At 38.0% G+C, this 68,789-nt stretch overlaps 1 protein-coding gene across 1 annotated transcript; it reads left to right on the top strand.

Annotated features, from left to right (window-relative positions):
• The first annotated feature begins 8,914 nt into the window (after nt 1-8,914).
• On the top strand, nt 8,915-26,248 carry LOC150088283 (uncharacterized). Its single transcript, XM_090370101.1, has 3 exons — nt 8,915-8,971; nt 19,308-19,436; nt 25,589-26,248. The coding sequence occupies exons 2-3, from the start codon at nt 19,320-19,322 to the stop codon at nt 26,246-26,248; spliced, it is 777 nt and encodes a 258-aa protein (XP_090226227.1). The 5' UTR covers nt 8,915-8,971; nt 19,308-19,319.
• Nucleotides 26,249-68,789: the final 42,541 nt, after the last annotated feature.

Genomic DNA, 68,789 nt, shown 5'->3' with positions numbered 1-68,789 from the left:
AAAAGAAAAGAAGGGAGAGAAAAAAAGTGATGTGGGGTCAGAACAAGTTGGTCAACTTGATTTATGCTGAAGGATGGGACTTCATTTCGCAGCTCATTCCTAATGTCTTGGACACAGAGTGGCTCTAGCTGTGCGGAGGATACTACCCCACCACAGGGCATCGAACGCGCCCTTAAAGTCCACGAACAAACCAAGGACATATCGCCGAGAATCATTATGCACGGTGTCCATTAATTTTCGAATGGCGTCTTCTGTGGACCTGCCTTTTTTAAAACCGTACTGTTTTTCTGAAATTAAGCTCGAAGCAACATACATTGCATTGTATCTACTTATAATTAATCATTCATATATTTTTCCCAATATAGGTAACAATGCAATCGGACTTCTCTGGATTTTTTAGGATCACTCCAAGGACAGCAGTTTTCCAAATTTTAGAGAACAAATTTTCCTCTAAACATGAATTATAAACATCGCGTAAAATGTCCGGATGCATTATATAGAATGTTTTAATTACCTGTCTCCAAGAGGTCGAAACCCGACCCCCTGCCATCTTTAACAAGAGACATGGCCACATCCAATTCACATCTCGCAAATAGAGGATCATTTTCATCCGTATTGTATAACCAGTTCTCCTCCAAAACTCCCTTCTAGTCTAAAGTATTTAAATTAAAACCGTCAGTTAAAAATTAATCTGACAGGATCTACCTGACGGTCCCTGACCAGGTTGTCGTTTCGCCCGCCCCTTCCTTCCGAACAGTACACATAAACATCACTAACAAAAATTTTATCAGTGACAATCGTGTAAATTGTACTCCAGGGATCTGCATTCCAACTTTCCCAAGCAGATCGCTTACATTTTTTTATTTCTCTGGAGTACAAAGACCTTAGACTACAATATATATTTTTAAAATCCTCCACCACAGCAGGATTAGTGACTCTGCAGGCCCTTTGGTACTGCTTCCGAGCAACACGTACACGTTTTCTAAGATCATTTAAAGCCAGATTCCACCATGGAACTTTTCGAGAACATTTTTTCCTTTTCTTCATTGATTTATTACTAGCTTCCTGTAGTATTTCAGTAATAGTCCCGACTTTGTTCTCCACACCTAATTCATCCCAATCTGATATACCCTGGACCCTCCATCTGACAGATTCTTCAAACACAGTCCATTTAACAGTTTTAATGGCAAACCGCTCTATCTCCTGCCAGGTTCGGGTAACACCTGTTGACACAGTACTTGAACGAGATACATCTGTTGTCACTGTTGTAAAGGTCAAAAGAGTCTCCTAAACTTTGCACACAACCAATTTATTGCCAACCGCGCCGGAAAACAGAATTACATCTACATAAGATTCTCCCCTGACAGTGGAGAAAGTTGAATGCTGCTGCGGGTCATTCGCTACTCCCCACCCAGAAGAAGAAAGGAACTCTTCCAGAATTAATCCTCTGTCGTTAGAACCCCCAACCCCCCCAGAGCACGGAGCAAGCATTTGATTGAATCGATGGTTGTTGCTGCGGATGCAGCAACAACCATCGATTTACCATTCAGAATGGTGTCAACCCGTTCAAGATAAATTACATAAGGCTCGATTTCATCACTAATAATAATAATAAGATTCTTTATTAACATAAATTTTATACAATAGTGATTCCTTACACAGAAAGCCAGAGGAATCTTACAATTTGTTGTTTGTACAAGTGATTTTGTTTTATAAAAAAATAATAATAATAATAAATAAATAAATAAAATTAATTAAAAAATTAAAAAAATTAAAAAAAATAATAAAAAAATAAATAAAATTAATTAAAAATTTTAAAAAAATAATAATCATAATTAATAGATCAAAGCAAACATGATAATCAAAATGTAAAAATGAAGTAGTAATTACAGCGAAAAAGGACTACAAGTTGCGCAGAACACGAAATGACATCGGCTAACTAAGATCGGCACTTACATAAATGTCCTTTACAAACAACAAGATAGGACAAGATTCCATCTCGATATGCCTTGTCTATAGTCCACAGGTCGATGTGAGTGTTGAACGAGTTGAGAGTGTCCAGAGTCACATTTTGGAAGTGTCGCTTGAAATTCTGTAACCGCTGGAGTCCTGAGCACAAGGAGGGGGTACTACGGAGATGTCTGCCTGGCAAACGCCAACCAACCGTGTTCCAGATGTTGATGTGATCCTGCTTAGCTGAGCACAGATGAAGGAATGACTTTATTTTTAGCACATGGGCTCTGTGGACTATGTGCGTATATTGCAGCAGAGTAGATAGTACTTAGTACCGTGCATGGGTTGAAGGAGAAGTATGGGGGGAGGGGGATGCCGGAAACTTTGCTCTAGAGACTAAACATGGGTTTCACCACTTCAAGCCTCCAATAAGCAAAGTGGTGGTATTTCACCGGTTGATGAAAGTCATCTACCACCTATGCATGGCAATTAGCAAACAATATCATCAGCATACGATAGGGAAGCTGGAATTTGATCCATTAGTGGAACGAATATTGCTACAAATAACAAGGCTGAGAGACAACTACCTTGTGGGATCCCTACTTCGACGCTTTTAGTGACTTTAACGCCATCGCCTTTGAAGTGAAGCATTCTTCTAGATAGCAAATTATTGAGGATCTCGAGCATATTTCCGGATATCTTGTAGAATCTCTCAAGTAAGGTAAGAAGGGGTGTTATTTGGACTGAGTCGAAAGCAGATTTCATGTTCAGAAAAATGGTGCGAAGATCTTCGTTGTCATTCCAGGCGTGAAGTATTTTCTGTGATAATGACTGTAGGCAGGTTACAGTAGATCTATTGGGCATGGCATAATGGGTATATTCTGGCCTATGCGCAAAGATTGCGAGTGCTACATCATTATAGATGCACTTCTCGAGGCAGTTCAGGAAGGGAGAGGCAATTGATATTGGCCTGAAGTCAGCCTGTATTTTCGCACGAGGCTTTTTCGGAACTACCACGACTCTGTATGGTAAACAGCTTGAAGGCACCTGTGCAAATTTGAGTACTTTGTTGTAGAGTTGAGGGAGCTCTTTGCTGATGAAATAAGAAGCAATTTTTAGACTAAAAAGAGGTATTGCGTCAATTCCTATGGTGGACTTGTCAGGTACTGAATTTATTATTTTTATTAGTTGTTCTTCGGAAATTTCTGTATTACTAGAAGGTGAAGAAACGTTAAACGCTTCGTTCCAAGGATATGCTTCGGACACACGGTGATCTCGCTTAAAACGCAGCACATGCTCACACCATATAAGGCCGCCGTAGCCTAGTGGTCAGGCGCGCGGGTGAATAAGTACACGTGCCTTGAGTGACCGGGGTTTAAGCCCGTGACTGCTGAATACGGTGCTGTTTCTTGTATTCTGTGTATCTTGTAAACTCCTCTGACCGTTTGGTCGTTCCGGAGTATAAACAGAAAATTTATTTTTATTTTATTCCTGGACATCTAAAAATAGAGGGGTGCAAGTATGACTAGTGGACTACACACGTTTTCCCCTGGACAGCCGGCCGTTCATGAAATTGTCAATAGAAAATTGTTTCCACTTCTGGAAATCCATCCTTGCTTTGGAAAATTTGGCGTGTGACTCTTGTGAAGGCGACTTCTTGTAAGAGGCGTGGGCTGCCTGTTTTTCCCTAAAGGCCTTGGTCAGGAGGTCATTCCACCATGGCTTTGAGTGAGGACTAAGGATGCAAGTTTTGGATATTGCAGACTTTGCAATGAATCCCATTCATCTCGAAAGCCAGTAGGCAGTCTCATTTATGTTACGCTCAGCCAGTATGTTCCATGGGTAAAGTTGGAAAAGGGTAGTAAGTTTTCTAATGTTGATGTATTTTGGATTGTATACTCTCCTGATAGTGTTTGTAGTTTGTACTTGTGTACGTTCATCCCTAGGTGCCTGCAGAGATATCATCCCAGCAATCGAAACATGATCGGACGGGAGGAAGTTCTCAGTTATGGTCAGGGTTTCCTTTACTAAACAGTTTGAGAAGATGCGCTGCAGGGTGGCATCGCCGTGTGAGGGAGGAACATGAATAAGACCAATGCCCATTTACGACATGTTCAATGACTATATTTACAACACAAGGATACCAAATACACAGAGCCAGTGGGGGTTCCAATTTCACAGCACACGTCGCAATCAAAGCAAAGTGAAGTAATCATCGTGACAACCAAGTCCGGATTGTCACGATGATCGCGGCACATGGCGTATCACCAATTTGAATCACTCTGTGCTTTGCTGGATATCCTTGAACCTTACCTAAATAGGTATATGCAGCGTTTTTTTTTTTTTTTGTTTCGGTACGCAATGATACGGCGTACCGGCACCTTTATTAACAGTGAGGTGTGACATTTGGCACACCTCACTGTTAATAAAGTTTGTAATGTGCACTTTGTAATTTGTAACATTCCGTAATTTTTTTTTACATGTTTATCTACTATTCAAATAAGCTTAAAATTATTTAACTAAATTTACATTTTTCACTGTCTATTGTTAAGATATTTTCTATATAAAACTGTATAACCATTTTTATAATTCTAAATTGCTCAGTCGGACCTCTGTTTAATTATTTTGAATTCCCCTTGGAAGTTACATTTAAAATAGTTTCCGTTGAGCGAGAAAATTTTCATATAGCGAACGGATTAGGAGAGAATTAACTCGGTATGCACTGTTCGCGTTTCTGGCCTTCAGGCAATTTAGGCAATTACTGCTGCTGAGCGAATTAAGAGAGCTAAAGGGATTACCATTCTATAATTTAGTGGTATCTGGTAAAACCTATCCGACTACCTGTCCCGCATACGGAGAAGTCGCGCTGGTCAACAGTGAGCAGATCAAGGTGTATTCCCAATGGGCTCTGTCCCACCTTCTACTGCAGTGGTGTCCAACCTCTTCCCGTACAGGTGCCATATCCAAAAAAATTCGAGTCAGATTTCTTTAGTGTGTTACATTTTCCATATCTTGTTGCGTGTAAAAGTAAAATTGAAAATATTATTAAGTACAATACACAATTACATTTACTGAACAAAATATTAAATGAGAATTTTTTTCATAATTAACAAAATAAAAATTTTTTTTTTTTTTTGTTCACTTTCCTCGCGGACCGTAGGTTGGACACCTTCGTGTATCAACTGTAAGCGTCCCGTTCGAGAATTAGGGGGGAGTAATTTCTTTTACCGCGACAAATAATCATCTGTTGTTTCGCGGAAGTGCGTTATCCACATTTTTCCGTAAATTGTCCCTATCTCTGTTTACAAGGTCACAGAACCTGAAATCCGAATGACACTGACATTTTCAAAAAAAAAAAAAAAAATTCAAATTTAAGAAGAAATATCTTTATTGCAATCAGTGATTGGTTACATGATTGTCTGATGCGATAATACCCACAACAGCGACAATACTAGGGATTTAACATGAAATAACTTATACAAGAAATATTACTTAAAACATATATTAGGACATAAAACGTATGATTACATATTTTACATATAAAATTAATATTAACATGTGAAATGAAGACACATGAAAAGCGATGAAGAGACGATGGCAGTCACTCGGTTGAAGACAAAAGCTGGTCCCTGATGATGCGTCTTCTGTACGATCTGTTCTCTATGAACTTTTTGTAGTTCACATCCATCTCCTGGATGTTGTGGAGCATTCCATGGGCAGGAATCTATCCCCTATTCTGAGCCTCCACGCCACAGACTGCAGAGAGGGGAGGGCTCTTAAACGTTTTGGGGGGATCCTCCAATTGCACATCTGCCAAAAATTTGGCGTATTGACTTCACCCGCTATCATTTTAATTGACACGAGCCAGCGGAGGGCAAATATCCGTTTGGAGACTTTTCTGTAATTTAGAAGTTGAGTGATATCTGAAGTATGTATGAGTGGTGGCAGTTTATGCTTGAAGAGGACCCACCGAAGAAGCCAGTACTCATCAGATGCAATGGTTTTTAGCGTCGTTTTCGTTGCCGACGCCCAGATTTCTGACCTGTAGGTGATGGCTGGCTGCAGAAACCGGTATATGTATTGGTTTGTTTGTTTGTTTGTTTGTTTGGTTTTTAGGAGCATTAGCAACTAAGGCCATATTGCTCCGGGATATGCAGTGGTCATTCCCTGACCTTTCCGCATCCTCCGTATTTGGTGGTCACGGGCTCGAACCCCGGTCTAATCAAGAAGCGTGTGCTACGCATATGTATTGGAGCGTGTACTCAGGCTCTGTGACATGAAAGAGGTGTTGTTTGGCAAGCCAACTTGCTCTGCAGACCTTGTTGTGAATGTCTGCAACATGGTGTTTGAAACTGAGTTTAGGGTCGAATATAACGCCGAGATCTTTGTGCTTGATGACTGGGGTGATGGGGGTTCCGTGGATTTCCAGGTATAGTTGCGTTGGATTTGATTTTAGGGAAAATACCATTTGTGCAGATTTTTTTTGGATTTATCTTAAGAGAGAACTGTGCCAAGTATGTAATCAGATTCTTGTGGCTGTTGATAATGTTTCCAGAAACAGAATCAGGTCGGGCGGTCCCGTTGATCCGATAGAGGAGCTTCAAGTCGTATGCATAACTGATAAATTCTGTTTGCTGACACAGGAATGGGTGGATGGCAGCCGTAAAGAGGAGCCCTGAGAGAATTCCACCCTGGGGTACACCTACACAAACTTTCACAGTCAAGTGAAGGACCCTGGTCGTAAGTAGCGACTTCAAGAATTCCAGTATATTGCCTTTTATCTGGTATCCATCCTCAAAAAGTTGCAGGAGGGGCTGGATATCTATGAATGCAGACTGGATATCCAGATAAACAATTGCCATCTCCGCCCTACCTTGTAGAGCTCCCAGAATGGTGTTGGTGGTTTGCAATAGGTTGGTAATGGTGGACCTGCGTTTCAAGGCATAGTGAATATATGGTGATTCACATGGCACAACCTGGTTGGTTAGGATGGGAAGAAGGCACTTCTCCATGATTTTGAGGAGACATAAGGCTTTCATTATTGGCCTGAATTGTGAAATTGATGTCGCTTCTTGTGTTTTGGGGATTGGTCGGACAATATATTGAACTATATTGTGACAATACCGATGACGAGAGAAGGAAAACGAGGACAACGAAGGTTGTCCTCGTTTTCCTTCTAAGCATGAATTAAACCTTCTAAGCATGAATTGTTGGCATTTGGTGAAAATGAAGTTAGAAAATTGTCAATTAGACAATTTTCTAACTTCATTAAAATAATTTTCTAACTTCATTAACCTAATTGAAAAGATGGTTTCGGAAGAATTGAAGAATTTGTGGACGCTCTGAGTATGATACCAATTTCATCGAGTGAATATGAACGAGGATTTTCACAAATGAATCTGATTGTCAGCCCAACCAGAGTTTCGTTGATGACAAAAACACTCTCTTCACTACTGTTTCTTAAAGTTGTAGGCCTACCGCTGACCCGGTTTGATCAAGCAGAATATGTCGATTCGTGGCTGCGATTTAAAACGTAAACGCGACACGCGTGCGAGTTACACCGTGGCCGCGCTGTAGGGGTACTGATTGCGTCAAGCGTCGCTCATGCCTGTTACGGAGTGGTAGAATGGTGCGGGGCGGTGAATCGTTTGTGTCACATTTTTGTGAATCCACGGACACAAGATATTAACATGTGAAAACTTACTGGGGCGCCGAAAGAAGTTTCACTTCAATATTTTTTTGCACCCGATCCCTTCATTAGTGCATTATAGTATCCAGTCAGGTTGGTCAGACAAGCTCGCCCTTCAATTACCCTTTTATTGGGTGTGCATTCATGACGTTTGTTCTTTACACTGCTTTTGTACGTACGTACTTAGTCGTATATGTAACGTAGGTCCTTTGCTTTGCTATAATTTATTTTATGGTGATTCTATAGAATTCTCTTTTCTTCTTTACTTAATTGTACGCATTCGTACTTTAAGGTTTAAACTTGCCACTTCCCCTCTTGTCCCAACTACTTATTTATATTTAATTTAAACCTTGTGTATAATCAACATTCCGTATGCAAAGTATTTTCCTTTCTTCTCGTATTTTAATGAAAATAATAGTTGGAAGAGTAGGCTTCATTGTTTTCACAATTTTACTAGTCTCAAGTTCAACCAGAGAGAAACTTGCATTATAAATTTATTAAACTGTTGGAATACTGTTGTAGATTTATTGAAATGGTTGAACGATTATCAAATTAACGGCCATTTACAGTACAAATGCATTTCTTGTTATGCTTCCTCCTCATAACGAGCTTGTACTTCTAAAAGAACAATAAATAAATAAATAAATACTCGTGTAAGTACTTGCTCCTGAATTTTTATTCATACGTTACATTTAATGAAGAGCAAAAGCAAACGTCGGTCCAAAAAAAACTTAATCAAAATATTGAAAAAAGAAACACTAGAAAAATACAATACGTTGCTGTATAGAGAAAGCTGGTCATACTACAAGCCTCTTTAAGTATGCAAAAGGGCAGCTTTAATGGCTGAAACATCTTATTTACCCTATAACCACTTTCCCTATAGATGGAGTATTGCCTGTCTTTTCTGTGTTGTGCTATTGAAGTAATCTTTGACAATGCAAGATCTAGAGAGAACTTTTTTTTTTTTATTTGTTTCCGAATTATTGCCAATTAACGACCGCTAACAGGTGGAGTTTCGGAGGGGGATGTTGTCTAATTCGGTTATCAGACGTTCACTATTTGTCGTCTGCCAGATTTTGGTAACTAACTTCGTTATGCAAGTGTGTATAATTAGTCCTTGTCTCTAGCGAAGTTCTTCGCTGTCCACTTTTTATTATCAACCCTATATTTCTTCCCACTAAGGAAATTAATGCAACTTGAAGCGTTAACGGTCACGTGGATTCAGCAGCTATATAAGAAAAATCCTCGTAACAAGCAGCAGGAATTATAGCAGAAACCGCATGTTTCAGAAGTAGAAGCGATTCCCTAGTGAGGTTGCTCTATCTCCAGGTAAGTGTTTATTCTTATTTATATGATTTTCTATGACAAATTGAGCAGTCATATATAGAGGAATTGCTTGATAATTAGGAGGATAAAACTGCATAAACTTTGCCTTTCTTGCTATCAAGAAATACTTTCATCCATTTTCCCTATCTAGGAGTTTTCTTTTACGCAGTTGTATCCTCAAATTAATAAATAATATTATAATTAGGAATTCTCTAAAATCGCAACCCTAGTTACTGGTGGGGGGGCAGGCTCACAAGAATAAGGCTCCTTATAAATTTATAATTAACCTTTGGTTTCTTTCATGCGCCAGATGGGAGCAGCAAGCGAATCACCTGTATCTGGCATGGATTTTAAGGACTCTTATTTATTAAACGCTGCAGTTAAGCTAAAGTTCGTTTAACTTTATTTTTAATGGGCCATGTTCTTCGCGTATATTTTACATAGGAACTATTAGTTGGGATGACTATAATCTTTTGGGAATTATGTACATTTCTTACGATGTGTGCATTCTTTGTTTTTTTTCGAGTGAGTTGGTACTTGGAAGTATTTCTTAGTTTGGAGATCCCGTCTTCCCCCTTAACATGTATTTAATTGCAATAACAGTAGAACTAAGCAGAATTCATAGCTGGCAACGTGCTCAATATCCTTCCGTGACGAATATTTGTGCCTACATACAGTTATAATCTTTTTAACTTGCAGTGCCTATTTAACTAGGGTGACCAAACATCCTCAGTTTCTCGGAAAAGTCCCTAGAATTGACTGCCTGTCAATTCTAGGCACTGCCCTAAAAATTGCCATCGAATAAGTCTCCAATTTTTAGAATATTTTCCCGGAAAGAGGACATACAGAATTACTATAAATCATCACATACCTGAGAGGACTTTTACCAGTTCAACATTCTGCACATTACTTCGAGGGAGCCCGAAAGAGATCTCTCGAAATTTATCCAACGATAACATATCTGTGACCACTACTATGGCTGCATTAATGTGAGCGTGAGTAGCGTAAGTAGGGCATGAAAAATGAGACTTCCAACCGCAGAATAAACTTTGCCTCCACATCGAATCATTGTTTGTTCGAAGCACATTTGCTCGAAATTAGTGGGTAGTGCAACTCGCAGGTTAATTCTTTTTTTAACGATGACATTGCATCGCGAAAAAGGTTAATTGAATGTTATTTAGCAATTATCTCATTTTTTTTAAAAATGGAATATTAAAATTTAAAAAAATTACATCATAATAGTGCAATACCAGTACAACTCGTTGTGAGGGCAGGGCTTATTCTACCGTCAGAATTAAGGCCATTTAAAAAATACATTAAATTCTGCTTTCTACAAAATAAAAAATAAATAAAGAAAAAACGTGAGGATAGTCTCGTACCACTCCATGTCTTTAATAATTATTTCGTTTAATTTTTATAATCTAGTTTTTTATTTATTTATATAAATAAATATTTTTTAAATATATTTATATTTAAATATATTTAAGTGTTATCCAGGTGATTTAAATGTTATTTATTAAAGTTTAATTTTATAAGTTAATATTAAAATTAATTTATTAATTAAATTATTAATATTATAACGTAACTAATTTTATTTGTATAACTGTTAATTTATTAAATTAATAATTATTATTATTCAATTCTATCTTCGGAATGGAATAAAATTAGGGTCTCCCGTAAATGATTACATCTACACGTTTATGTATTGTCTGTAAATTGCATATGTTCTCTGGTCGATTTGCCTGTTTCGCTGGACGAAAAACTCCAGTTTTCTTGGGGGGAAAACCTTGCCATCTACATCTGAGACCGACTGATAGACCGTGCAGTGAGCAATTGTATAGTTAATACAATTGTTCGCTGTGCTATAATTGCTCTCACCCCTGCTGCTTTTCGGCCCAACCCATCGCCAAAAAATAACTTGGCTCCTAATTGACCGATCTTGAAGTGTCACACCTCATTGGGTTCGTCTTCAGCTGATCTAGAGAAGTGTTAATACACTCATTCACTAATCTGAAGTCTCGATTATTCAATTTTTACTAGAATGCTAGATTCACTTCGGGAACTGGATTAACGTACTATCTTAACATGACCTTACTAAGGATGACTCTGATGAGGACCTCGTTGATCGACAGGACTGCCCGTCGTAAAAAAAAAAAAAAAAAAAAAAAAAAATCACTTAAGGCAATATTCCGCCCTGGCACAGAATCTCCACCACCACGTCAAGGTGCCTCCGTAGCCAGGTGGGCAGGAGCAGCAGTGCGTAGCTTCTTGATTAGACCGGGGTTCGAGCCCGTGACCACCAAATATGGAGGATGCGGAAAGGTCAGGGAATGACCACCGCATATCCCAGGAGCAATATGGCCTTAGTTGCTAATGCTCCTAAAAAAACCAAAACAACAACGAGTTGCAAACCCTCAACCCGAACAGTGTCAGTCTAATGACAACACCACCAGCACCATCACGCAAGTCAATCCAAATCCCCTGGATATTATCCTGTTTCAGATATTGAAACTGGAGGAAGTTTTAAACATGGATCGAGTCCTGATTGACTCTCATACCAAAAATGAGAAACTTACTGCTAAAACGGAAACAATCACTGATAAATTCTAATAATCAAATGCTACAGCACCCATGTCCATATGCCAATGCGCTGAGAATTTCTAACGAGACAGCGCTTCCTAAATAACTTCCATCCAAACTGAATTCCAAACCCAACCTTGTGGTACTTAAGCCCATTGAAGAATCTACGCAGACAACGAGCAAATCGATTGAAGACATTATGACCAAGCATATCAAATCCCAAATGAAAAATCTCAAAGTCTGCTGGCATCACAGTGGAAATTGCCACGAAGGCAGATGGCCGGAAACTTCTTAGCAAAACCCAGGATTACTGACTTAGGTCTTCCTGCCGACACATTGAAAGCAAGAAGACTGTCAGTCATCATATCCGACATTCCCAAAGGGAAATTACCTCAGGCTTGATTCTCAAATATGTTCGTCATCCACCTCAAAAACAAATGTAAACTTGGTCGTTGACCTATCTCCCAAAGTCTGGAATACCGTCTTAATTCAGTCCAGGTTATTTATCAGTGGACCTCGCACCGGTTTAAGGAGCACGTGTCGTCCCCAAATGCTTCCGCTGTATACGGTTCGGTCATACTACACATACTTGCGCGCATAGGCCACTGTGCCGAACGTGGACATATTCAATGATTGCAAGAAGAATTCAAAACTGCCTGTTTATGCCAATTTAATTTTAAAGCAAACAAACACGACCACGACTATTCAGTTACAGATACAAACTGCCCAATCTATCAAAGGGTCAAGCGATTCTTCAAGAAAAAAATTAACTCTTACAGTACGCAATAAAGAGCTTCCTGGCCAGGCGATTAAATTCCTAACATAATGCCCAACGAGCTTGAGCCCTATGACAACACAGGCAAAATACAGTGATACCCCATATCATACAAAATCGTGGAATCCCCTGTTGACAACCCCGAGGCTGCAGTTATTGAAAAAATTAACATAACGCCACCGCCAAGCTAAATGCTCTCTGTATCCCTTGGCTGCCTGCGTCTCATCTTATCAGAGGGCTTGGCTCATTCTACTGTATCGCCATATGTACCTGACTAGCAGAGGAGAGAAAAAAAAAAAAAAAAAAAACCTCTTTATTAGGATCACCCGGAAAGTTATTTCATCTATCCATGTGTATTGTGTCTGTAAATTACGTGTGTTCTGTTTTCGATTTGCCTGCTTTGCTGGATGAAAAACTCTGGGTTCTGGGGAAAATCTCTTTCTAGTTACGCCTGAGCCCGACTAACTCAGCCATAGATTGAAAAATCTATGGCCCATAATAGTTTTTCGCGTCATCGACGGGATTCGAACCCAGTCCTTTTCCACGCGGTGTAAGGAGGATGGTGATGATACCACTGTGCTACCGCGTAGACACTAGGCGAGGATATCGACCCAACCATACATCAACTTCAAATGGATACCATCAACCTTAATAATCAAAAATCCTAATTTAAATTGATGCCAATTGCCGCTCACCCCCTGTGGCACAGCAATATCCCATCCAACATCCCTTCACCTAGCTTTCAAAATGGAACCTTCTTGAAGATTTTATTGCCATATCTCCACTCGAAGTACTAAAACTTCCAGGACAACTCTCAATTTTCTCCAAAACCCTGCACGAATCTACAATAGACATCACCATAGCATCCCATTCATTCGCACGTAAATTTGCAAACTGGTTTGTAAATGAGGCCTGGACCACTGTGGACCATAGTGTATAGTGTATAGTGTGTTCGTGTCTAACGGCACCAGGGGTTTCCCCCATCTCCGCGTTGCTTTCATTGTGGATGTAACGGTTCACTGTAAAGGCCAGAGATTTAAAAGTGTATGGATATTGTATGAGTGTAGTGTTGTGTATCGTTGTTCTTCTGGCCATTTAGCCGCTAGACCCCTGCTGGGGCCTAACGTTGTCCACACTATGCCTCGTGGAGGCAGACCAGGTACACTAGTATTGAAATATTTACTCTGGCAGGTCCTGCCACCTAATTTCCTGAGATTTCAGTGGCTAGGACCTTAAAAAAAAAAAAAAAATTTATATATATATATATAATAAAATGAAATTTTCGCTCAGTGGGGGTTAAGAAAATTGTGTAGAAAGGCCAAATGAGTTTACTGTGAACGGAATTAAATTTAGTCATTATTAAATTTTAAGTTATGTGGGGTACACTTGCGTATTAGGTAGAGGTGGGGGGAGACAGAAGGCTGGGGGGAAAAGACAGAAATATGGGGACGATAGAGAAGGCGACCCCAGATAATCGGCGGGGCAGGCCCATGCCCCACCAGGCGAAGAGGGGAGTGGCAAGGAGGTGAGGGGACGGAAGATACCGTCCCCTCCCCCTGCCGGGGGAGAGAGGAAAAGATAGGACCATGCAAGGGAGCATGGTTTGAGAGCCAAGATGGGCGAACAGCAAGCTGCAGTTGGTCTTCAGTGGCCTTGGTGTTCCCATTTGGGATATCACTCATGGGACAAGGTCACGTCCAGTTTAGTAAGTCAGTTCTTGTCCTTTATTAAGTAGGTTCAGTTGTTATTCCTGGTTGTCATGTATAGGGTTCAGTTCTGCTCCATTGCAGCGAGCACTCGTCTTCTTGCGAACAGCTCTTGGGCGTAGCAGGAGAAAGCCAGGTACTCTTGTTTTGTTTCCAGTATGTTGTGTTCCCGTCCTCTAGGACAATATAAGATCTTTGTTATTAAGATGTTGCGGAGGTCGTCATAAAGCTGGCAATCATACATTAGATGTTGCCAGCTCTCTAGACCACCACAAACACAGGTAGGGTCCTCTTCAATTCCCAAAAGGCAAAGTTTGGCATTGATGGCGCCATGTCCGGTGAGAAGGTATGCTGCATGGAGTCCAGGTGAGAACCACGTTGGGAACTTACGGTAGACCCTGCCGACGTCAGGTATAAACTTTCTGGTTATCTCCCCTGTATGGGAGTTTGTCCATCTCTCTTGCCACACCTGCAGCAGGTGAGCGTAGAGCCTCTTCTTTTCAGCGGTGCGGTTATTTGCTGGGTCAGTTGTATGTCCGAGACAGGTCCTTGAGGTGCCCTTTGCAAGATGGTAAAGTAAACCTTTGCCCACAATCTCCAGATCAAGGGGGAGGACTCCGGTCAAGACCTGTATAGTGTCATCTCCATCTCTCTGGTCCATTTGTTAGATCCTACCACTCCAATAGTAAACAAAATGAAAGGCCGCCATAGCCAGGCGCGCGGGTGCATAAGTACACGTGCCTTGAGTGGCCAGGGTTCAAGCCCGGAACTGCTGAATACGGTGCTGTTTCATGTAGTCCTCTGATTGTTTGGTCGTCCCGGAGTATAAACAGAAAATTTATTTATTTATTTCAAGATTCTCCCTGAAAAAAGATGGCTGGGACCGTTTTGCAGTCACCCAACACTCTTCACTTGGGTCACATCCCCCAGATTTCGTCAATACATTCAGTCCTGATTAGCACTCATCTAAACTGACTAAAGTTTTCCTCAATGCCTGGAAATTCGCCATCCCAAAAAGAGTCCCCTCTACAACTCTGTCCCTGGTGGTGCCCTAAATTGGACGATCTGAGATATTGGGTGCATACTAAGAAAGGAATTACGAAAACCGAGGGCCTCCTGGCCACAATGAACGCGCGAAATTTACAGACATAAATACGGGTTTATGCGATGAATTACGGTGACCCTAATGTAATAATAAATACTTGAATTCTCATTCTATTTCTCCAATCTCACTCCAACCTCACTTTTTTTTTCTTTGTCTTGGTCCAGAAAGCTCAGGCGACCTTGGCGGAGTCTAGTCAGCAACGTAGTCTCGTTAGGGATGCTACGTCCAAGTAGCCAGAAACAGTGACTAGATAAATGCGCACATGAAAAAAGCCCACTGTCAGAAATGTTCACATGAAAAATACCCACACGGAAAATTGCTCACACGGATAAATGCTCATATTACTTTTAGTATAAAAAAACCAAATTATTTCATATTTCAAAACACAACAAAATATTGAATTTATATATACTGAGTGATCACTGAATTATGACAACCCCCTATGAAAATTGAATTCGACCCGTTGACCACGTGAGGTACGAGAGTGCGGAGTTAGTCGACCTACGTAGCATAGATAAGGTGTCATTGGTTCAGTAGGTAGTAAAATTCCGAGCGTGATGGGTAAAAGGAAGGATTTATCGGACTTTGATAAAAGACAGATTGTGGGTTCTCGACGAGCTGGTGCCTCGATTTCCCAAACAGCTGAACTGGTGGAGTGTTCGAGAGCCGTAGTTAACGTGTACCAGGACTGGTGTCAAATGGTCAAACAATGACCCGTTTGTTTGACGGGTCATTGTTTGACCATGACAAAACTGCAAAGGTCAGTGAAAGGTTGATGTTAGAGGTGAGCACCGGTTCCGACGACTCGAACAGGCGCCGCACTGTTGAAGAGTTGGCTACCCAATACAACATGGGCCAACCCAGAACAATATCTGGCATGACCATGCGTCGTACGCTCGCACATATGGGCTATACCAGTAGACGACACCTACGGCATCCTCTCCTAACCAAGGTTCATCGGCGTAAAAGACTCGCCTGGTGCAAAGAGCATGCAAGTTGGACGTTGAAGAGTGGAAGAAGGTGTGCTGGTCCAATTTGGAACCAACTCATGTTCCTGTGGCGAGGAGGAGTCCTGGGGGCACCTCATGTATGAGTGCCCCAGCTACGACAACATTAGGCTTAAATTCCTCACCACAATACAGAGAAACCTGCGCAATCAAGAATTCACTCTGCTACTCGAGGAAGATACACATGAGGTATTACGCGCAGGAAACATTTGCACTTAGGCGAGCTAAGATTGCAGAACTCAGAGCCCAAGAACTAAACCGGACCGGCGTGGGATAACTCTCCATTCCCCCCAAGGACAACACAGACATGACTATTCTAACCCGAATAGGGTAAAATTTATTGCAGGCACCATCCAAGGTGCAGGATGCTGGCACTCCTCGGAGTGCGGAATTTAAAAGTAATTGTAAACCCGAAATGGGTAGGAAATAGTGCTGGCACCAATCTAGGTATTAGGTATTAGGTATGTTCGGGGTCTGACGGCACCTGGGATTTCTCCCATCTCCGCGTATGTTCTCTGTATCGGACAAGCCAGAGATTTAAAAGTGTGTGGGATATGTACTGTTTAGTTTGTTGTGCCCATTGTTCATCCGGCCTGTTAGCCGCCGGGCCCCTAGTGAGACCCGACGTTACCAATACCCGCCGCAGGGAGGCCTGCCGGGTGTTACCAATATTTGTACTCTGGCTGGTCTTGCCACTTACTTTCCTGGGATTTCAGTGGCTAGGACCAAAAAAAAAATAATAATAAAATAAAATAAAAAATAAAATAAAATAAAAAAAAATAATAAAAATAAATAATAATAATTATAATAAATAAATAAATCTAGGTTGATATTAGTGATACTTAGCAAGTTAGTATTAATAGTACGCGACGTGGGGCTGTGCCGTGAAAGTGAGTTTTAAAAACCAAATAGGTTCGGGCAAGAATTTTGATGTTCTCTTTTGATTTTGAAATGTAGGGCTAAACGCTGTGCAAGACAAACGTTTGGGGGAAGGATGAAGACTGGGGGGAAGCAGTTGGAAATAAGGGGCCGACAGAGTAGATAGCCCCTGCAGGTAGTGAGGCATGCCCGTGCCCCACCAGAGTGAGAAAATTGGGGAGGCAAGGAGAGGCAAGCCTCTCCTCCCCAGGAGTTTGGAAAGAAAGATCCGCTCAAGAGAGTGCGGATTTGGGTTGCCAATAGGCTGTTCCGGCGGGAGAGTGCCACCGTATGTCGTCTCCATCAGTTTGCAGGCCCTAAAAAGCTGGCCGTCTAGGTGTGGGATCTACAGGCAAGACCCGACCGGGCTAGCCGTGTGGGTAAAGTACCTGCCAAGCAACCCAAAGGTCGCGGGTTCGAATCCCGCCTCGGGCTTGGATCAAAGTACTGCAAAAACCTTGGGAGGTGCATTATGGCCACAGAAGCCGATGCGCCTACCGAAAAAAAAACAAAAAAAACCAGGCACTATATCATTGGCAATTACAGGGGACAGTGCCTGTCCCCTGTGACATTTAAACCCCCACCATTTCCTATACTTCGCCTAAACTAGGGTGGATTATTCTCCCCTGTCAACCCACCCAAATTCATTCCCCCTTCAATCCTCTCTTCTAGCACTCTCGCTCGTTTTTTTTAATCTATTACTTTATTGTTTATTTTATTTTATTTTATCTTTTTTTATTTATTTATTTTATTATTTTTTATTTATTTATTTTATTACTTTTTATTATTTTATTTATATTATATTTTATTATTTTATTTATATTTTATTTTCATTATATTTTATTATTTTATTTATATTTTATTTTTATTATATTTTATTTATTTATTTATTTTATTTTTTTTTTTACTTGGTCTCCCTCAGGAAGCTCAGGCAATCCTGGCGGCGGCCAGCCAGAGTATAATGGGCAGCCTGGATCACCTCCCAGTGGTGGTGGCGGGCAACGTGTTCCCTTAGAGGCCCTGAGGCCAAGCAGCCAGAGACAGAACAAAGCACTACTCTGCCACAAACCACACATTACACTTTTTCTGGCTTTTACAGAGATTCTGTAATTCTTCACAAAGTACCATGGCGCAGATGTGGGAAACCACCGGTGGCACCTTCACAAAACATTATGCCACTATGCTTCATGATTTCAAACATTCTATTATAAGTATCCAAGTTCTTTTTCTGTAACAAAATGTAAATACAAAATGTAAATATTCGATTTCATGTTAAAATCAAAAAAAGTTTTACATCAAAAGTTATATTAAAATACATCGTATAAGAAGTAGATTTAAAATATATAAATTCAACATTTTGTTGCGTTTTGAAATATGAAATAATTTGTTTTTTGTAAACTAAAAATTATTCTTCCATGTGAGCAATTTTCGTGTGGGCTTTGTTCATGTGGGCTTTTGTCACGGAATCGCCAGAAACACAACAGTGGCAGAGTGTTTAGGGGAAGGCGCCACCAGTGGCGCCTTATCCTAAACACTATGCCGCTATGCACACTGCACTGATTTCGACTGAATCTCTGATTTTGCATGAATTGGTATTCTGCTGAACGCGTTTAGTTGTGCAAACTACGATCTATAGATCGTAGTTTGATCAATTTTATATATTATCAATTTTATATATGCAATTGTTGGTACTATTTCAGAAGTATGCAGGTCTGACCGACTCTGAGCGTTACGAGCTTGTTTGTAATATAACCTTGTGGGCCATATGCGCTCTTCCAAGTTTGCAAAACTTGCTTGAGCCTTAATATCCTTTACAGATTAAGTAAAAATGTTGCTATTCTGAATTTTCTCACATGATAATTAAATATATATATATATATATATATGGAAAACTATGATTAGATAGGATTACATTTGGAGAATTACTTTTTTTATATAGCGTGCAAACATTAAATATTATTTTGGATATTTATTTATTTAATATTATTATTATTTTTTTTTTGCTTTGCCTTTTCTGTTATAATAATATTGGCAAAAAAAAAAAAATAGTATAAATTTCCTATTTAATTACAGAAGTTAGATTATTTGATTCATTAAGATTAGAAATGTCTTTACTTTTTTGAATTACCTTTATGTAAAGGTAATTTATTTTATGCTCTTATTTATTTTGGTTCATATATATACTGTAGTTGTTTCTATGCATCATTTGTCCATTACTAATGTTAATTATACATCTATAAAACTTTAGGTATTTGAAGTTATGAGTCCGATATGCTGGAAAGTTACATCGCTCACTCTTTTCGTGCTGTTCACATCTTCCTGCTGCTGCTACACACCCCTTCCTCATTTGGGTAATAGTAATATATATTTCAAAAAGGTAATATATATTTTAAAATTTATTATATGTCTGTAAATAGTACTCTTTTTAACCTGATTTCAGCGATGCTGAAATATTGCTGCTTACGTTGTTTTCAGTAAATTCCTCTTTGTTGACGTATTTTCTTTTATTAAGATATCACTTTGTAAAAAAGATGGTAATTGTAGTAATAGTTTCCTTTTTGCGTGAAATAGAAGATGATTGAGGTTTACAAGGACTGAAAATGATTGAGGTTTACATGGACTGAAACTATTTAAGTTTCTTTCCTCCCATTGAACAATTTTCTGAGATCGGCATTCAAGGAATTGGTGGTGAATATTTAATAAGTTGGAGCTGTTTTTGCAGAGCAACGTTTCTAAAACTGCAAAGTAGAATAAATGTAGTCCTATCTTATAAACAGAACCAAGAGGAAAAGACCAGAAGAAAGAACAGAATTTTACAGAAAACTGGCATTAGCTAAGAGGGTAAAACAGAAAACCATTACAACACCTTTATGCCAAACAGGATCAAAATTTATGATATATCTAAATTTTGATATATTTTTAATATATCATAATTTACATATTATCATAAATATATATATCATAATTTATATATTATCATAAAAATATATATATCAAATATATTTGATATATATTTGTGATATATTAAAATTTATTATATATTTATAATGTATGATATATTGACTTATTAATTTATAAATCAACAGGGATTACCTTTTTATTTTTGATATAGGAAGCTTCTTTTCCAACTCTCCTTATTAATACAAGCCAATACATCATGAATGTATCAACATTAACAGAATTCATATTGGTGATCAAAGGTGTAGAGATAGTTTAAGAGTTGGCAGGTGACCGATATCTCCATTATTTTGAAAACAGAGTGGCGGCAAGGGCAATGAAACGATAATTGGAAGGGATGAATTTCTTTCTCTTTATAGGAATTGATTGGATATGAGGAAATTTGTGTACAGCAGAAAAATACTGGTAGAACTGTAAATTGTAAAAAAGAGACCCAAAACGTGTGAAAGCTCAGGTGCACACGTTTTGATAACAAGTGCAGAAATGCTATCAAATCCTAGAGCTTTCTTGTCGTCAAGATTATTCAGAATTCTAATGTTCACGGGAAACATTGAATATAAAGCGTGTTAGTCATGGTAAGAGGTGATTTTTCAGTGATGAGAACTAGAAGAAAATTAGGATGCTAATAAATTAGCTTCATTCTTTAGCTCAGAATGCCTATAAACACCATTTGTAAAAGAAACAGAAGTTGCGACCAGTGCTCTAGCCAGACATCGGAAGGCTTAAGTACCATTTGGACAAGAAGAAAGTTTTCTATTCTTTGTTCAAAACTGAATTTGTATTTGATTATAATAAATATATAATTTTTTTTTTTATACTCCGGAATGATGTTTATACTCCGGATCACATAAGGTCAGAGCAATTATTGTCTTGTGAATGTCGCGAGCTTTATCCAAATATCCAAATATATATCCAAAGCATAATTATGCTGGAGATTTGGATATATGCAAATTGCGATATGCTACATTATCTTGAACAGCCACGGTTTCTCATATAGCTTGGTTTTCATAAACCAATATTTATGAGAGATAAAGGATTTCCGCCATAGAAGAATAATTTCACCTTTATACCCCCAGGGGCTCATATTTAATGAGTATGGGCATGGCACACCCAGGGTCCTGAGCTGAAAATCATCATTCTTCTCTTTCTTGGTGATTCTCTTCGACTTTTGACTCTCTTTCTCACACTCAGGGTAACTCGGAATTTTTTTTTTTTTTTTTTGGCTGGGGCAGCATAAGCCTCAGGCTTCCTTGCACACTATGTAGCTAATAATAATAATAATAATAATGATCTGTGCAAACAGATTGGAAAATTTGAAACAGTAGGCGAACCATAGGAAAAGAGGAATAGAACTCATTCCATTTAATTTTTTTTTTTTTTTTTGTAATCCCCAGTGCCATTAGACCGAGATTTCCCTTGAGAGGCTCAATTGGAGACCATCGGCAGTAACGGTCGGAATTATCTAAAGCAGTGTTTTCCAATCTTTACTTTCCGATGTGGAATTACAGACCTACACTGCAGTCTACTCCAATTTTAGTACTACCACTGAGCTCATGTGCTGAAAATAAGGGCATTATTACATCGGTGCTCGCGCAAACATGAATAAATAAATATTTAGAATACGGTGGGGTGGAGATTGCCAGGACGGCAACTCCGCAGCATCTCACCATTTTGCTCAAAGCTCCAGAGGTGTATCCAATAAACAGTTCCCAAATGTGGCTCTTGACGCTGAACATCGAACTCTGAACTCTGATCTGAACTGTGGTCTTTTGACAAGGCCTCTCGCGATGTCATTTTGGACACTCTTACTGTATGTAAGGAGCAGTTGCGTCAATACCTAGTCAGATGATATGATTTTATTTTGTGCTAAAATTGTACTTCATATTTATTTTAATTATTATTTATTTGTTTTTTATTTGTTGCATTTTTGTGTTTGCCGTTAGCTGTTATTTTCTTATTTATTTTAATAAATTAATGTAACCGGACGCCTTCTGACTGTATTTTTGGTTGGATAATGGTCTATGTCATAAACAAAAATTACCTTTGTAGTTCTGTTTTGTTCATTTTTTTTTTATATATTTTTTTAAGTATTACTAAAATATGCCACATATCATTGTAAGATTTCTGTCTGGTGTGCTGAATAGTAGTAGTAGTAGTAGTGGCATGTGATGCAAGAAAGCAAATGTATGAGCTTATGCAGCATCAGCCAAAAAAAAAAAAAAAAAAAATCACACCATTCCCTCCAAATGCCTGTCCAGTTCGTCCTTAAATTTATTCACCCTATCAACTTCCACGACGACAGATGGAAGTTTGTTCCAGCAATTAACCACCCGCTGGCTAAAGGCAAATTTCCGCACATGTAATCTACATCTGTCTTTTCTTAATTTGAATTTATGCCCCCTTAGGTTCGTAATCTGAACAAGTGGAAGGATCCCATCAGAATTCAGCGTGCTGAACCCATTCAAGGCCTTATACACCTCAATCAGATCACCGCGCAGGTGCCTAGTCTCCAGCCACTGCAATTTGCAGAACTTAAGCCTCTCTTGATAAGAGGATCCCTTCATTCCCCTCACCAATCTTGTTGCCCTTCTCTGTACACGCTCAAGTAAATCTACATCCTTCCTAAAATGAGGCCTCCAGACCTGTACGCAGTACTCAAGGCGTGGCCTGACCATTGCCTTTATACAGAGGGATAATCACCTCCTTTTCCCTGCTAGCAAAATTCCTATATATCATTGACAAAACCCCATGACCTGCCCTGGCAGCCTGTCTGCATTGCTCAGAAAACTTCATATCTGCCTGCACAATTACTCCCAGGTCTTTTTCATTTTCTACCACCTTAAGTGTTGTACCACACAGTTGGTACGTTTCTCTGGGGTTACTTCTACCCATATGCAGTACTTTGCATTTGTCAAGGTTAAACTTCAGTTACCACTTCTTAGCCCATCTGCCCAAATTATCTAGATCCTGTTGCAGTAGCACACTGCCATTACTGTCATTAACAACACTGCCAACCTTTGTATCATCTGCAAACTTCGACACTAAGCCTGATATACCTTCATCAATATCATTGATAAATATACAAAACAACAGTGGATCCAACACCGAACCCTGTGGGACTCCACTAATAACATTAGTCCAAGAAGAGCAGCACCCATTGATTACCACCCTCTGTCTTCTCCCACGCAACCATCCTTTTATCCATTGTAGCAACTTACCCTTAATACCATTCTGCTCCAATTTGTACAATAGTCTTTCATGCGCAACAGTGTCAAAAGCTTTCCTGAAATCCAAATATATGATATCAAAATTATTTTTTGCATCCAGTTCCTTTGTAACCACATCATAATATCCTATCAAATTTGTCAGACAAGACTTTCCCTTAACAAACCCATGCTGTGTCTGAATTATTGCTGCAGTCTTGTCTAGATGATCCTGCAATGCATCTTTAACCAGCGACTCCATTATTTTACCCGGAACAGAAGTTAAACTAACTGGTCTGTAATTACCCATGTCACCTTTCGATCCCCCTTTGTGAATTGGGGATACATTTGCACATCTCCAGTCCGTGGGGACCTCCCCTGAGTCCAAGGATGCTCTCATAATTATGGCTAAGGGTTTACTTACTTCCTTTGCTGCCTCCTTTAATATAACTGGATAGATCCCATCCACCCCAGGTGCTTTTCTTACGTTTAACTTCAACAGTTTCTCTTCCACTTTGCTCTCAGTTATTACAAAATCATTAAGTAACCTGCTACAATTTGATAATCGTCTGCCAATTTCAAACCTTAATAATTCCTCACGTGTGAATGTAGATGCAAAATACTCATTCAGTTTGTTTGCTATCTGAGCAGGATCATCAACAGTCGAACCATCGATGTCAAGTGGACCAATCAGATTCATCCCCTTCCTTTTAGAGTTTATATAAGTAAAGAAATCCTTGCTGTTTTTCTTAGCATCTTTTGCCAAGGATTTCTCGTAATCTGCCTTCGCCTGCCTAACCTCCTTTGTAACTTGGTTACAGATCAACTTGTAGCTATTATAGGCTTCTGTGTCACGTGTTAATTTGTATGCATCCCATGCATTTTTCTTCTCTGTTACGAGTCCCATTAGTTCATTTGACAACCACTTAGGCCTAAACCTTGAACAATATTTCTTAATAGGTATGAAACTTTTAGTAGCATCCAGGATTAATTCCTTGAATGCTTCCCACTTAGAATTTACTGTTGGTAACATCATCAGTTGATTCCACTGTACAGAATTTAAAAACTGTCGGAGACCACTGTACTCGCCTTTACGGAAGCAAAAACCTTTTCCTTTACCCCTGATGGTAATTAAATCTTTAAGTAAATCCCACGTGAGTACATTGTGATCACTGCCACCTAGTGGTTCTTTTATCTGCAAATTCCTTATACATGAATGATCACTGCTGATAACCAGATCAAGAGTATTACTTTCTCTGGTTGCCTCTCGAACATGCTGCTGCAGAAAACAATCATCCAATAAATCCACAAAAGTCTGACTAGTGTGTGAGTGACCAACCCACAAGTTCCAGTCAATATCTGGGAAGTTGAAATCCCCCATTATAAGACATTCCGATTTACTAGCCCACTCTATTTCTCTGTACAATTGTTCATTGTACTCATTCGAGTCATTAGGCCTATAACACACTCCTACTCTTATTTTTGCTTTCGCAGTGCTTATGTCACACCAAACTGACTCAACAGTGCACTGTTCATCTATATCAACTGGATGCACTTCTTTTGATTTTATGTTTTTCTTAATTAACAGCATAACACCTCCTCCCTTTCTATCCTGTCTATCCTTTCTGTACATATTGTACTCCCCAAATTCCAGTTCGGCATTCCTTATATCAGTGTGACACCACGTCTCTGATATCCCAACAATATCCGCCTTTGATGTCTTGACCAACACTTCAAATTCATCAAATTTATTTACTATACTTCTAGCATTGGTATACATGCAAGCATACATGCTCCTTCTATTCTTTGTTACCCTAACACATCCCATATACCTACCCGTTCCACGATGACCGCCACCCGTCCCTGAAACCCCCAACACCCCACGCTCCAGGTCGCTACTTATTCTAATAGAAGTTGTGCAAGAATCACCTTTACCTCTGCCTACGGCTACAGTTAAACTATTAGTCCTTGAATCCCCCCAAGCTATCAGTTTTCCGACCCACCCAACACTGCCTCGATAGCATCAGCAAATATTCTTGCACCCTTTCTATTTAAGTGTATCCAATGAATGTATAATGAATGTATCCAATTTTAGTTAATAAAGAATATTATTATTATAACAAAATAATGTATTAAAGTAGTAAGAAAACCTAAATGAGTAGAAATCCCTTTTGAAACAGCAAATAACACCATTAGTTGAAATTCACTGAAAAATTATATTGAGAATATTTGATAAGTTGTTTTTAAAATAAGGATTTAAAATAAAATTAATCTGATCCTCGTCCCTAGGATGAGGAGCTGATTAACTCCAAACGCTTATAGATAAGCGGGATTAATATTAATTAATGATTTGATCTGTATTTTTCAGCAAGCCCTGCATGGACACTCTCCTATGAAAGAATCGGGGGAACATGCAAATGAATTTCTGGTTTGCTATAGCTACACAAAGACAAGAGAGATTTTTTGTCTTCCAGTCTGGAATATTTTTGACGATAATAAGAATGTTCTTTATGCAACGTCTGATTTCGTTGGAGCCAAATACCGTCGCTTAAATTCTTCTGAATTTCCACCTGGATTTGTTGGTTCACGTGGTCGTCGTGATAAAATCTCTCAACCACCATTACGCTTTGTTGATGTATATGGTCATGCTCTAAATAAAATGGCTACAGGTCTTGTTGGAGAACGTATAATGCGCAGAAACGAATTGTATCCAGGTTTTGTTGGTGTTCGTGGACGTCGACAGAAAACGTCGTACCTACCGCCAGGATTTGTTGGAGTTCGTGGTCGTCGTGAAGAAAGCTTCCCACGTGTTGCTGGTGAAAGTATTTTTGACAGGTTTCTTTCTGGAACTGATGGAGCTAGGGAATACTCCAAAAATAGCATTCCTCCTGCCTTTATAGGAAGTGAAAAAATTCATCCTAACGAAGAAGAATTCTTACCAGCAGAATTATTAAGAAATGAATATTACAAAGAACCTAAAATAGAAATTCCGTTTGATCTTCATAGTAGCAGTAGTCAAAATAAGTAAGAAGTTGATGTTTCATGTAATTTCTTGAATGGCCGTAAGATACAGCTGGATAAATCAAATAAAACTGAATTATTGTTAACATGCATTTGGCGATTGATTATCTGAAAAAAAAAAAGTAGAGCAAGCATTTATTAAAAAAATGGGTTCCTATTTATTTAATCTGAAATAAAAAAACAAAAATAAAATAAATAAAAACTATGCAAGTAATTTTGGTTATAAAAAAATAACAGATTTATGCTGCTCAAAAAAAAAAAAAAAAAAAAAAAGAAAAACAAATGATTGGTCAACCACATATGTATAAGTATACAATTTATGTATAAGTATAGTGCGAAAGCATCAATAATACATACCGAAATCTGAAAGAACAGAATATTAGCAAAGCGGCATCGTTTTAAGTTATATCTCATATTGTGAATACCTTCACAACGAGTTGCCATGATATTGCACTACTTCGAATAAGTAAGTAACGCTTCACCTGAGGAGAAGACTAATGTTACTTATTCTCAGATTGATACCACCACCCAGACGGCACCGTTTCAGGGCTATTTGGCCCTTCTCCGAGAATAAGTAACATTAGTCTTCTCCTCAGGTGAATCGTTACTTATTCGAAGTAGCACAATATCATGGCAACTCGTTGTGAAGGTATTCACAATATGAGATATAACTTAAAACGATGCCGCTTTGCTAATATTCTGTTCTTTCAGATTTGGCTATGTATTATTGATGCTTTCGCACTATACTTATACATAGTCTAGACTTTTTCATAGCTTGAGGCTTACGCCCTAAACGCTTTATAGTATACAATTTATTTATGTTTCCCGGGTGTACAATAGTAATATTAAAGAACATTAGTTCAGATTAATACTATTTCTTTTAGTTTTCATCACAAGTATTCAAGATGAAGGATTTCTGGCATTCAAAACACCAACTCTGCCATTAACCATAAAGGCTGGATATTTGAGATGTAAAATTAGACCTTACATCCCTAATCCAGTTCGATGTTTTAAGTGCCAGAAATTTGGTCACTATCAAGCAGTCTGCAGAGGTGTAACCACCTGTGCCTCCTGCAGTTCAAAAGAGGACATTCACACAGAATTCACTACTGAGACACAATGCTGTTCAAATTACCGAGGAAATCATTCGGCATACTCAAAGGAGTGCACTCAATGGCAGAGAGAAAAGAAAATTCAAAAGTAGAGTTGAACACAATGGGGAAACCATACCATGAAGCAAAGAAACAAATTGTAGTGTCCACTAAATCGCCCCTGTGCTTCTGTTGTGCAAAAACAAGAACGCGCCATAACAGTACAGACCGATTGTTCGATTTCTCCAAGCATGTCAATATCTGACCGGGCAAGGTCAGTCCTTTCCTCACTAAAAGAACACCCTACCCAACAGCATAACGCTCTTTCAGTAAATACATAACTGATAATACCGCCAGATAAAAACTCTGTACAACAACCAATAAGGCAAACAAGTTCTGAAGAGATAATCAAAAATCCCTCGGGTGCCAAGCGTTTTCCAATAAATGAATTACCCTTCTTTTATAAGTTTAAAGTTAGTTTCTCATAAGTTCTTCAAACAGCATAGTAGACATCTTTTAAGTAGTAAGTTAAATCAGGAAAGAAAATATACCTTTCCTTTATTTTTTATTAGACAACCGCTTGGCCACTAGTGGCATTACTCCTGTCTCCCCGTGGCGTGGCCTGCAATCTGAGTGGCAAAACCAATCCTCATGGCCAAAGGGAGTGTAAAATGGACAAAGAAACCTTACCTCCACTTGATCCATTGAGATCATCTACCGATACGGACCAACCTGACCATGACTATTATCAAAATAAAAGTAAAAAAAAAAAAAGATACATGTAAACAAGCTTGCCTACACGGAACGTAATACTCACTACCTCCAATTTATCGACAACAATTAAGGCAGGATGTTTAATTGTTGCATGCGTCCCTACATACCGAACCCCATCAGGTGCTATAAGTGCTAGAAATAAGGTCACTCTCAGGCACTATGATATACCCAAATTGTCGTTCAATAGAACACACCTAAGCTGACTGTTACCTCTTTAACCTGTCCCAATTGCAAAGGTAATCATCCGGCATATTCAAAAAATTGTGAAATGTGGAAAGTGGGGGGAAAAATACAAAATAGAAAACAAAGTAACGTACCTGGAGCCAAAAAACATATCATGCAGCTTATGCCGAACGTAATACAGACAGACAGACAGTCCAACAGAGCCATTTTATTGCTGCTCAGTGTTTGGAGGGACTGACCTTTCAGTCCCTCCAAACACTTTATTTGTCAATTGGGCCAGGTCTCTGCTGAATACTAAGTCGCAAAGTCTATAAGAACAAGGAATTAATACACCAATTTCTGTTCCGCCTGCAACTACTAAAAAACCAGACAAATCAGTACCAACGGATTATGTCCAAACGAAGAAACAACCTCCCGTACATATTGACGTTGACAACAAGGCTGAGTTAGATGAAACTGATATATTTATATGCAGGAGAACACATGGATACAGAGCGACCGGTTTCCCCAAAAAAAGATAGCCATAAAACTGAACGCTACACGCAAACTTTTCAAAGAAAACGGACAGATAAAAACTCCAAAAACTATGTAATGCAGCACATACTTCAATGCAGATTTTGCAGTTTTAGAGGCATGCGTGCTAATACTGATGACTTATATGACCTGATCAATAAATACAATCCAACGATCTTGGTTAACTCTAAAATTCCCTCTCGACTTATTTCTCTATAGACTGACTTGAAAGCTGTTGCTGTGCGAGTGGCTCTTGGAATAACGCTAACTCTCGTTTCAATATATCTTCCTCCAAATAATCCCTTCAGGGTAAAAGAACTAGAAGACCTTATAGCACAAGTGCTAACACCGTTCTCTCTTTGGAGACTTCAATGAGCACCACACATTGTGGTAATCTTTTCGTATGGATCAAAGAGGACATCTGATTGAGACTTTACTGTATCAACAGCAGTTAACCTTACTAAATACTGGTCATCACACTTATGGTCATGCGCCTTCGTAGCCAGATGGGCAGGAGCAGCAGTGCGTAGCACACGCTTCTTGATTAGACTGGGGTGCGAACCCGAGACAACCAAATACGGAGGATGCGGAAAGGTCAGGGAATGACCACCGCATATCCCCGGAGCAATATGGCCTTAGTTGCTAATGCTCCTAAAAAAACCAAATAACAACGACTTATGTTCACCTTCCCACAAGATCCACTACAGCAATTAATCTGTCAACCTGTCCTCCCATACTGTTCCCCAGTATGGAGTGATCAATCTTAGATGATCCGCACAATAACGATCATTTTCCAATTATATCCAAAATTCGAACAAAATAATTCCACTGTCCAAATTACAGAGTAAAATGGAAGTTCTCAAAAGAAAGTGGGCAAAATACTCAGTGTGTGTTTCCTTTGATAATCAATGTATTAAAACACGACCGACAGATTAAATTACTGAGCAAATTTTGGCAGCAACTACTGAAGCAATTCCTCAGTCCTCCTTAGACCAACACAGACAGGCAAAACACTGGTGGAATGAGGCTTATAACAGTGCCAAAAAGAAAGAAAAATAAATAAAACTTGAAACTTGGAATATATATATATATATATAAGACAAGACAAGGGCACGAAAAGTCAGAAGAAAAGCCAAAAAAAAAAAAAAAAATACTCCTGGATAAGGTTTGCCAGTACTATTACGAAGGACAAGAGCAGTCTGTTAATAAGGAAGAAAATCCAACAGTTAAATAATAAATGCATTCCTTTTTCTGCTCCAATCTTGATTAAGAATGGACGAGAACTGCCTTTGCCCTTAGGAAAATCTGAGCAGGTGGCACAGTGGTATCGTCACCCCAGTCGGGTGGAAAAGGCTTGGGTTCGATTCCCGTCGATGAAGCGAGGAACGTTTATGGGCCTTTTTTTTTTTTTTCACTCAGTGGCTGAATTAGTCGGTCTCAGGGGTAGATAGCAAGGTTTTTCCCCGGAAAAACTGGGGGTTTTCGTACAGAAAAGCAGGCAAATTGACCAGAGAACACACGCAATTTAGAGACACAACACACATGTGTAGTAGTAGTAGTAGTGGCATGTGATGCAAGAAAGCAAATGTATGAGCTTATGCAGCATCAGCCAAAAAAAAAAAAATCACACCATTCCCTCCAAATGCCTGTCCAGTTCCTCCTTAAATTTATTCAACCTATCAACTTCCACAACGACAGATGGAAGTTTGTTCCACCAATTAACCACCCGCTGGCTAAAGGCAAATTTCCGCACATCTTTTCTACATCTGTCCTTTCTTAATTTGAATTTATGCCCCCTTAGGTTCGTAATCTGAACAAGTGGAAGGATCCCATCAGAATTCAGCGTGCTGAACCCATTCAAGGCCTTATACACCTCAATCAGATCACCGCGCAGGTGCCTAGTCTCCAGCCACTGCAATTTGCAGAACTTAAGCCTCTCTTGATAAGAGGATCCCTTCATTCCCCTCACCAATCTTGTTGCCCTTCTCTGTACACGCTCAAGTAAATCTACATCCTTCCTAAAATGAGGCCTCCAGACCTGTACGCAGTACTCAAGGCGTGGCCTGACCATTGCCTTATACAGAGGGATAATCACCTCCTTTTCCCTGCTAGCAAAATTCCTATATATCATTGACAAAACCCCATGACCTGCCCTGGCAGCCTGTCTGCATTGCTCAGTAAATTTCAAATCTGCCTGCACAATTCCTCCCAGGTCTTTTTCATTTTCTACCACCTTAAGTGTAGTACCACACAGTTGGTACGTTTCACTGGGGTTACGTCTACCCATATGCAGTAATTTACATTTGTCAAGGTTAAACTTCAGTTGCCACTTCTTAGCCCATCTGCCCAAATTATCTAGATCCTGTTGCAGTAGCACACTGCCATTACTGTCATTAACAACCCTGCCAACCTTTGTATCATCTGCAAACTTCGACACTAAGCCTGATATACCTTCATCAATATCATTGATAAATATACAAAACAACAGTGGACCCAACACCGAACCCTGTGGGACTCCACTAATAACATTAGTCCAAGAAGAGCAGCACCCATTAATTACCACCCTCTGTCTTCTCGCACTTAACCATCCTTTTGTCCATTGTAGCAACTTACCCTTAATACCATTCTGCTCCAATTTGTACAATAGTCTTCCATGGGCAACAGTGCCAAAAGCTTTCCTGAAATCGAAAAGATGAAATAACTTTCCAGGTTAACCGAATAAATAGTTTTTTTTTCCCCTAAGGAAATAAGCGATTTCCTTGGGGAATTTGACTCTCAGTCAAATATCAGCAGCATCTGCCTTTTTCATGCATTCATTTATTGAGTAAAGCGGCCCCTAGCCAAAAAAATCTGGCATATGACAAGTCTTTCTTGCAAATCAAAACCTCGGCAGAAAAATATAAAATACATTTTAAAACCACCCAATCTCTTCCTTATAATCAGCCTTGAACTCCAAGAACCTCTGAACAGAACAGCAAATAGTGCAGCAGGACTGGACGGAATCTGTTATGTAATGCTCAAACATCTAAATAATACAGCCTTAAACCTATTATTAACCCCTGGCATGGTGCCGTGAAGGGTATTGTATGGTCGTGGTACCTGCGTGTACCGGTGAACTGTACAATAAAGATCTTATTTATTCTATAATCGGATATTTCTTGAATGGGTTTATCCTTCCTTATGGCATCACTCTTTAATTCTTGTAATCCTTTGTCAGTTAATTCTTGCTTTTCCAAAATCAAGAAAGGACAAGTCACGTCCACAAAACTACCGGCCAATTTCTCTCGCTAGCTCTCTGAGTAAAACAGTAGAAAAAAGTATACACTGTAGACTTAAATGAATCCTTGAAAGCAAAATACTGTTAAATTGTAACCAATACGGTTGCCGACAAAACAGATCCTTTTTGGATCTTATGAAAAGAGCTGAAACCCATATTCGTATATGTCCAAAATGAATATCTAGTAATGGTCAGTCTAGATATTAAAATGGCTTTCGATACTACATAGAGGAGGAGGTGTGGCATTCTTCTAGAGCTCTGTTTCCTAGGGTTGAGAGGACACTTACCGCGATCCATTCAGAATTTTTTAAGTGCAAAACCTTTCAAGTTCATCACCAGCATGTACTTTCACAATATTTTATCCAAGAAGAGAGGGTATCCCAAAGGTCCATACTTAGCCCCCCACTTTTTACAATTAGGCAATCAGCAAGGCGCAGAATATTCCCAAAACTGTAGAAATATATTTGTATGCCGACGATCTTGCCACGTCATGTCGTTCACGAAACATTAATACAATTGAGATACAAATACAACTTTCTATAAATAAATTAGAGACATGGACCATATAAAATGGTTATCACCTATCAGAACAAAAGACAATTGCGATTCATTTCTCTAAAGAGCGTAAATTACATCCAAAATCCTGAACTTAAATCAAGAAACCAACCAATCCCTTTTGCCAACAATATTTGTTTTTTACTCTTACCATTAGATACCGATCTCAATTTTGCCTTGCATATAACTTATATTAGAACCCTCTGCTGGAAAAACCTCAATATAATCAGAGCCAGCACTGCCATGGAATGGGGTGCAGATAAATACACTCTCCTGCATTTGTATCTAAGACTCAGCTAGGAAAACTGTACTTACAAGACTGAATACCATACAGCATTGAGCTCTTGGGGCCTTTCGAACGTCCCCGGCACAAAGTCTCTACATGAGCGATGCTGAATTTGAATATGTGGAGTACAATGTATACTCTTAGTAAGAAGCATATTAAACCTAAGGCAGTGCAATCAGTAAACATGGGTGACCAGTGCATATTGGTTCTGTCTGGTGTGGTATAAGCACTGGGAAAACAAAATTGAGAGTAGGAGTGTGTTATAGGCCTCATTAACATTAGCATTAATAGAGGCATCAATGCAAGAAAGCAAGCTTGTGCAGCATCAACCAAAAAAAAAAAAAAAAAAAAGACTCGCTCCCATTTCACCCCTCTGTTCGTTCCAAATACTTGTCCGGCTCAGCCTTAAATTTATTTATGCTATCAACTACTAATTATAATATGTGGAGTGAAGGAAAATCGGGAACATATCCTCTATCAGTGCTGTGAATATGATGATCCCGTGTTGAACTTGTACCCAATGCGACAATCTTGAGTAGGTTGGAGAAGCAATGTTTTTATAACGTGATGAGGATTTTGCTGCTTGCCGGGTATTTGCAAATTAGTCTCAAACTCAGACTTAAGAGTTCCGGCGAAAGGGTGAAATTCTTACAAATCGGTAGAGTAGACTCTGCCGTGAGTCTGCTGATGTGTCTGACCAGCGATTATAATATCCTTGAAACTAATAGATTAATTCTCAGAATGATTACATTATTATAATCCAAATAGAGTAAGCATGGTTATTGTTGTTGTAGGGTTTTAGGAGCATCAGCGAATAAGGCCATATTGCTCTATGTATACTATCTGTGAGTTGCATGTGTTCTGTGGCCGACTTTCTGTTTCCTGAAGGAAAATTCCCAGTTTCCTGGAGAAAAAACCATGCTAAATGGCTGACTAACTCAGCCATGTTGTGAAAAATACCCATAAAAATTTCTCGCACATCGACGGGATTCAAATACAGGTTTTTCCCACCACTGCGGAAGCCGGTGATTCTACCAACTGTGCTACCCACGAGGGCCAAGCATGGAAGTATGGTACTAGATTCTGAAATCATGTGGGTGCTTGTTCTGCTTTTAAACATAATGAGTCTGCGTGGGTAGCACAGTGGCATCGACACTGTCCTCCCCCCACCGTGTCGAAAAGGCCGGGGTTTCAATTCCGTAGATGACGCGAGGAACGTTTATTAGATTTTTTTTTTTTTTTCACACTATGGTTGAGTTAGCGGTCTCAGGCGTAGATAGCAGAGATTTTCCCGGGAACCCAGGGTTTTTCATCCAGCAAAGCAGGCAAATCGACCAGAGAACACACAATTTATAGACACAATTCACATGGGTAGATGAAATAACTTTCCGGGTCACCCTAATATAATATTTTTACACGTAATGTGGTTATATTGACGAGTAGCTGTTGATATTAACACTGGTATTTCTGTGTCCATTGGCTAGATTGTCTCTAACTGCTTTGAACTGGACTGGTTTTTATGGGGAAAAATTGGGGGATTCTGCTTTGTTGTACGACACTGCGACAAGTTGTGTGCTGGATTTGGAACAGCCCAGCTTTACTTTCTATATTTACATTAATCTCTGAGCTTCATATGGAATACAGGTTTCACCATATGCAGAGTGCTCCTGCTTAACACTGTGTTAATTAATTCCGAAATCTTAACAGCGACTCTATCAATTGTTTGGCTGCCAGAGTTGTTCTGTGGGGGTTGTTCTTTGTTATTGTGGGGGGTGTGGGTATTATTGTTTTTCTTGGTTGCCCTTATTTTCTTTATATTTTAATTATTGTAATTTATCCCCTTTTTTATGTATATCCCCGTAGTCCAATCCTCCCACTTAGCATCTGACTTGTTTGTTCTCAGAAGATTACCAGACCCAAAGGGGACCCCAATTATTTTAGGTATTTTTCCACCGGATTGGCTGAGTTTCGGAATGACAGACTCCAACACATGAATGTAAAATAAAACAATGTTTATTAACATATCATACAGAAACTAGCGATAGTATTTAGTCAAACAATATTTGGCTGATGACTTGTTATTTCATTAACCTTTATATGTGTAAATATCTTGTTCAAACTCAATTGTTTCATCATCAGATATCCTATTCTAATACACATTATTATTCATTATGACATGGTGTCTCTTCATGTTCTTTACAGGGACTTCAATAGGTCGTGTCATACACTTTACATAGATTCTTCCCACTCTTCTTCTGAACAGTCTGTATAATAAACTAACAACTACCAGCCAATGAACTGGCTCACAAAAACCTTCAGAGTTCGTGTCTCAATTTGTGAGAAAATTTCATTTATTCAATCAGACACCCTTTCTGCAATCAGGTCAACAGGAAATATTAATTAATTCCATTTAACATTACCCTTCTGAACAGTTAATCCTCTATACCTTTATATATCACTTATTAATTAGCCCCTACTTAAATCAGAAATACTCTCCACAAATCAACTCATAATAAATTGAAATTTCAACCTTCAATTTCATACATATTATAAAAACCCTTCCCAACATTAACAATTCTCGGTTATCTATTATACCCTCTCCTTCCAGCAAGCATTTATATGAGGAGCTTCACTTCAAATTATAGGCTACGTCCGTCTTAAATACTTTACACTTTTATTCATATATTCATTACTTATATCTCCCTCCTTACTTATATATACCTAATTTTCCTACAGTCCTCTCTTTAATAAATTAAGTACACCTATTTCGGTAAACTCTCTAGCACTTACGTGTTTGACCTGGAACTTTCCTCCCTGCTCGGCTTCCTTTCATACCGATCATTCAGGTACTGGAATGCGGGGGCGCTCATTTGGGGATCTCGGTGATCATGGTGTTTCCCTACCGGGTACTGCCCGGCTGGAATCAATCAGTGTCGCATACTCTTTACCGGTCAGCATTTCTTCTTCCGTGGATAGAGGGGTTTTCGAGTAGGTCAATGGTTCGATCACTCATTCGACTGGCTCTGCCTATATAATTCTCAGGGTGTGATTCTTCCTTCTTCCTCACTACGGCTTCCGTGTTTACAGGTGAACATTCCTACTGGCTGTCGGGATATGCAGAATTTCTATCACTGCTTCCATCTACCTCAGGTCTGCAGCTATCTCCCAAACTAGACTACTGCTCTGCTTTGTATCGTTCTCCAACTCCTTCAAATCATCCTCCAGACCGCTCCGAGAACTTCTTCCGACTCCTCCGAAAACTTCTTCCGAATCTCACGAAAACTTTTCCAGAATGCCACGAAAACTTTTCAGAATCTCCCTCTCAAAATTCCCTCTATTTTCTTCCTGGCCAATAGGAGATCTGCACATCCTTTTTCCTGTGTTCTCATTTGTCTCCTCTCCTCTTCCGTGGGCGGGTCTTCTTTACTCTTTGTGTCCCAACTTCCGTGGGCCTCGAACATACGAGAACAATCCAGAAAGAGAGGTGGAAGTTCCGGTCAACTGAGAAGCGTCACAGCTCCTCCCGTGACCTCACGCGCGCACACCTGGTGACGTCGCCCACCTCTAATAGCGTTTCACCGTGAAATTTATAAGAGGGTCAGCTTAAGCACTCTTGGCCCTTACTATGGTGCATCTGCCTCTGTCTTAATGGGGATTTGTCATGGTATATTACTTTCACTGACTCGTCAAAGAACTTCCATACAAACAAGCTACAACTAAACAAGGAGTGACTGGAAGGTATTTTTGAATTCCAGTGCTTCTTAACCCATGTTGTTTTTACCAGAAAACCACTATTCGTATTACAGTTAAATTCTCATAATATTTAACAAATTTTATTAATTAATGTAAGGACGGGTCCTTACAGTTCATTGTGCTGGCCACCCTGAGTTCTGGTGTTTTTAACTTCCCAATGATGTTACATCGTAATTCCTTGTGCAGTGACTCATTTTACTATCGAGTATTCGTAATACAGTGACTCATTTCAACATCCTGTTGTGTTCTCATCTTCCTTGTGAGGTGGTTACTGCCAATTGTTGCCAATGCTTTCAAAGGATTGATGAAAAAAGTGGGGTTCCCCAATGATTACTATTAGGACCACTGTTGTTTTTGATTTTCATAAACGGCATCGATCAAGGGATAGAGGGGGCGATGTCAGATGTCAAAATTTGCAGATGATGCAAAAGTTGGTTGAGTAGTTAATGATCACTGCCAATCCGAGCTTCTTCAGAGTGACCTAGATTGACTTCAGGGATGGTCACAAAAATGTCAGCTATGCTTTAATCCAGCAAAGTGTAAGTTATTGCACCTGGGTAACAGTAACCCAAAATAACTTATACACTTGGCGGAATTGAACTAAAGACGGTAGTGGAAGAAAGGGACTTAGGTATTACGGTACGGTCAGACATGAAGTTCCCCGGGCATTCTGGACAGGTTGCCTTTGTTGTCTTTGTCCCACTGGAGAATTACCTGAAGATCGACATTTAAGGAATTGGTAGCAGATTTTCGAGAAGTTGAAGCTGATTGAGCAGGACAAGGTTTCTCAAAATGGAAAGTGGAATGAAATGTGCTATCATCGGCAAAACTATGGATAAGATTTCCAGTCAATGGAAGAAGGTCATTAATATACAAGAGGAAAAGAGTGGGAGAAAGAACTGAACCTTGGGAGACACCGGCATTAGTGGAATTGGAAGAAAGTGAGTCATCTACCATCACCCTCAGTGGGCGATTAGAGAGAAAACTGGATAACCAATTACTAAAATCTGTTGGCAAATCATAAGATGAAAGCTTATTTAGAAGACCTTTATGCCAAAAACGTTCGGAAGCCTTTGAGATGTCAAGAGCAACTACTTGCGTTTCACCGAACCTTTCCATTTAATTAGTCCATAAATGGGTAACATAAGCCAGAATATCACCAGTGTATCGACACTGACGGAATCCATACTGGCGATCGTTGATCAGACGGAAGGTTTCTAGGTAGTTTAAGAGTTGGCGGTTAATTGATTTCTCCATTACTTTAGAAAGAGTAGAAGTAATTGCAATGGGATGATAATTGGATGGGAGGGATTTGTCACCCTTTTTAGGAACTGGCTGGATATGAGCAAATTTCCAAGCAGAAGGAAAAACACCTTTGGAATAAGAAAGTGAAAAAAGGCGGCAAAGAATAGGAGAAAGTTGAGGAGCACAGGTTTTGAGAACAAGTGGAGAAATACCATCGGGATCTGAAGCTTTCTTAGCATCAATATTCGTCAAAATCCTTCTGACATCCTTTTGACGGAAGACCACAGCAGGCATTGAATGGAGCGTGTTGGGAATGGTGGGAGGTGTTTTAACAAGATCATTAATACATGAGTTGGAAGAAAAATGGGATGCTTGCAGGTCAGCTTTATCCTTGGCTAAAGTGACAACAGAACCATCTGGTTTGGACAGAGGTGGGAGCAGATATGGGCAAAAGTTGCGGCCAATAGCTTTGGCAAGAGACCAGAATGCTCGGCTACCATTAGGGCAAGAAGCAAGTTTTCTTCTCTTAGCCTGTTCAAACTCTAATTTGGACTGGTTAATAACAGCTTTACAATTGTTGCGAGCTTTGGTGTAGGCAGAAAATGAAACTGGGGAATTAGAAACAAGTCAATTACGATATGCAATATTCTTCTCTTGAACAGCCTTAGCACATTTATTGGAAAATCAAGGTTTATTTAAAGGAAGAGATTTTAAAGTGGAGTGTCCGATAAAGGAATCCATTCCTGCAAGAATAATTTCCCTGACACGATCTGAGCAAACGTTGACAAAGAAGTTTTGAAACAGTAATCCGGCCAACGAAAAGAAGAAAAGAAGTCTCGCAGGTCATCCCATTTTGCATTCTTGTAATGCCAAACAACACGAAGTTGGGAATAGCCATGAGATAAAGGTTCCATTGGAGAAGAGACAATTACCAAGTTGTGATCTGAAGTTTGTGAGAAAAAGATCAAGCGTTTTGGCTGTATGATTAGGATTGTCCGGTATTCTTGTAGGTAAATGAACAATCTGTGCAAGGTCATTAGTAATTGAAAATGCCTCAGCATCTCGACCAGCTGGGTTGGTGTGACTAGAAAACGTAAGCCAGCTGGAGTTCTGAACATTAAAATCGCCAAGGAAAATTACCTCACTGTTAAGAAAGTTGGACTGGAGAAAGTGAAGTTGCAAAGAGAGAAAGTCAAAGAGCTCCAAGTGATTAGCGGAGTTGGGAGAACGGTAGAGACAATAGATCAATTTGACACAATGAGGTAGAGAGATTTTAAGCCAGAGAAGATCAAAGAGAGGAGATTCCAAATTGCCAAGTCTTTGACAGGGAATAATCAGAACGGACATATGCACAAGTACCACCTTTGAGGCGAAATTAATCATAGAGCGAATAATTTGGGCAACTGAGATGAGCAGTAGTTGAATCAACCGGTAACTGAGATTCTGTCAGAAAAAGTACATGGGGTTTGGCAGACTGCAAGTGGAAATGGACATCGTTGAGATTAGAATTGAGAGCATATATATTTGTGAAATGAATTAGGAAGTGTTTGGGAGGTTTATATCATTTTGGAGATAAGCTCGCTCTATTAGTTAGATGTCTTATTAAAGTACGTGGCAAATAACTCACACTAACGGTCACTCAGACAAGGTCCGGCCAATCAGGGCTCGACCGCGTCGTGTACATTGAGAATAATTGCCTTTGTTTATCAGGCACCATATTAAAGTTAGACAGAAAACCAGTAAAATATCTGATATTCATCATGAAAAACATATGTGGCTATAAAGCTGTTCAATTACAATTCCCGATAGGTGCTATCATCATCATTTAGGCGATATTTTCGGTACCAATAGCTTTAACAAAATTCATCTTAATATACAATGGAAAGTTGTCATGTTGTAACCCAGCGAGATCAACGCTAATGAAAAGTGACCATAATTTTCGTTTACCTTGGCCGATCTTCACGAAGTTGATGTCTGTGGACACACCTTGAGAAGAGGAATTTGACAGACACAAAATAGAGCAAATTGTGACACTTTAAACTACAAAAATCACGACAAATCAGCGGTACCTAACAATGGAATGTAACAGAAATGTTAAGCAATCGGTGGAAAGCATAGTATAGTGTATAGTGTGTTTAGGGTCGAACGGCACCAGGGGTTTCCCCCATCTCCGCGTAGTATACATTGTGGTGTGATTCAGAACACTGTAGAGGTCAGAGGTTTAAAAATGCATGGATATTGTGGTGTGTAATGTTTTGTACCGTTCTTCATCTGATCTTTTAGCCGTTGGGTCCCTAATGAGACCCACCGTTGCCCACACTATACTTCGTAGATGCAGACCAGGTACACCAGTATTTTAGAGATTTACTATTTACTCTGGCAGGTCCTGCCACCTAATTTTCTGAGATTTCAGTGGCTAGGACCTTAAAAAAAAAAAAAAAAAATGGTGGGGGTGGGAGAAACGCTAGAAATTCGGTCAGGCCGAAAGAGATATAAATTATACGGGGTAGAGTTAAAATAATATATATACATTTTTTTTTTTTGATTATGGGGCTTGTGTAGTTTTGACAAGGGTCAAACGCTAGTCGCAAGATAGCTAGAGAGGGAAGGGAGACTGAAGACTGGGGGGTGAAAGACAGAAATATGGGGTCAATAGTGAAGATAACCCCAAAAGTAGGTCGGGCAGGCCCATGCCTCACCAGGTGAAGATAGGGGGTAGCAGGGGGGGAGGGTACAGAGTAACCATCCCCTTGCCAAGGGAAGGGATGGAAAGTGAACCGAGTGAGGGTACCCGGTTCGTATCACCTAATGACGTTTCGGCAGCAAACTGCACAATGCCTTTGTCGGGTCTTTCTATGCCATTCCTGGGACATGTTGTCCCGTCCGTGTGAATGGTCAAGTCCAGATAATGACTCCAGTTTAAGCCAGTGGTCAGTTCCAGGTTAAGTTAATGATTAGTTGTTCTTCAGATTGCAGCTGTTAGGTTTTTGTTTAGTTGACGCATCTAAGGATCTTCATTCTGGATTACGAGTGGTTGGTTTGTAGGAAAATTCCTGCTAAGGTTATGAGTATGTCCTTCTTCTAGTAAAAAGATCCTGCACAAACCTTTATAATTGTCTTCGCTCTTCACGAGATATTGTTCTTAGTTTATTGGCGAGAAACGTATTCTGGTTATTAAGAGGCAGCGGTGGTCTTCGTATAGTTGGCAGTGGTGCATGAGGTGCTCCCACGCCTATGGCTGTCCACAGTGGCAGAGATGGGTGTCACTCAAACTGAAACTGGAGAGTTTTGCTCTTATTGCGCCGTGCCCCGTGAGTATGTAAGATGTCAGCAGTCCCGGTGAAAATCAGTTGGGGCTTTTGGGAAACTCTAGTTGATTATCCGGTATGAATCTTCGGGTGACTTCCCCTTTTGTCGAAGTCGTCCAGCGGATTTGCCAGGCCTGCTGTTGGTGGGTGAGAAGGCGTCTTTTCTCGAGTTTACAATCGTTTACGATGTTTAGAGACATCAACCAAAGGTAGAGTCGTAAAGGACATCCACACCATTCTAGGAATCGTAGTCCGTTCTACGTCTAACGATGCCAATAGCTCTAAGATAGTCGGGGCACTTCTTGTCCGCGGCGGAATTTTTTTTTTTTTTTTTTTTTGATTGATGAAACTCGAAGTTTCATCAATAAAATTAAAGCCAGAGGACCCTCTGACTTTATTCTTTGTCGCTACAACCACCTCACTGCACATCTGAGTCTGTGAAATCCCACAGTCTGCTAGATTTCATTCATACAATTCCTGCAGGAAATGTTCTTTAGTGACTTCCCCTTTTGTCGAAGTCGTCCAGCGGATTTGCCAGGCCTGCTGTTGGTGGGTGAGAAGGCGTCTTTTCTCGAGTTTACAATCGTTTACGATGTTTAGAGACATCAACCAAAGGTAGAGTCGTAAAGGACATCCACACCATTCTAGGAATCGTAGTCCGTTCTACGTCTAACGATGCCAATAGCTCTAAGATAGTCGGGGCACTTCTTGTCCGCGGCGGAATTTTTTTTTTTTTTTTTTTTTGATTGATGAAACTCGAAGTTTCATCAATAAAATTAAAGCCAGAGGACCCTCTGACTTTATTCTTTGTCGCTACAACCACCTCACTGCACATCTGAGTCTGTGAAATCCCACAGTCTGCTAGATTTCATTCATACAATTCCTGCAGGAAATGTTCTTTAGTGACTTCTCTATTAATGTTAAAAATCACAAGCTTTGGACGTTGTCTTGGTGGCTTCTCAACCTCCAATCCCATCGCTCTTACTTGTTAATTCTCAACAGTTTGTGCCGCATCCCGATCCGATGGGTAATTGATGAAACATGAATTTCTTAGAACAGCGTCCTCGTGGACAGCACAGTTGGTATAATCACCGTCGTCCCCATACCAGATCATATAGAGCTAAGTTCGAATTCCGTCAATGACGCGAGGAACTTTTATGGCCTTTTTCACAACGTGGTAAGGTGAATCGGTTCCGGCGAGGGCAGCATGGTTTTTGAACTGTAAATTAGGTTTTTTTTTTTGTCCAGTAAGTAGCAAATCAACCACAGAACACACATTACAAACATATTATACACGGCGCAATGTGGCCTAAGCTGCTGATGCGCCTAAAACCCCTACAACAACCAACCTCTGAACAGTGCAAATATGCAGACAGGCTACTAGAACAGCTCATGAGGTTCTATCAATCATCTACAGATCTCAAGTCAAATTTTAAGAAGGATATCGGGCAAAATAAGAACAAAGAAAAATAATATTAGTGAGAGAAACAAAAGCGTACTGTTACCAAAAAAAAAAAAAAAAAAAAAAAAAAAAATCCAAAAAGACTAGCTCTGTAAATTGCAGTGTTAGGAAACTAGGCAACCACCTACGAAAAGATCTGATCGAAGTGTTAAGACTATGAATAGACGAGTAAGTTAAATTTATGACATCATTACTCTTTCTGAGACAACACACATGAGAAGGCATAAATTTAAATTGAAGAATGTTTGCAGAACAAATGTGAGAAAATTTGCTTTCAACTAGCGATTAGTCAATCGTTGGAACAAAGTTCCATCTGGCGTTGTGGAAGTGGTTGGTTTGAATATATTCAAATTTTCCTCTACGGATATCATTTATGCGTATATAATGCGCAAATTTTATGTACGTAAAATTTATATATGATAATATTCGTGTTTTTTTTTTTTTTTTTTTCCACATCCTTTGTTTCAGTTTTATTTTACAACGCATACAAGACATAAAATTATATAAGATTTATTTTGATTTTACAGAAGCTGCGTAGGTTAAGATTTTTAATTATTTTAGTATTTTGATCCTGTCACGCCAACTGGTTGGATATATATTTGTTCAAAATTACAATCGTTAAAATTTCCAGAGTGCGCCATTCGTGTTTTGCTAGACTCTCTGCATGACTAACTCTGAAGTTCATTGCCACCACCTTCTCCTTACCTTTAATCTAAGCAAGTACAATATCACTCTTCTTTCTATTCAGAGAAGTGGAGAGCGTGGAGGGACAGGATTTATGTAGGTGCAATGACTGAAAGTGGCATATACAGGCAGCGCTAGACCAACCAGTGTCGCCTGAAGGTATGGGAATGTTGACGTCTGCTCTCCTGATATGGTAGGCTACGGACTAGGTCGCTTGCAATCCTCACATAACCGTAGGCGGAATTAATCGATTTCTGTGACAGTAACAACGCTGTATATTTCCCACTCCTCTTACAACGAAGAGGAGAGGGAAAGGAAGGGGAACGTGGAGGAAGAGAGAGGGAGAGAAGGGAAAATGAAGAAATAGAGATTGAGAGAGAAAGACAGAGGAAGAGAATATGAGAAAGGAATAGGGAATCGCTCTTCCACACTTTATGGAAGAGCGATTGTACTGAAAGTGGCATATAGTTGCCCAGAAAAAGAGATATTTCAGCTAATTAAGTTACTGTTTGAGGCTAATTATATTTTATTTGAAAGTACGATTTACAGACAGATTTTCGGTTTGCCTATGAGTTTAAACTTGAGCGGCCTAATATCGGAGTTGTATTTAGATAGATTAGAAATTATACATTTAACGTAGTTTTTACCAAAAATCACATATTATGAAAGATACCTCGACGACATCCTCATTATAACGGATTATGACACTAAAACACGAAGTTATGCGCATTAGGTTAAAATTTACACTGGAGAAAGAACAAGAAGAAACAAAGTCCATAAATTTTTTAAACTTTACACTTAAGAGGGAGTGCGAAAATATTAATTTCAGTATTTATCATAAGCCCGTGAATACGGGGATGTTCCTACACTATAGCAGCTACCACCCATACTCATATAAAAGATCGATCGTGTTAAACCATTCCTTAAATGCATTCAAATCCTCTTCCACACAACTTGCCCTACAGATAGAAATAGAAGAACTGACGAATAGGTTCCTAAATAGAGGATACCCGATTACCTCTATCAATACCATTAAATTAGAAGCTAAAGACAAAATAATTAATAACAAACATAATGACATGATTAATAAAAAAACATTTTATTTCAATAGCGTCTGTTGAGAACTGGTATAGACAAATTACAACCTTTTTAGAGGTACAGAAATGAAAATAGTTGCAAAACCGGCCGTAAATTATATGCAACACTAAAAAATCACGCGGTAATATCGACTTCCGAACAAACACATGACCTCGTCTACCACATTTCATGTAAGGATTACATGAAATGTGGTAGACGAGATTCTTCTTACATTGGATCTACCAGATATTTTTTTAAACTCGAGGGTTAGGCAACATGAAGCATCAGCCCGTGCACCACGTGCTAATGAACTAGCATTTCATGCGATAAATGAAAACCACACATTCCTGTTTAATGAAGCCAAAATTTTAAATATTCAACACAATTATACTAAGTTATTGATTGTCCAAACTTTAGAAATGAAATTACGAAAAACTCTGTTAACATTCGACGTCATCTTATCTGATTCGTGGTCATTCGAACGCATGCGTACCAAAGACTAATTTCCTATTTATAAGATTCCGAACACACGCGGTTCGTTAATCTCATTCCACCCTGTGAACATGACTCCACTGTGAACCTGAGCGTTGGACTATCCGTGTGCGAATAGTGAGGAACACATTATCCGTTTTAAATGATTTTAAATTATGTAATCTTGTTTTAACGTATCATTTCATAATTTATTCGCATAACGAGAATTGGTAAAGAATAAATCCTACTGACTGAATAAAAAGTAACTCCTTGTTTATTTCTAAAATAAATTGTGCTACCCTCTTTCTACTACTGACTTTCTAAGGAGAGATCTGGATAAATAACAGCGAAATGTTGAATAGTTACACAATAAATGGCTCCAGAAGATAATTGATGGCGGATATCAATCGATAATCTCAAGTGTAATCTATTCTGCGTAATAACGAAATCCCCAGGTTATAAGTGATGCACAATAGCAAACAAATAAAGAAAAAGGATAGAAAGCTGTAGTATTATTAAATAACTGAAACTGCATCTTGTAAAAAAAAAAAAAAATTATTCGGTGTTATTCACTTTCGCCTTCTTTATACACTGCAATAACCACCGGGTGTAGTGAACTGAGAAGTAGAACCTTAGTCAAACTTTACCTGATATCTAACGGGAAATTGTTGTTATTTATTGATAGTGCAGTAAAGAACTCCCATTTGCCATGACACACCTTCACGGTTCACGATATCACGCCTAAACTTCGAACCGCACTGAGAATTTTTCATTATTCAGTTCTTTACGACTATTGAATAGTATTAAAGGGAGAGTTGTTGTTTTCCAACAATTTTCTAACAAGATCGTTAGAATTCCTCTCTATTAGGCTCTTTCAGTTTTTAGAAAATCATTATTTCCAAAAACACTGAAATTTTTTTTTGAAAGAAAAATATTTTTAATGAAAATCTTTATTTGAAATTAAATTAATTTCAAATAAAGATTTGAAATCCTTTTTTAATACTTTTGTATTTGCAAAAATACAAAGCATTTAAGAAAATAAGCAAATTCAGCCAATCCAGGCTTTGGTTAGGAGTTTCACACAGAGATGATGCAATTACATATGACTAATAGCTATTGGCTTACATGTACACTAGTCAAAACAATTATGGGACCACAGTATTAATAAACAATGATTGTGTAAATATAATGACATACACACCCCACGAAAAAGTACTTATGTGATTATACACTCCCGCCTAAAAGTTTGGAATCACGTTCATTTTTTTTTTTTTTTTAATTTTTAAAGTTTTTATTAATTAGGACCAACTTGTTTACCAATTTTTATTAAAATATTTTCTACATTTTTATTTAAAAATATATGTATAAAAACAAAAATTCGAAATAATATTCAAAATATTTAAGACATTTTTAGAATATTCCAGGAAGGTGTGGAAAGATTCCCGAATGTGGTAGAACATTGTAGAAGGTTCCTGAATATGACAGAAGTTGAATATTGTAGAAAGTGAGTATTGCTTCAACGTTATAGAAGATTATAGATTATTCTACAGTTTTGAAATAATATAAATTAAGGAGTAAGGGCTGTAACTTATAAAAGTATAATAATAGTAACTTATAAAGCCAAACATCCGTCATTCAGAAAGAGTATTTGGTGTAAGTTTTGTGTTTCGTGATAAACATGACTGTAAATATGGAACTAAAGTTTTGAAAAAAAAAAAAAAAAAAGGAAGTGCAATTATAACTCTTTATTAGCTAGTAAAGAATTAGCTGGTATTACAGTCAGTTGATGATTTTGAGGTTTCATGAGGCTTTTGCCATAAATTCTGTATATATTATATATTAATTCTGCATATCTATTTATTTCATTGCATGTTTTTTTTTTATATATACATTTAACTTATATATACATTTTTATATATATATATACAGTTAAATAAAAGAATTTAACAGGTGCTGCGACCCTCATTTTGTAACTTTTTGTGCTCACAGCCCCTCACAGGCACAGTTAGTGTATCATTTTTTGCAAATTTATATATCAAATAACAATTTATAGAAAGTGTAAATTATTATAGATCAATATTATAAATTGTAAATATTATTGTAACTCACTAAATAATCTATGTTACTATCCCTTTTTTGCACCCCTCTAGCTTTCACGCTGTACAGGGACGGAGCAATATGGCCTTAGTTGCTAATGCTCCTAAAAACCAAATAACAAACAACAAACAGCTGTACAGGGGTGAATGTAAAATTTAACTAAGACTAAATGCAACTAGGCATAATATTTTATGAGTTATAATAATCTATATAATATAGGTGTAAAAACCATAGACAACTCTTAAAGGAAAATAACTACGATGGTAGTGTAATGGGCATCATTTCAACTGTATCTCATAATGTGCTCATCTTTCACAACGAGTTATCAATGTATTGCACTGCCTGGTGTAGTGCAGAATATTCGTAGTTTTTTTTTTCCCCTTTAAGAGTTGTTTATGGTATTTTTAAACACCTATATAATAAAGATAATTATAACTCTTAAAAATATTATGCCTAGTTGCATTTAGTCTTACTTAAACATTATCACCAACACCTTTTCGCATCTCTCGTAATGTGGTTTATCTTCACAACTGGGTTGTCATGTTTGCAATACCAGGGTGCCTAACCACCAATGAAAGGCCAACAAGCGTTAAAACGGTGTCGTCTGGGTGGTGGTACCCACTGAGAATAAGTAACAATAGTCTTCTCCATCAGTGAACGTTACTTATTTGAGGTATGTGAAATACATGTAACGCGTTGTGAAGGATGAGCACAATATGAGATACATTTGAAATGATGCCTTTTGCACTACTATCGTAGTTTTTTTCCTTTAAGAGTTGTCTATAGTGTTTTTACACCTATATTATATAGGTCAACGTGTTTTAACGTGTTGACCACTCAGGTGCCTCAAAAGAAAGTTTTATTTTTAAAGTAATATTTTTATGTTTTTCACAGATTAGTGGTACAAAAGAATTTAACAGGTGCTGCGACCCTCATTTTGTAACTTTTTGTGCTCACAGCCCCTCACAGGCACAGTTCGTGTATCATTTTTTGCAAATTTATATTTCGACAGCAGTTCTAGTTCAAGGTCACGCACAAATCAAATTACGCTCAGCAACTTTGTAAATATAGCGTCGTCTCAGTCTTGAATGGAACTTTCGAAGAATAACTACTGAAAACACGTAAGGATTCTCAATAGCCTTTGTTCCCTGCAATTCTCGTAATTATATTTGTGTAGAGTTTTGTAAAGTACTGCTAAATTTCACTTTTTTAAATCGAAAACTACAAAATATTCTGATAACCTACGCTATTTTTTTAAAATATTTCTTGGAAGTCGATTATAGTCTGTAGACTTTCCGGAGCTGCACACAAAAACAAAATTCCAAGCGGGGAAAAAGTGGCAAGCATAATTTCGAAATTTTGCACGCAACGGTTTTGGATATAGAAATGATACTAATAGTGTTTAATAGCCTTATATATATATATATATATACAGTATATATATTCTTACTGTCACGAGAATGAACTGAAGGTCACTGCCATACACAATCTATTTAAGAAGTAAACGTGGTTAGTGAATTAGGAAACAGGTGGATGAATGCGAATATTAAATTTCCATTACATATGTGAAGAGAATCGATTCTATACATTATTCGCTACATATTTATATGATTACCTTTGTTTAAAATTGTAATTATTATGAAAATCAAAGTATCTCAATGACCTCATCACCCCTTTACTCCTAAAGTTGACTGAGTCTACTTTAGGATTAAATATTTTTAAATATTTATATTTGTAATATATAAGCAGAACCATGTGCGCAAGCGTAATTTTGCGTGTTTAACGCTTCCTAGTATAAGCTACTCAACCACAGTTCCACGTTACTACAATATCGAAAACTGCACTGGTCAACCGTCTTTCTACGTGTTCAGAGCCAGTAAGCAGATTAACGCGTTTTCCTGAGTAGACAATAGACGCTCGTCAACTCGCGTTCTGCATGTACGTACCCTCATCCTGGAACGTGATTCTTCCCTACAATGTCGATCAGAATCATTCAATAAACTTATCTAATGTCATTAGATTACTACGTTACCAATGACATTTCTGGGTTCATATCTCGTCCCCAATATGCCAAACTGTTCCATATCTAAGTGTTATTAAGCTTGACCATTTCCTTGTTTCTAATCTAGGTTACGCTTGCTACATTGCCCTCGTGCTAATATTATTTCCTGTAAAATTGATCCATTACTATTTACTTGCTACTACTATAAAGAAAAAAAAAAAAAAAAAATTAACTGCGTCTGCATCAGTCAGTATTTTTTTCCTTTGTGACTAATTCTTTATTATTATGAACTCAGTATTCGTTCTATTAATCAACACAACTACTATAATCGAAACTACAAATTATCACTACAGTGTACAGTGATTCTTCTGCTGTAGTTTTTGTTCTATATCATTTTCATACACCTTTTCGTAAATCGAAATATATATTCGAAATTTATATTCCTCCTAGAATATAAAATTGGTATTTTCATGATGATATCAAATATGAAAAGTTTAATTCAGTCTTTGATTTGAATTAATTTGAGATCAAAGATTGTATTACTCATGTCAGAATTAAACATTTGAATTAAAATACATTAAAATTAAAATTCAATAAGAAAGACGGTCGGTTGTCCCAAAGGACAGGAGCAGAAATAACAAATAAATCAATAAGTAGGCCTTTCTATTTATTTCTTTGTATTGAGTTCATTTAATTGCACTGGTATATATTTTTAAAAAGCTGGGTTTTTTTTTTTTTTTTTTATGAAAACAGATGACCTTGTACAAATATTAGATGTAATTTCAAATCTGTAATCGATTTTGACCTATCACGTAATTGTTTTTCACAAAATGAAAAATAAAGCAACATTATTTATTAAAAGAAGCTTTCCACTAGACTGACGTGAAAGAAGTTAAAAATTGGTGCGCACATGCTGAAAATGTGACATTGTAAACCTTACTCACAATCTTTTCCTGCTGTTCAAGAATTGTAAGATCATTAACCGAAAATATTGATAAAACCTTGTATACCTTACGGTATACAAGGTTTTATCAATTCTTTCATATGTAGCTTGAGTTATTGGAATTTCTGAGTGAGGAAATGGCGAAAACAGATGCGTCACTGTTTTGTTTGCTGTCTCCTGTAAGCATTTTTTTTTTTTTCTGTGCCAGCTAGGACCTAGCTAATTAATACAATGCAAAAACATAAGAAACTTTGCCTTCGCAACGAGTTGCGCTACTTTAAGACAAATGGCTTCGTAAGGACGAAAGGCCTCCGTAGCCGAGTGGGCAGGAGCGCGAGTGCAGTAGCATACGCTCTTTGAGTAGACCGGGGTTTAAGCCCTTGACTGCTGAATACGGTCGATCTGCCAACCCGGACTGGACCAGCGTGGCAGATTAGGGTCCATTTCCCTCAACATGAATTGTTGAGGAGGCTTCCATCCTGCAGTAGGTTGATAACGGCTGCATTGCACTTTACTTTAAGACAAATGGCATTGCCAAATGGCTTTTTGTCAGTTTTTTTTTTTAACAATTATTTAATTAAAAGCGACTACTTGGCTGATCCCTTGTCATTTCATTTGACAAGAGATCAGCAAGTCCTGAAAGAAGCTATCAGAGCAGTGTCCAATCTGCACTCTAGTAAATTTCCCCGTGGTCTGAGGCTTTCAGCTCTAACGTCACTGCTGTTGGCAATTGCTAGTACGTTATCTGTTCTAAGATGACAGTAATCTGATTGAAACTATTCACTTTCAGAGGAAGTTCCAGTGACTTGCCTAAATTATTAATTTCAGCACCCTGTACAAATACAGACAACTTCAAATCTTCACTAACCGCGACTGAATAGGCAATGGAAGGTGCTGGCTGAAATATTAAATACAAAAACATAATACAGTTATATTTTGAAATAATTTGCCAGCATTCAGGTACTGTAATATTAAGTAATATATAAGCAATATATAAGTAAAATGTTACGCTCTCTTTCGAAATTCACTTTACTTATTTTTAGCATCTCATAGACGATTGTTATTAGATTTTACAACTAAGGATACCTCAGTCCGCGTTCGCAGGCCTGTAGTTTAATAAAGGTTGAATATAATTACACTGCGTGTGTTTATCTACATTAAAAGTTTAATAAATAAAATTAACATAACGAAATGTACAAATATCGAGATTTTTTGAACAAGCATGAACTTTCTTCGGTATATCCAAGACATGAAATGAACATTTTATATATAAACGGAAGTTCCATTTTTCATATAAAATATTCATTTCATTATGGAACCACAAAAGCCGAAATACTGACAAAATTTATTTCTATATTCTAACAAGAATATATCTGTTTCATTTCCTTATAATAGCTAATTGTGTGATTAGCTATCATAAGATAAATGTACTATACTATCGTTTTTTTACTGTCCCACTATTTAAGATAACTATTATTAACGTACCACAAACATATTTTAGTAAACTTACCTTTGATTGTTCAGATGGCACAGATTCTTTCCTTGGTATAGCTTTCAACCATTTGTTAATTAAAACAGTATCTTTCAATGGAAAGCCAAAGTCATAGACCACGTTTATAATTTCCAGGGCATCCAGGAACACAACATTTTCCAGGCATTAATAAAAAATTCAAGGCACTTTTATGATATGAATTCACGTACAAACACAGTAGCACTAATAACACGGACAAAAAGAACTAATGAACAAAGAAAGCGCTACTGGAATTAGTTTATGACCTTCACCCTTTGGCCCACTTGGCAGAATGGATTAGCCCACCGATGCCGTAGTAAATGGGCTTTGTTTTTAAGGTGGCGCTGACTATAGTACGATAGGCACGTGGTCAGTGATATCACTTTCGGTGACTTCACTACTGAAGCCATCATATCGCGCAAAGGAATATGTTAGTATCACTCATTCTTCTACTCATGGGTTTAAGGGCCTTCGCAACCGAACGACTTATTTGTGCCCGGACTCGAACTGCAAAAAGTGGCTCGAGTCGCCGGGTGTGGCCGGGCTGCAGTCGCCACTATTACATAAGGAATCCCCGAATCTGCGCCTCTGAGCGTTTTCTTCACTATCCACCTTCTGTCGTCGAGGAGAGGCCGATCCCCGCCACTGACAGCTTTTTCTCATATCATACATACCAACTATTAAGTCACTCGTTAAATCTCGCCATTTGCAGAGTTGTTTTTACATAAAGTCGTTCGACACTGATATTTCATTAATGAAATATCAGTGTCATGAAATATACAGTGTCGTTCGACACTGTATTTCATTAATGAAATACAAGCCAATCTGATATTTGGAACTATACATTAATGAAATACAAGATCAACCTGCTATTTGAAACTATACATGTGAAGAATATAGTAATAAGGAACTACTGTATAGTATAAGTAGTAATTGGAACTACTGTATAGTATAAGTAGTAATTGGAACTATGCATGTGAAGAATATAAACAGAGAAGACAAAAGTTTCGGAGGAAGTGTGTGAAGTTTTTTGCAGAAATTTTAAGGAACTGAATAATAAGGAGGAAAATGAAATAGGTAAGTAATCGTAATTTTTATTAACAGAATGACAACGAGATTTTTAAAATAAAAATAAATAAAATAATACAAATGAAAGAAGTTTTCTAAGGGTTGAAAAATTATAGAATTTAACTGAAAATATTAAGAATTTTCAAAATTTTATAACTAATACAATTTATTTACTTTTAATTATATATTTTTTAAATTAACTCTAAAACTTTGTTTTTACTTCAGAGAAGTGAGGCCGAATTTCTTATATTTTTTTATATTGCCATTGAATTTCTCCTTGGTAGTCTGCAAACCCTTCACGGATTGTCTTAGGATTTCGTCAAAAGACACCGATATTCTCAAGAAAAAAAAAAAAAAGCCTTTATCCCCTACTACCCGAAACTGCTTGCAACTTCCAGGCAGGATATTACGATCCCTTGTCTCGAATGTTAAAGACACCGATTCACCCCCCCCCCCTTTCTTGCAGATCGGTTCAGTGTACTGAATTTCCTGCAGTCACTGCACTGGCTGCTATGTTGACGAATCTGGCAGAAGGCTCAAATATCGAGTCGCCCAACACGAGAGTTATTCGAAACTATAACATTAATCCCAGGATTTGGAACACTCAGCGATCGTGGAGCACTTCTTGTCTACCCAGCACGACATAAACCCACCCCGCGACGTTGAAATTATCGACCAGATCCCGTCTGGTTGGAATCGCTTCACATCTCGTGTTGTCGCGATTCCTTTAACCGGAACAAAGGAGGTTGCATCCATCCCATCATCCAAGCAGCCATCCTCCTGAATGATAAACATTGGCGCCCACAGCATACTTAACCGTTGCTGTTACAACCACATGCCTCTACTTCCAACTGCTAACTGTTTCTGCACCTGTGGCACGCGTTTCGCCTCGCATGACCACCATGACTGGGCATTCTTTATATATTTTGTATTAACGTTTTTTGTAATAACGTTTTTCCCACTGAGGAAAAACAACCTCTGTCTGAAAGCTTTGGTGATTTTTGTTTATTTTTATCTTATTTTAACCTGTGCTTTATTAAAGTCTTTACCTAAAACCTATGTTATCCGTTTTTTTCTCGACAAGCTAAATATATTATTATAAAAAAAAAAGAAAATGAAAAAACCTCGTGGAACGAAGTTTTTTGACAGAGGCAATGAGGCGGTCCATACTGAATGTGATCGGCTACAATAGGATGAGATTTTAACATTTGCTTTTCCTTCTTCGAAGAAACAGCATTATAAAAGAAGTGCTTCTTCGTCAGAATCCACGATAACACTGAAAATATTATGGCGAGATAGATGTAAAATCGCCCAACTTCGGTGGTTACTTTTCAGCCACTCTCTGGACACTTTTTGCTGTCGATCCGATCACGAAAATTCGCTCGTGTGAGGAGTCGCTAAACGTTACTCTACGTATTTTGCACACGACACATGTTTCCAGTCAGCACTGGATAATTTTCATTTTTTAAATTAATTTTAAAGCGGTAACAGTACAGGTTAATTTTAAAATCTGTGTTAACAACACGTAACTCCCTGCACTAAAATATGCTTTCTTTTCTACCTCATTTCAAAGTGAATCCGTCCATGTCAGTTATCATGCATATTGTGTCCATTTAATGTGCAAAAATATCATCGACTACAATATGGTAGCGGACAGAAGGCAAGTTAATCAGTTTATCCCACACAAACAGATCAAACGTGATTGACACGCACCCTCTCTGTCTTGAAATTTAAATGATGACAAGGACATTATTAAATTGACACGATTTTTCGAAGTATTGAGTGCTACGTTGTTCATTTGATGTTGAAATGAAATCAGCAGTCTTTGTTTCAAGCTTCAGAGCTTTTAAATACAACTGAGATTATGTTTCAACACTAGATTTCCTCCCTGTTTCTTCTTATTTCGCGTTTTTTCTCTCTCTTACTTTTAAAATACTTTTTAATTTCACTTTTTACCTTTCATTTTTATTTCATTTATTAATTATTGCTATGGCCACCTGAGAAGCTGAACATAACAACAGTCACAACCTCATGCAATGAAATGAAGAAGTGAACACATAGTCATGTGATATGCATGCATCAATATTAATCACTGCTTAATTGAAAGGTCCCGACCGGGCTAGCCGAGTGGGTAAAGTACCTGCCTGGGCTAGCCGAGTGGGTAAAGTACCTGCCTGACAACCCAAAGGTCGCGGGTTCGATTCCCGCCTCGGGCTTGTATCAAAGTACTACAAAAACCTTGGGAGGTGCAATATGGCCACAGAAGCCGATGCGCCAACAACTACCAAATCAAAAAAAAAAAAAAAAAATTGAAAGCCTTACATCCTCTGACTAATGAAATTATACGACACACTTCCAATTGGGTTGAAAAAAAGAATCACATCGATTTTTTTCATGTTTAGTGTGATTTTTTAAACTTTTGTGCATGTATTATTGCACATGCTGATCCTCTATGAAGCAAACCACCGAATTCATAAAATACTAAATGTACTTTTATTTATGAATAATACGATTTATTTCTCTTTCAAGCGAAGACATTTATTAAAGCGTGTCACACACCCATATTTCAAATATCGAGCGCAATTATAATGTAAAATCAGAACAAAGACAGGCAACTTTGGATTCATCCTTGTGGAGATCAGATAGTTCACACTGAACATGTGCCAATTAAAATGCCAATCCGATATCCATTTTCAGGCATGTCATAAGAAGCGACAGGAGAACCAGATTCACCGCAGCCTACTATAATTTCTTTTGTGGGTGGTGTCAGTTCAATCTGCTCAATTCGTGTTAGCATGGTGAAATGGATATGAAACGTGCAGATGGAAATGCACACATGGATGCTAGTCATGTGCCAGTTTACAGAAAAAATTCCAGAAATAACAAAGAATTTGCTTGGGGCACATACAGCTACGTTAATCAGCGAAGATTTCTCACCCCAAAATTTTCTAACACAAAATTGTTTTTGTGTTTGTACGTAGTATATTATTGAGTATAGACATGATGCATTTGCATTGCATGAGTTTACCGCTTATAGACACGATGCATTTGCATTGCATGAATTTACCGCTTATAGACACGATGCATTTTCACTAACTTTTATGTCTGTAAAATTTTCTGCAGTCTGAGAGGTATCGGCACTCAATTTTTATTAAACGTTGGCTTAATTTAACAGGTTGGGTTAATCCAATTTATACTCGACTTGACCTGACATTACGGTTTAAAATACAGTTATACTTGCCCAAAGAGCTATTATCGTTTTACTGAATGTGAGAATAAAAAAAAGGATGGATTATTTGGCTGAACTCCAGAACACGGGTACACCCGGGTAGCGAGCGTGGCCGAATTCTGGACGGATTCAAGCAAAAGAAGTGTGGATTTTTTAATAGACTTTCATTTTTGGCTAGTGAAAAAAGGTTAGGTTAGTTTGCGCCACTAATTCGGGACGGATTCAAGCAAAAGAAGCCCCACCCGCAAATTGGTAATCATATTCTGGAGTATAACCGATTATTTTTTTTCTGGAAAATGGTTGGAATCGGTATTTCTTCTTTACGTTGCAATAACAGAACATTTCTGCAGGAAGTTTTTAAATGTGAATATAGAGTTAAAAACAGCATTTTATTTTAAAATCTATCGCGATATAGTGATTAATTAATATAATAATTTAATCCTTCATCATTTAGTAATATTCAGTCTTGTGACTGGACTTCCTCTGATGAGCTGTCTTCACCTTTATCTTTTCCAGTTCGTTCAGTCTTCTCTTGCTGGCCCATCATTGGTTTTCTTGGGATATGCTTACTTTACAGGGTAGTTTTCCATTGCTTTCCCTGTTGGTAGTAGTTTCTGCTAACTGAAGCTGAGTGTGTTGCCGTTGACCTGTTTAGGTTCCTCCGCCACCAAACTCGGATTACAAGCCTACCTACTGTTAACCAGATATGTAGGCCCTGTTTTCATAGCATGTTGAAGGGAATTCCCTACATATCCTTCCTTCTCTCGTCTGCACCTGACCTAGATTCCCGCTGGGCTTGAAACCCTACCTTCCTCTGGGTTGCTCAGGTCCCTGTGGAGAGTGGAATTGGGATTGAGAGGTTCGGTGAACCCGTTGGTGGGGTCAAGTCTTCCGCTTGCACATACCCTTGGCCCCTATTATAATTTATTATCATATAATCTCCGGGGATTGAAAAAAATTGTTTGTGCGCTGAGCACGCATAGTGGAAGTTAAGTGAAATTTCTTTAGGTGAACATTATTATGCCAGACGTAGCCGAGTGATCAGTAGCGAGAGTGCAATAGCACGCGTTCTTTGAATGGACCAGGGTTCAAGCCCGTGACTAAATAAATAAATAAATAAATTTTCTGTTTATACTCCAGGACGACCAAACAGTCAGAGGAGTTCACAAGATAGACAGAATACAATAAACAGCACCGTATTCAGTAGTCACGGGCTTGAACCCCGGTCACTCAAGGCACGTGTGCTTATGCACCCGTGCGCCTGACCACTAGGCTACGGCGGCCTTAATACGACTAATGTTCATACCGATGATTTATTGTAAACTCCACTGACCTGGTGGTCGTGCTGGAGTATAAACAAGAACATTTATCACTTGACCGAGGATCTCGTATTGACCGAATGAATGCCACAGGCGACGAATCTGAATGAATGGGAGTCTCACAGATATGAGATATTCCATTACCAAATCTAGTTTTGGCAAGTGCTGTGGCATCGTATGCAATTTAAAACCATTTGACTTCATTAGAGCCTGAATCTTTTTGTTCTTGAGATAGCCCGACAGCTGTTACAGACCGATATTGGACTTACAACCTCATTTGGAATGCTGTTTGCAGAAGATCTCGAGCTGCTACAATCTTCACATCGTCCTTGAACCAAAGCCGATCACACACGGAACGGACTGTACTGAAATCATTATCCAGGAATGTGCGTGGATGCTTCGGTATTTCTTAAAATCCCATTGCTGCTCCTGCTGTGTATTACCTGTTGACTACTTCTGGAAGTCAGTTTTGACTTCTTCGCTTTTCGTTTATGACTGGGCTTCGAGGACTCTTCGTCGTTTCCATTTGCAGTATTGACATCCATGTCTCCTTCCTGATCAACATCCTTTGCAGTACAACATCCATGTCTCCTTTCTCCTTCTAACATTTCCAGGGAGATGTAAGGCTCTGAAGATGTGGAAGGATCTTCTCTGGCTTCTTTGTTCACCTCCATCACACGCTGTCATTTATTCAGCTGTCGATAGATCTCTCCTTTGTACTCAATGGAGGTGGTTTCGGTGATCGCATTGCACGTATCCGTGCTCTATAAGCCTTACAACGCTCAATATTAGACTTTGGCATGGTGAATTATAAATTCTTTTCCGTCGAAATTTTTTATTGTATACCGTGGAGAATGACGAAAGAAATAGCATGGCGCAATCAGTATGGGTACTGATTGGGTCATACGTCGCTCGTGCCTGATACGGAGTGGTACAATGGTGGAGGGGATGAATCATTTCGTGTAGCATTTTCTTGGCGATTTTTGCCAATCCAGTGACGCCTTACAACGCTCACTACCCTGGACCTCCGCTTTACGATTGGTTCACTGTACGATAAAATCACTTTACGATGGACATTCCATAACAAAATAGCGTTCACTATACGATATGTAGTAAGCACCGGTCATTATGATCACGTTTACGAATTGAATTTTAATTCTATTAACGACAATTCTGATAAGCTAAAATAGGAGGAATATTATCCACACGCTATAAAAGTAAAAATATAAAGCACAGATTTACACTTTATTACTTTACCAATTAACAAAATTAAATGATAGGTGAAAATCAGAAAAATATTTTCTACACGTTAACAAAAGAAAAAGAAAAAAAGAAAGAAAAACATAAAGTCAATTACACTCTCCCAATTACTAACCTTGCTTAACTTCGGTAATCGCAAGAGAAATGGGGTATTTTTCCTAGTACGATAGTTGGCTGTTTAGAATGCCTGCAATGCGTTTACTTATGGAAACGGTCGCATTTTCGTTGCAGTTTTTGTCGATCCACGAACGCAAGTTACTCCCATCTGAAAACTGCCTGGAGTGCGCCTAAAGAAGTTTCACTTCAAAAATACCTTATGGTTTCCAGTGTTCAAAAGCTAACATCACTATCACCTGCATGTTGCTGTTGTGCTTCATGTCTTGCAGTGTTCGGCTAGAAGAAAAAATGTCGGAGACATTTGTAATTTAAGATTTTTTAAATGGTAAATATATTATCGGCGCGAAATCTATAGGAACATATCATTCCTTTGAAAATATTTACTGCGCTCAAAATACAAGTTGATACGACGTCATAGTTGCTGACGCGCAACTATGTTGTAATTGGCTGTGGGCTGGCATAAAATGACACTCGGTCAGGATGGGTGCAGCACAGTCTGTCCCTCGACAATGGAATGTAAAGCTATGTGTTATTACAATTTATTTCATTGTGTAAGTTGAAGGTGGGTAGTTCCTGCTAGCTTTGTGAAATTTCAACACTGCGTTCAAATGGAGTTCGACGTGGTGTGCTGCTCGTTAAGGGCGGTCAGTGGTTCCGATTGCAGAAAACCTTCTAGAATTAACAAAGTGTTTGATACAGAATGAACAGTGCAAATAATAAGAGTATACCTGAAATTGTGCTAGAAGATTTTGAATTCCAAAGTTTATCAACTAAGTAGCCGAGTGGTCAGCGCAAGGGTACATAACTGCACGTGCTTTGAGTGGCCGGGGTTCAAGTCCGTGACTGCTAAATACGGTGTTGTTTCTTGTATTCTCTCGACCTTGTGAACACTTTTAACCGTGTGGCCGTCCCGGAGTATAAGCAGGAAATTTATTTATTTAAAACAGTTTCCATTGAAAATCGGATGCAGCTTTTTACTGCAGGAGGCGCCTGTCTTTAAACTTATGAGTGATATCATAGCATCACATTTACTTCGGTGCCACGAGATGTTTCTCCGAAGAAAATGTTTTCATGTCGCGACTTTTTGAGGAATGATGATGATGAACATTTCCTGATATCTACGAACTATACTTGAAGACTATCTTCGTACGATATGGTTGGCGAATCTGAATGGGAAATGAAAAAGAAAGTCCTGTCCTCGCGATTTACATCCTACAAGTTATATGTTGCTATTAATGGTATGTGATCAAAATTGAGAACTTTTTTATTATTAGAAAAATCTTGTGCACATTTTTATTAATGATAATGTCTCATTTGTAAATAGTTTTTCATAAAATATTTTTATTCTGTCTTTAATATAAAAGGTTAAATTTTATTCTGTCTTTAATAAAAAAAAGTTTAGAAAATATTGAATCAGAATAACGTGCAAGTACATTAAAACTTTTTGATTAAATTATTTTCTCGCACAATTTTCTCACGTTTAAAAAAATAAACTTTTACCTGAAAATTAAAAAAAAAATCAGGTCGTTCTTAAAAATTACATTCTACTCTCGTTTTTTTCATCATTAAATATAAAAAGAGTAATAAACTCATTTTGTTCATTAAAAATATAATTTCTCTTAGTGCAGAAACTGCTTTTAAAAAAAAATCGAAGTTGTATTTAAAAATTCATCTAATTGAAAGCATGTTGAAAACGTTTATTTTTAAACTTCATGATTTCAGAGAATATTGCAGTTTTGGAGAGAAAATTCAAATTTGAAAAAAATCATCTCTAGTTAGATTCCAATACATGATTTTCATCATTAAAAGTAAATATCTCAGTGACCCAGTGGGTTAAATAGTTGTTTTCTTTGTGTGTGGGCATACCACCTAAAAAGTTATTTTAAGTGACGCCGTTCAGTAGCGGTAAAATTTAAAAATAAATAAGTGGTGCCCACTATAGGTGAGGAGGAAACTGAAGAAAGGATCATGTGAGAAAAAAGGGGCCGGAACCGGAGTACGGAGCGATTGTCTCTTCATTATCATACCGTATGAACATTACTTCTATTAGGGTTTTAGCCACAAACCAGAGAGTGGTTCGTTACAGTTCCAAACGAAGAGAATTTCAGAAATTAATCCAAACGTGAAGGTGAAGCGAGCTCATACTTCTCCCGAGTGAGTAAATCGCTATACTGTACTATCAATTGATAGCAGCGAGGCTAAAACTACTTTCTGTCGAATAGTTGTTCTTGTGTGTGTGTGTGTGTGCGTGTGTGTGTGTGTGTGTGTGTGTGTGTGTGTGTGTGTGTGTGTGTGCGCGCGCGCGCTAAAACTCACTATTAAAATCTGTATTAATTCTCAATAACATTAGTACGTCAAGCTGATGAACTCCTGGAGCCAATTACATCGTGTTTAAAATGAAAAATCAAAATTTATTTGGAAATAAGGAATACTAAATCTAAGTCTCATCACTACTTTCAGTCTGTTTGTTGTTTCTGAATAATCGGTGTCATACTAATATATTCCCTTTTTTTTGTTTCATTGATATTAGTCCGTCTGAGAGTCGATTTTCCAGTTTATCCAACACACGTTTATCCTTTGAAGTCTTTATCTGTTTATCAAAAGTAGACGTAAAAAGTAGGTCATTCAAAACGCGAACATCCTTACATGGCATGGCACACCTTCCTATCTTGAAACCCCTTACCTCATAGGACAAGCTATTCATCACCTCCAGGGTGTGTCGGTGTCGCCGATTGTCGTCAAGACACCCACGGCATAGTTTTTGATTGGGGTGAGCATTCAACACGTGAAGCCGAGTATCATGGGAGCCTTAGTAGCATAAGTAAGCTGAATGAAACCGAAAAACGGTGTCGTACTGAATTTATATTCATTCCAGACATCTTTATACGTATAAGACCTGATTACGGCAGATGGCTATGACTGTTCCAATTTTCTACGAAACAGTTTCAGTGGAATTATTTATAGTTGTAATAACATCACCATAATTTGTAATAACATCACCACAAGTTTTAATAACATCACCATAATTAATTCCAGATAATTCATATCAATTATGTGTCCCAATAAAGGAAATTTCTAAACAAGCAAACCGAAAACATTGCTAGTTTCGAAAATATCTTAACAATTCGATAAGGCGAGTGAATGTATTATTGTGCAATGCGACTTATTGTATTTTTGAAATAATGCAGTAAAATTCTTGAGCACGATTTACTGATACTTTAGCATTGAAACAATCACTTCACTCGATAAAGTGATAATGGGTGAAGTCCGGAAAGAGGTACATCGGGTAGTCATATCGATTCATATATTAACACTGCATATAGCAGTGCTCGTAGATAAAATGTTCTTTCTTTATTTTGTTTTTCACGCAAATATCATAGCGTTGTTTTGTCATAAATCACTACTTTTCAATGGGGACATGACCCAACTCCAATAATCATTTGGAATTTTTTGACTTCTTGTTTTTGAAATTTGACTTTCTACAGTCCAACTTTCCTAACGGTAAGGTAATTTTCCTTGGTGATTTCAATGTTCACAACTCTAGCTGGCTTCCCTTTTCTAGTCGCATGGTCAAGATGCTGAGGCTTTTGTAATTATTAATGACCTTGCACAGATTTGAACAATCTTTAGGTTCATTCACCTAATAGAACCAGACAATCCTGATCATACAACAAACACGCTTGATCTTTTTCTCACAAACAACCATTTTAAGTGTTTTGTGTCTAACGCCCCAGGAGTTCCTCCCCCCCCACTCCGCCCAATCATTCTAAGTACGCGATCGAATGAGTGGTCCTCTGGGTACTTCAGATCACAACTTGTTGATGGTCTCTTCACTAATGGAGCCTTTCTCTCATAGCCATTCTCAATATTGCGTTTTTTTGACCAAAAAAACGCAATATTGAGAATGGCTATGAGATTTCTTTTCCCTGGTCGGATTGCTGTTTCAAGTCTTCTGATGTCAACATTTGCTTCTATCAGTGAAATTATCCCTGTAGGGATGAAATGCTTTATTCCGCACTCCACCTTAAAATCTCGTGCTGTATCTAAATCTTGGTTTGCCAATGAATGTGCTAAGGCTATTCAAAGGCTTTTCTTCTACGTGGTGTGTCGAGTTAGAAGAAACAGTCAAACTCCATTTCATGACGCCTGTGGTCATCTGTCGAAAGAATCTCAGATCTATACATTACCTTATCAATAATATTACCTAAATATTTTATCATCTACGCCTCTAAATATGTGCTCTTTTTATTAATCATGTGTTAGTGAAATTCTTGTTTTAATTTGCTATTTTTTTGCATTGTAACTTAACGTTCTGTTTACTAGAATTTACAAGATACAATGTTCAATTAATAAAGAACTGCGCTCTTTGTTATCTACTCCTTGAACGCTGAAGCTGTTATCAGCAAAAGTAAACAGTACCGGATAGCTATGAGTATTAATTCTGAGTATAAATTGACTATGAGTAAAAGTCAATTTATGCAATTTAATTATAGATAATTAATTAGAAACCTCGTTAAATTTTAAACTGCTATATCCGATTTTAATGCCATAAATAACATGTCAGAATAAAGACCTTTTTTAAAAAATGTTTTCTGTCATTAAAATCGAATACGTTTCCAGTATTATTTTGCAACCCACGATAAATTAATCTTAAATCAGCTTTTAATTTTAATTTTAATGTGGATATCAGGATAAAGTTTGGCTAAATTTTTCTGGCATATAAATTTGAAATAACTTTTATTTCTTCATCATATGCTTCTGATATGAAATGAATGCCTGTGTCTTTTTTAATATTTTTGAATTTATTTACATTGTATTCGAAGTATATTCTTAAATCAGTTATTTTTTAGTAGGAAAGAATTGTAGCATTGTATTAAGAATATCTGTCAATAAAATATCTTGAAAAAATTATGACTATTAAGTCACAATTTTTTTCAAGCTGTTTTATTTCGTACATAATTTTGCTAGCATATATGAAACTAATCTTTATAATTTTCGTTTATGAATGCATCGCTTAATGAAAGATTAAAAACGTTACATCAGTTTATTTCTATTTTGTGTATTAATAAAGTCTTCAATTAAATATTGGTATTTAGCAAACTGTTTCCAGTCTCATTTTTCTGATAATTGCTCAATGACGTCTTCTGATAACTGTTGATATTTAGTTATAATTTGAATAGCTACTTCATCGGCAAATTCAAGAATAAAAGTACTATTAAGGTTGAAATCAAATTGCTTTTTTCGTGTTTAATTTCTCTTTGAATTCCTGAAATTCCTCAGTTAATCTTTGAATCTCTGAAAATAAATTCCCAGTTTAACTTATCTCCATGTTCTTTGATAATCTCTTCAGATGTTTAAATACTAGATTCCAGCCAATCTTTTCATGAAATTCTTGTATAATTCTTTCTGAAAGTTTTTGTTCTTTCTGAAAATAAATTCCCAATTTAACTTATCTCCATGTTCTTTGATAATCTCTTCAGAGATAGCCTGACGTTTAAATATTAGATTCCAGCAAATCTTTTCATGAAATTCTTGTATAATGCTTTCTGAGAGTTTTTGTTCTTTGGAAATAATATTCCAATTGATATAATCCTTAAATTCTCTAGCTAACTCTTCAGATAGAGTAGGATCTCTAGATACTTCTTTCAAATTTACAGTATTAGGTTTAAAAGGATAGGCTTCAGAATTTTCATTTAATTATAAACTATTTTTCCAATTAAATAACGACTTTCTTTTTATCCAATAATTGTAAATTTCCTTACTTTTCAGATAAAATTAAACAGAATATAATCGATAATTTTCGTTTTTTTTTTTTTTTTTTGATTTCCACTGAAATAAAACGTATATAGACTTAATGTTGACATAATCGGAGTGTTTATTGATGTCAAAATGCATTATTACATATACGTTTTTGAACTGAAAATAATCAACAATTACACCTTCATCACAACACACATCTTTTATTCCTGCAGCTAAAAAACTTCTATATAATCTTACATGCTAAATTTCTTCATATCGGTATCTTTTTCCTGCACCTCAACATAACACTATTAAAAGGTCGAAAATCATATTTTGTTTTGATTTCCAAACCTATCTGATTTCTGAAACATGAAAATGCGAGAGGGTGATTTCTCTTTATTAGAAACTAAACAATTACTCACATTATTATTCGCTATTTTAGAAAAATAAGCATTGCCACAGTCTCATAAGAAGTTAACAGTTTCTCTTGATACAATGATTTGAAAAAAAAAAAAAAATTACTTTCTGTGGTTAATGAGTGTTTAATTTGTGGAAGCGATAAAGATAGCTTTTCTAAATGAAACATATTTCTTATCATTTTCTGTAGTAATTAATATATTTTCATCTGAATATCTATCTAAAGCAAAGTTGTGCAATTGTGCCACTTGTCAAGTCTGAAGATAGATGGATCTGTAGTACCATTAAGTCTATTGAAATCTAGAGTATTTGAGGTATCAGAGTACCAAACATACTTGTAGTGCTAGATCTGGAATAATCATCTGAGAAATTCACAAAATTTTCAACTAATATTTTTATACCAACATATGAGATATCAGCTAAGTTTTATTATTTATTATAAGTTGCATCCTTGAAAAGATACAGCTTTCAAACAATCAAAACCATGGTGGAACAGTGAGTGTCAGGAAGCTAAAAAAGAGAGAAATAGAGCTTGGTACCTATTTCGAAAAATCCAACAACGGATAATCTAACCCAATCCAATTCAAGGGAGCCAGAGGTAAGGCCAGGAAATTACACAAAATCAGCAAAAAAGCGACCTGGATCAAAACTGCATCCACAATAATCAATTCCACATCAGCTACACTTATCTGGAAGAATATCAGAAGGATGAAAAACAGTTCCCAAATAAGTCCATCCCCACAACTCAATTGGAAAGGATAGATGGTCACAAATCCCTTACATATTGCCAACGTAGTTGGTGAAAATTTTGCCACTACATCTGCTAATTGTTCATACCCGACCGCTTTCAAAACTTACAAGAATGAGGCTGAAAAAACGAACCTAAACTTTTTCACCAATCACTGGGAACCATGCAACTTGCAACTCACAGTATCAGAACTAAAACAAATTCTGCTAGAGACGAAAAAACAGGTCAGTTTGTCCTGATGAAATGATACAACAATTAGATGAACAATCTCAATTAGCCCTGTTAGATTTATTCAACAGGATATACCTCGAAAATTCTTTTCCAGAAATGGCACACGCAATAATACTCGCTTTCCCGAAACAGGGAAAAGATTTGTCTGATCTACAGAATTATCGCCCCATGGCTTTGACTAGCTGCTTAGGCAAGATCCTTGAGAAAATAATCAATAAACTCACATAGAAAATAATCAATAAACTCACATAGAAAATAATCAATAAACTCACATAGAAAATAATCAATAAACTCACATAGAAAATAATAATCTTCTCAATCCAGCACAATATGGCTTTCAGAAAAATCGCTCCACCTTAGATGTACTTATACAACTGGAAAACCAGGTAAGAAAGCTTTTCTCAGAAAACAACATCAAGTCACGGTTAATTTTGATATCGAAAAAGCATATGATACCACGTGGTGCTACGGTATACTTAGAAGATTACATAAACTTGGCCTTAAAGGACATCTACCCCTTCTACATACACAATTTTCTTAAGAATCGGATTTTACAAGTTCGAATAAACATACCAATAGTTGCTTATGGGGCATTACAAATAGTTACAAATATTAAATTTAAGCATAAATTGTTATCTATACTGCGTTCAATGCTGCCACTAGTCTTTCCTGCTTAGGCCACGCATTTTTTGAAAGGAAAATAAAACTAAAAAATTTGCCATTCAACTGGTAAAAATCAGTAGTTATTGATAAGAACTATATAAGAGCAATATAAAAGAATATTACCTATTATTTTCAGTTATCACAAACTAGAAGTTGTACTGAACGAATAAATAAATCACGAAGTTGAAGAAAAAGAATATGATGGAGCCTGTTGATGTTTATTCCTCCTGTGTCCCACACCTTATGGGGGCGAAAATGCTTTATGGAAAAATAGATTTAAAAGTCATCACACTGAATTTAGTTGAGTTGTATTTTCAGATATACACTGTGCTGCCACTTTATTAAGTACACCTACCTAGTAGTGTGTTGAGCCTCCTTCAAAACAGTCTGAATTCGTCTAGGCATGGATTAAACAAGATACTGAAAACGTTGTGCAGGAATGGAGTACCATGCGGACACGAGTGTGTCACACAGTTCCTTGAGATTCGACGGAGGTGTAGGCCTGCAGCGAACAGCCTTTCCAGCTCAACCCAAAGATGTTCAATATGAGTGAGATCCAGGGACTGAGCGGGCCACTGCAGCAAAGAAAAGTCATTGTCATGTTCCTGGAACCATTCCATAGTGATTTGGGCTTTGTGCACCGGCGCATTATCATGCTGAAAATAACCATCTGATTGAGGATAAACTGTCAACATGAACGGATGCACTTGGTCAGCAACGATGTTTAGGTACGATGTGGCATTCACACCTGAATCTATGGGTATCAATGGACCTAACGTATGTCAAGAAAACATTCCCCACACCATAACACTGCTCCCGCCACCTTGCACAGTAGTCGTCAGACATGACGGGTCCATGGATTCATGTTGTTTTCGTCAAATTCTGAGCCTTCCATAAACATGATGCACAAGGAACTTCAACTCGTCAGACCAAGCAACTGTTTTCCAATCCTCGATAGTGCAGTCCTGGTGTTGCTGTGCCCACAGTAGGCGTGCTCTCTTGTTCTTTATTGATAACAAAGGTACGTGATGTCGCCGTTGACTGTTGTAACCCATTCGCGACAAAGTGCGACTAGTGGTCCGTTGCGATATTTTGTTCTGCGCACCAAGGTTGTATTCTGATGTGATGTGTGACATTGTGGCCCGTCTGTTTGCTTGCACAATTCTAGCCGTCCTCCTCTAACCTCTCTCATCAACAAGCGAGGATGTTTTCTGTTCGTTGCACCATTCTCGATACACCCTAGAAACTGTGGTGCGTGAAAAGTTCAGGAGAACTGCCGTTTCAGAAATTCTTTGTCCAGCACATCTTGCGCCTACTACCATGCCATGTTCGAAGTCCGTTAGATCACTCCTTTTTCCCATTCTTGCTACGGTTTGTACGCTTAACTGATACTAGTAAGGTTGTTCTGCTGCATTTATATCCACAACTTGTGGATATAAATGGTCATGTGATTTGCAACGTTGTGGGACAAACCATTTGTGTGCACAGCAGGGGTGTACCTAATGAACTGGCAGCACAGTTTATATAGAGAGGATAACTTTACTGAAAAAGATTTCAGGATGCCCTTCACTCCCATAAGGCAAGGGGTTCCCAGCCTCCTCCTGATACTTCCGGGATTCTCAAAGAGTCATTTACAAAAGGAAAACAAAACTATACAAAGATGACTATACAATTATCTACAAATGAAAACATATTACAATACAAAGGAGAAAACTCCTCACAAGGATTAAGTCTGATTGAGCTAGCTTAACATTGAGATAAGAGCACAAGCTCAATCAGACAGAAGCAGATTTAAGGTACAGATTATTAGGCTGATTAGTCCTGCTAATCAGAATTTTTTTCCCTATACGTGTATCTCCAATCAACAGCGAATTTGTTCAGGTCGGTGCCAACATTCTGAGTCTGCTTGAGCATCTGCTGAAGGAGGAACCTTTCCGAGAAATGGTGTCGTGCTGAACGCGGGTAGAGCTCGGGATTGGCCCTTAGGGCAGAAGGGGGAATCCTCCAGCCAGAAGTATCCCAGAATGAAGGTGTTGCAATTATGCCTGCTATGATCTTGACTGCTGCTAGGCGGCGTTGGTCGTTAATTAAGGTGGGAAGCCATGGAATCTCGAGAGAGTCGTGTAGTGCGTGATGGATGCGATTGGAAGGCTGCGCTTCCTGTTGGCCCACTTTAGGAGTCAGAATTCTGCTGAGAGTGGTTTCTTTATTGACGGTGCCACTGAGGCTCAAATTTCAGCAGCATAGAGTATCTTTTTATTGCTTATTTTCTTATTTCATGCGAAAATTAAGATAGTGTTATGTTTTCTTCATAATTTTTTTATTAACCTTAAATATGATAGTGGCATAAATCAGTTTTGCCATTCAATAAACATACATTTTTTCAATGTTTATTAATTTTCTGTATTTTAGCATTTTACTATAACAATGTTAGTTATAATCGATTTCATTGTTTCTTCATTAAGTACTAGAAACACTATAATACTGGAAAGAATAAAATTTTGATTTACAACACTCCGATTCTTG

This window comes from Mastigoproctus giganteus, chromosome 3 (genome assembly GCF_048544385.1).
Source record: "Mastigoproctus giganteus isolate SK-2022 chromosome 3, ASM4854438v1, whole genome shotgun sequence".
Classification (NCBI taxonomy): Eukaryota; Metazoa; Arthropoda; class Arachnida; order Uropygi; family Thelyphonidae; genus Mastigoproctus; species Mastigoproctus giganteus.
The sequence above is the reverse complement of the archived record's forward strand: the minus strand, read 5'-3'. Positions and strand labels throughout refer to the sequence as shown.

Excerpts from the sequence above, each read along its gene's own strand:
- LOC150088283 (XM_090370101.1), top strand. The coding sequence starts at position 19,320 with ATGAGTCCGATATGCTGGAAAGTTACATCGCTCACTCTTTTCGTGCTG. Across the intron at positions 19,437-25,588 it reads GTAATATATATTTCAAAAAG|CAAGCCCTGCATGGACACTC; the intron begins GTAATATATATT and ends TGTATTTTTCAG.